Source organism: Pectinophora gossypiella, chromosome 8 (assembly GCF_024362695.1).
Source record: "Pectinophora gossypiella chromosome 8, ilPecGoss1.1, whole genome shotgun sequence".
NCBI lineage: Eukaryota > Metazoa > Arthropoda > Insecta > Lepidoptera > Gelechiidae > Pectinophora > Pectinophora gossypiella.
Window position 1 is genome coordinate 9,529,583 of NC_065411.1, and position 72,089 is coordinate 9,601,671.

The following is a 72,089-nucleotide window of genomic DNA, read 5'->3' on the forward strand; positions in this document are numbered from 1 at the left end:
CAAGGATTATCGAATTTTCGAATTCATGTTTGGATCGTAAATAATTGTCACGTGCTCAGCGATGAAAGAAAACATCGTGAGGAACACATTCCTGAGAAATGTATTTTCGGAGTTATGTGACCTAACCTGTATTGGGCTGGTTTAACCTTCGCGAGTTGGAAGGTCCGACAAACAGTCACTTCTGTAAAAAACCGGACCTGTCAAATCTTCAAGTTAGGTAAACGGACCTTGTCAAAAACGGTAGACGATAAGTCACACAAATAGTTGTGGCGTCAGTTTTGATGAATGGTGTACAGTGTAGTTATATTTGTTGATTTTCAGAAGGCTATGACTAGTGATTCTTTTAAATAATTTCAATTGGTACTTCTAAAAAGTATATAGGTAGATACTTACTTTGGCAAAGATACAAGTTGTCAAACCAAATCAGAATTTACTTATATTTCGACAATATGGTGGACTTTAGGGGAAATTATTAGACAACCTTGATCTGAAAAGAAAGGAATCAACTCCATATTAACAAGATAATGGCATTTATAAATTAGTAGAGTGGCCGAAAGTTAGTCGGACCCGATCTTTCTCTCCTCTCCACTCAATTTTATTCTGTTAAATCAAAGACATTTCACAATACCGTTGGAAACATAAAAATAAAACATAAAATGAAGTTGCGAAGGGGTGATGATGCATCGCTAGCAATATTGTACAGTTTTCAAGTAGCGAAATAACTTGTTATGAAAGTGAGGACGGATATCAATAACGGCTGTCTGGCCGAGTGTAGTAAGAGTGCAATACAAACATTTATTGGATGTCATGGTTTAGAAGAACGCTGTTAATAATAACTATACTTACCTATGCTTCTAATGCTTAACTATGCTTCTATGCTGTTCTGGGAACAAATAAAAAAACATAGAAAACGTTCAGCTGCTTGTCTTCCCGGGCATGTCGTAAAAACCGACAGAGGGATTGTGTCCTCTAACATGATGGACTAATGTTATGGGCGATAGGTTGATCCCTTATCACCACAAGGTTCATCATATCCAGCTTACGACAACGTAGCAACAGTGGCTGCAAGTTGTCTTTGATTACTTGTGGCTCTGCCCACCCCATTAGGGATTACGGGCGTGAGTTTATTTATGTATGTATGTTACTTACGGTACTAATGTACTAGTTTTTATTGCCAATTTCATCATCATCAATTTAAGAGCCACGCTCTTGTCGGTGCAGCATTTGCCATGCTACTTTTTTAGGGAAAAATAGGGCAGTGGTTTCCCTCTTGCCTTTCGCCACGCAGTACTCTGTCTGACGCAAGTGGTAAGCAAGTGCAAGTGGGATTGCAAGTGGGTTCATCTTCCTATTCCTAATGAAATCTACTGAGTAATATGTTTATTTTCTGAAATTTCATCTCCTTTGTTTATTTCTTTTTTGTGTAAAATAAAGATTAGGCTACTTGACAACCTAGTCAAATGAGATACTTTTTTACGAAACGTCAAAAAGAAAGATTTCTTTGGAGTTTGTATGGAAATATTATCCTGTGACGTCATCAATAAAAGCGGTCAAACGTCGTACTCATTGTTACTTAATTCGTAAATTAAATTCGAACATAAGTCGAAAAGTAAAATGAGATTGTTATTTGATCATCTTAGCCTGGCTTCTAGTTCTAGATTAGCATTTTATAATTTATCTTTGACCCAGTCAAATACTCTATTAAATATAGAAACGACTGTTCTCTTATTCGCACATACCAAAGTACTTGCTTTAATTATTTTTTTTCCAACTTTAAATCATGAATATCAGGACTATTGTCGTTTTCCAAAAACCATTGCTTTTTTTCTTGGGCTTACTTTGATACCAACGAGTTTTTAAACAAAATGACAATTCGGAATTTTTAAAGCCTATTTCGCTAGGATAAATTTATTTGATCGGTAAACACAAAATCGATGCGAATTTTAATTAAATGTTCACGTTTGAGTTGAAAAAATAATATTTATGTATTTAGTGGTCATCACACTTTATACATCTAGGAACCATATTTAATGATGACACAATTAAAAATGGTTGAGAAATACAGATACTTACACAGACAGAATCTCTGAAATTTGAAGTTGCAGGAAATCTTAATAGAGATAATTATAGATTATTATATTCATATTCATATTCATATTCATTTATTCCTTGTAACAACTTAACATTGTGTTGGAAATTATCTCATCATCTCACTAGATTTATCGCGTTTTTCACAGGGTCCGCTTACCTAACCTGAAGATTTGACAGGTGCGGTTTTTACCGAAGCGACAGAAATGTTATTATCTATATACGCAAATAAAATAACTCAAGTAATTGTTCGAATAAGTCCTAATGTTTGTACGACAGGTATCTATCTGTATGTAGGTCGATACCTAACAAAAACTGTTCCATTATAGTCAACCTGCAAAGCTGTAAGTTTGATAATAAAAGCAAAGCAAACACTGTTCAAAATACTGTCCACTGACGAAATTCATTTTATTTCTAACAGTTTCAAAGTAACAAAACGCTAGAAATTATTGCAGAGCAACGTAGTTACGTGAGTCCATCAAAACGTTGAACGAACGAAACTGAATAACTGCATGGCAGATCAAATAACTCTGCCTCTGTAACTGTGCTTTTTAAAAGCCAAAAATTCAATGAATTGAATTTCGTTACTTTGTTGGAATTTTTAAATTGGAAGTTTTGAATGGTACGGGCTTAGTCAAACTTTTGTTGCATTTCAGGTATTTACTTTTGGTAGGTATCTGGCGATATGTAGCTTTTCATTATGTGATTGGGAATATTGCTGCCTGTAGAACGGAGGTTCCGTTTCATGCAAGAGCATTTTGCACGAAAACAGGACATGCATGATTTCGTAAAAGTCGAAGGAGGGATCTGATCAGGTACTAGTATCACAGTATAAGTACTACCACACAGCCACTCAGTCTACTAACGAGTTCGACAGTCGTATAAATAAAAAAACTCACTAGTTTGACGATCGAACTAATGAATAGAACGGTGTACCGCCTTTTCGCCGCGCAATTATGTACGCAAACTTTCATTACCCAAACAAATTTTCTAAAATGTTGTAATTGCCAACACAACAACATTGACTGACAAATAATCATTGCACATATTTTGATTATGCTGGTTTGACATTTGGCGTTTGTATGACCACGCAAAAGATTAGGAACAAGAAAATATATTTATCATTATGAATTTTAAGACTTTTTAGGTACCAAATGTGGTTGCATGCTATCTTTTAATATGTGTCAAGTGAAGGATTCGCAAGAATGACCAGTGATAATATTTACTGGGTGTGCACCCGTATGCGGATGAAGTTGCGGGCGGAAAGATATAATATAATATAGTACGTAAACGTTATAACGACTTCAGTTGGACCAGAACTGTTCTACCTAAAAAGGTAGAATGCCATGCCATACCATGATTTCCACTATCATCAACAAACCGATAATTTGCGTAATGGATATTATGCCTGTTCCAAAAATTGCAAGTGCAAGTTTGGCTAACTAAATTACGAGTACATATAATTTTAGGAAATAAAATTAAATTAGTTGGGAAATTAATATATATATATATGTCAAAAATAATTTGGGAAGTGAAAATTTGGCCAATTCTTCTGCGAATAGCTACAGTATCGTCGGTACCATACCAGTGATCAATGTCCATCGTAGGATTCAAATACATTGAGTGGTTGCAAGTTACCTTCTAATGACCGAAAAGGGGTTAGGTAATTATGTAAGTATGTTGGTTTCTGTGTAACTGGGTTAGGATTTATGACAGCACGAAAATCTAACAAGCTTTTGATACTAAGCCAACTGACGTTATTTGAATTTCGTCATCTGCACATTTCTGCTTTATGCACTGTTCCTTTACCAACTGACGCCATACACTATTTATTCCTCTATGCTGTTCCTTTACCGAAGCCGAAATGTATCGGTGGACGACTTCGATTTATTTTTAAATCGAAGTCGTCCACTTATGTTTAAGCTTTACTTCGATACCATGGTTTTGATTTTCCGTCAAAACATGGCCGACAGTGACAGTTTAAATATGTATGGAATTAATGTCAACCTCATAATTATATTTTTATCACTGTCACTATTTAACACTCCGGCCAAGTTAATGCCATTTGCAAGTCCACAAAGTTACGTCAAACAAAAGTCATCATCAAATCTAACAGAAAGCTCAGCGTGTGGGTACTTGCGATGGAAGTACCTCTGACTACCCCAATTGGGATATTGTCGTGAGCTTATGTTGTTTTATGACACTATCGTTTTTCGTAATCGTTTGCAACTTGGCTAACGCCTATACACACAACTGTACAAAGAAACTCGCTTATATTTTTACCTGACATTTGGGTACACAAAGTTGCTTTTAGTGAAATGGAGCACAATTTACTGTGAGTTCCAAGATTGATTTGGATCAAAGCGGTCAACCAGTGAACCGTTGCAAAAAGAAGCGAGATGCCTCACGGGAAAGGATAAAGAAGTTACAGATTTTTCTGTGCAGAAGCGAATCGAGGTAGCTTGACGGGAGGTCTCCAATGAAATATGTAAACAAATCAACCTCACTCTATAGTACAATTATTATTGAAAAAGGTTCTCGAAAAAGGATACTTTGATATAAAGGCAAATGAAATTTGTTGTGGAAATAGTTTCTTTTGTATAAATTATCTATATCTATAAGAGCATTGGTTGGATGAACACTTGACTCTTATTGTGAAAATCGCAACCAAAGAATAAGGAATAATACTACGTATAGAACGGCAACGGCTCTGCCCACCCCATTAGGGATTACGGGCGTGAGTTTATGTATGTATGTATGTATAGAACGGCAACTCTCTGCTCCCCACCAGCTTTTTTTACCTGATTCGAATATTTGATCTTATAGTAATTGCCCGCGCTGAGTACAACTGCGTGACGCCTATAAATATTTATTTTTCATAGTGATTGTTCATTGAAACATGCTAATAATTTTCAAGCTCGAATCGCAGCACGGACCAAAACCAATGATTTTCAAATTCATGTTTGAATCATAACTAAATTACTATCACGTGCTTAGCGGTGACGGAAAACAACTTGAGGAAAAAATATTTCTGAGAAATGCGTTTCAGAGATACCTATGTGATCTAACTTTTTACTAACATTTGTACTTGTTTTCTTTGTGTTGAAATATCGGAAGTCTCATATTCCTGATAATAACGTAGTAAGAACCCGGTATTATGTGTTTTAATTTGAAGAAGAAGAAGAATAAAATGAATTTATTGCCATTTATGTGTTACTTGTTGTTGTTGTGTTGTTGTTGTAACTTGTTGAGCTGGATTATTAAGTATGTTCGTGATAATAAATTATACACACAGCAAGATCCTTGGCACACAGGGATAATCACCGGTTGGTGTAAGTACTTTCACTTTCACCGTCGTGTTCACCGTCACAATACACGTTGGCTTCAACCTTACGCACACCTTCCAAAAGTCCGGGACTCGATAGCTCTGAGATGCGGACAGAACATTACAAATAATACTTAATAATTTATTTATTTATTAGATAACAAATTTCAAGAATACACTGTAATTGCACTCAATTCACACCTTTAAGCACTTACGTCATTACTTTATCGACTAGTTATTAATTTCCATCCTAATTCTTTCCACAACCAACGTCTTCTAGAAAAGTCGGGGAGCAAGTCCAATCCCGTTCTTCATTTGTTTCGTTCACCGCGCAATTCTCACTTCCATTCCCGCCTTTTCTGTTTAGTTACTTTTTAAATTAATGAATTAGTTATATAACATTTTCAATTATCAATAATTTATATTAATTCAATTTAATTGTATTTTAAATCGTTAAAATACTTTTAAATTATAGGCCCATTTGCTTGGACAATAAAAGTGCAGTAAATTATCATAGTCCATATTATTATAAATTCCATCGTTTCGCAACTTTTAACTTTAACCTAGTTAATATTCATGTGAGATATTGAGATATTTACTTGCAGATAACGAAACTCCTTTAAATTATGTGTGATCATGACACAAGATACATTACTTAGTTGTTAATATTTGCATTAAGACAAGGTGCCACAAGATTCAGAAAAGGTTCAGTACGATCTACTCTGAACGGCGGCGTGCGTGTATGAAACGATTGATGAATGTGGAGGAAGCAAGAGAAGTTTGTCAAGATCGAAGCAATTTCCATAGTCTGTGCCTACTCCGGTGGAAAATACGCATGAGTTTATGTATGCCACAAAGGCTTGTAACCTGCACTAAACAAGCAGATATATAATATGCCACTGACTTTAAAGAAGTATATACATATTATGTCTGCTATAGACTAATTACTTTAGAATTCATATAACTTTTAATTGAACATTTGGGACACATGCTAACATTTAAATTAGAAGAGGGAATAAGTTAATTTAATGAAACTAATTTAAAAATGTAGGCATCATACTTACCTTAGTACCTAGAATAATGGCTCACCTCGACGACGAAACATGAAGTCCTAGATTCGATTCCCGTTATTAGACTATTTAGGAATATAACTTATCTTGTTTATCGGTTTTTCTTCACAAATCCAAGTAGGGTAGCGTAGTGTAATTTGTGCGTCGTACTTTCTAAACAGAACAATTTTATTCCAGCAGTGAGATGTCTAGGTACTTACTTCTTCTTCTTCTTATCGTGTGGGTTGTGAGGTGGAATACCAGCCTCATCAACCCTAGTGTCAGGGCTATGATTGAGCCGCCAAAGACCCCTGACATGGCTCATGTAACGGTTACTCACTTACATCAGTAAATAGTAACCGGGACCAATGGCTTAACGTGCCTGCCGGAGCACGGATCATTTTACTTTCGGACAATCAGGTGATCAGCCTGTAATGTCTTAACCAAACTAGGGATCACAAAGTGATTTTTGTGATGTGTCCCAACCGGGATTCGAACCCGGAGCCTCCGAATCGTGAGTCCAACGCTCAACTACTGGACCACAGAGGCCGTTGGAGGTACTTACTTATGTTTATGATTATTATTTTTATGTGATAACCAGGGCGGTGGTACGCTCCATACCCGCACCGGTGGATTGAGGGGAGGCCTCTAGCTGGCTCATAAACTGCCTATATACGTTCCACTGCTGGGCACAGGCCTCTCCTCAATCAACCGGAGGGGGTATGGAGCATACTCCACCACGCTACTCCACACTGCTCTGGCTGGCTATTTATGTTTTATAAAGAATAAGTTGGACAGAAAGGGTTACAAATGAGGAAGTGCTAGTAAGAGTAAGGGAAAAGAGACAAATACTGAGAATTATTGAGGACAGAAGAGGCAAGATGATTGGACACCTAATAAGACACGATGAATTTATTAAACACATTATAGAAGGAAAGCTAGAAGGAAAGAGAGGAAGGGGAAGACCAAGAAGAGCTTACATTAAACTTACAGGAACAGATTAAAGAAAAGGTTAAAGTCGTGTCTTATAGGGATAGACTGGAATGGAAAATGCTACACCGACAAGAGCGTGACTCTTAAATTGATGACGAAGTATGTAGTTATGTAAAGCCAACAACCTGTTAAACAACCTCTTAAGAAAATTATAACACTTTACCAACCAATTACTCACGATACTAAATAGTAATGTTGACGGTCACAGCCCTTTAACTACACACTCCCCTATTCAGGGAACCCTTACTTTATGGGTCCATAGACAACGCAAGACAAACAAAACTACGTAGTGGGAACAAATAAGGAACTTGCTATCCTTTGAGAAGCTTCTGTGGCGATAAATAGAGACTTCTTGTCTTCTCAACTTCGGGGTTTATCTTTGCACATTCTTATAAGGTTTCAAAGAAACGTCATTTGTTGTGTTAAAGGTTGCAGTGTGTTAATTTTCAATAGAAATAGAGTAGTTTTCAACCTAGTCAAATCTGTTACTTTTTACTAAATGTCAAAACAAGGAATCGAACACGGGACCCCCAAATCGAGAAACTAACGCTCTAACCACTAGACCACGGAAGGCGTTAAACTTTACAAAGGTACCAAACAACAAGTACATGACCCCCATTCTAGGTCGAAAACCAAGCCTGGATTTAGGCAGAACACACAGTGAGCTTTGAAACGGGCCAGGCGAACTCTTTTAATTATTCCTACCTCCCGTACTGATAGCAAACTTCGTCGGATCCCATTAAATGAACCGGGATGGAGAAGTTGAGAAAAATCTCTTGAATAATCATTGAACATCATCTCTATAGACAAAGTATTTAGATAATATATTCTGCGTGAGGACTGCCGGCTGAAAATAGTTTGATAATGATGTTTCTATTTCATACCTGGGTGGTATGAATACCTTAAATATATGTTTAAATAAGTTTGTATTTTATTGTATATTTCGTAGACTAATATTACATTTATTTCAGTGTCGTTTACGTTCAGAAACTTCATCGTTCAGAAACATTTTGAAACTGTCGCTGTCAAAAACGAGTCCGGTTAATGTAGTTTAAGTAGTAATAGTAGTAGTAATAAGTTTGTTGTTAGTGATACTTACCTATACCAGACTAAGTCTTTGTATGTATAGGACATTGTAGGCTGAATCACCTGATTGGCCGAAAAAGTAAGATGATTTTTGTTTCAGAAGGCACGTCAAGTCGTTGGTCCCTACTTATTAGCTCAAAACACCTCCACCAACCCGCACTGTAGCAGAGTGGATAATAGTCCATACTTCTTCCATGGTGAGGCCTGAACCGAGCAGTGGGAGACGTATAGACTATTTATATACAGGGTGTTAGTGACATCGTAACGAACACTGAGGGGAAAGATTCAGCTCATGATTCTGAGTTAATATCAAATGGAATTTAGCGTCACAAATACACAATTTTTTGTGGTTTTTAAATTATTTTCTATTCTTTACTCTCACTACATTAAGCTACAGGCAATTTGACTAGATATTAACTCAGAATCATGGTCTGAGTCATCCCTGTATGGCTATCTGTACGTACTTGTACAGGGTGTAAGTGATATGGTAACGAACACTGAGCGGGATGATTAAGCCCATTATTCTGTGTTAATATCAAGTGGAATTTTCCATCGCAAAAAAAAATAAGGAAAATTTTTGTGTTCTTTTTTTAAATTCCGTTGATATCAACTCAGAATCATGGTCTACGTCATAACTCAAAGTTGTCGTCGATGTCACTAACACTCTGTATGTCTAATTTGTATAATTTTTTTACGCTGTTTTTAAGTTTTGATACCCGTTTGTTTTTAATTTATGTAAGGGTTCAGCTGAAGTTCAGTACCTAATCTGTTGATACTGAGACCATTACAGTTTGTGCGCGTACAAATTTTATCACAAGTTATTATATTCTTGTAAGAAATAACCGGTCTTGCACCAATGAGTTATTAATTTGACCCAAGTGCAGTTTTCATTGTTACGACTCACCACCTATCACGTTGGTCTAACAGAAAGCTCGGTGAGATATGGGTACTAAGTTCATCTTGTGATGGATGTACCTCTAGTACCCCAATTAGGCGTGAGCTTACGTTATAAAATAACTCTAATTATATTTAATTATTATTTCAGAAGCTTATGAACATAAAGAAATAAAATAACGTATTTTATAAAAAGGGTTTTTTTTTGCTGTGTGTGTTTTTAAAGAGTTTAGTTATCTATCGTGTTACAACAGTACCTTTGAGACATATCAATTTAGAATCCATATATGCTTCAGTTAACGCTGTTAGAGGACATCTGGGAATGTCATATTAAAAAGTTTGGTCAAAAGTCCCAATGACTTTCGTAAGCACTACCGTAGAAAAAGTTCAGAAAGTTTTATCAAAGCACATTTTATTAAGTTCACGAGTGGTTAGAGTTCGCAACTGGGTATAAAGTAATATCTCAGACAATATTGCAACTTTCCATTGAAGTAGAAAGAGCTAACTTTTGTTATACTATTAAACATAGTTAAAAGTAATACTCGTAGCATCGCTACGGAGCTACAGCGCTACGCCGTAGACGATAGCACTACGGATCGTATTTAACGCTATTTGCATTAATTGCGCTTCGTGGATTATATTTCTCGTTTGTATCGTAAAGTTCATTGAACTCTCAAAGCATACAAAGCAAGGAAATGTTCCTTGTATTTAAACAATTTACAAGCAATTCGTAGAAGTCTTCATTAGCGTATACTATATTCAAATTCACAACCAAAAATATCTTTATTTAATAGGTAACATAGTTACACTTCGTTTTTTTACATAACGAAGTTTTAGCCGCCTATAACTACCGCAGCTTCTCACAACCAATATAGCCGGGGAAAGGAGCTGCAAGAAAAACCTCGGCACAGGGCCCCAAGCGTTATTTATTTATTTCTTTTATTCAGGTTTTATTTTAAAAAAAAATATTATAACCTATAAAAGTATTGTTATATAGAATTTAATAATTTGGTTGCCAGACGGTTCATCTCATGCATTCATATGTTATAAATAATCACTAACCTTTTGTACAAAGTATTTTCTTATAAATGTGTGTCGATGCGCAACTTTTTCTTTGTTCTAAAGATTTTCATTCCAAGGTATAGATATAGATTGGTTGTCATTGTTTCCATTGTATCATGGTAAAGTTCAGCAGAATTTGTCTCTACATAAAAATATACACTTTTATTATGTATTGTTGTTTCACTTGTTTCTATTGACCTCATTACGTCTCACTTAATTCGCAGACCGTATGAGTTCAGTCACTAATAGATTCCAACTAACTTTTAATCCTCGTTAATCAGTACTAACTTGCTGTGCGTGTACGTTTTTATTTTTCTTTTTTTTTCGACCGCTAGAAACAAAGTTAGCTATAAGTACTTATTGTTTTTCTTTTTTCTGCTCCCGGAAACAAAGTTAGTTGAACACATAAACAAAACCAGGGCCCGTCATAGGATTCAACTCGCGTGTTCTCGGTTAGTCTTATTAATGTTAGTTTGGAACATTTTTATAGCTGCTACAGGCAATAAATATATCCGAAATGTTCGTCTGTCTGTCCGCGGGTGTTCGTGCCGCTCAACTACTGATGTATTGCAAACTATTCCGAGGAAATAAGTTTATAACAGCTATATAAAGTATAGACCAGCGCTCGCGGCACGGGTTTTGCCGCAAACGACGTGAATTATAATGAAGACCTTCGACCAATAGCAGTACGACGTTTATCTACGTAGACTGCATCCTTTGCGTCTATTGGTCAGCTCTCGATATAATTCGCGTGGAACTCATGCCGCTTGTCCTAGTATAAATTGATATGGTATAAAATAAATTTTACAAGTACATAGAATAAAAAAGCTCACGTCTATATTCTCAATTGGACTAGTCGAGGATTATCGCAAGATGAACCATATAATATCACGCCTATCACGTCGTTAGTCCGTCAGAATGCTCGTTGAAGCGTGGGTTAGCACAATAAAATAAGAATAACCATTTTTTTTTTCAAGTACCAGCACTACTTTGGAATAATTACGAATAAGGCTGGAATAAGTATAAAAATAAAATACGTAGAAAAAGTTCAGAAAGTTTTATCAAAGCACATTTTATTAAGTTCACGAGTGGTTAGAGTTCGCAACTGGGTATAAAGTAATATCTCAGACAATATTGCAACTTTCCATTGAAGTAGAAAGAGCTAACTTTTGTTATACTATTAAACATAGTTAAAAGTAATACTCGTAGTACCGCACTATTTTGTGACAAAAGGCTGTTCTATGAAAATTGTCTGTAGATTAGACAAAAAAGTTTTCGATCAACTTTTTGTATTTAGGTACTCAGTCAGTAACTGAGAGAACTAAGCAAAAAAATAAAATAAAACCCCTGAAGTTCATTGCGGGACAGAGAAGATGGAACATCAATTAAGCAACCCCACAGTTAGTTATTGATGCACAGATAATACTTTCAAATAGAAAATTTAAAAGGGATTTAGGATTTAGGGATTCGAACCCCGGGCCTCCGGATCGTAGGCTCAACGCTCAACCACTGGACTACAGAGACCGTTATTCGTTCTAGAGTGGAGTGATGGAGTGGCATACAGATCTAATTAAATAATATATTGCATTGCACAATCATTCACTCAACCATATAGTGTACGAATATTAAATAATTAAATAACTATTAAAATCTAACTTAAAATCAACAATATAAATCCTATAAATACTCAATAACCAACAAGTATAAACATTTAATGTAAGAGTTGTGAGCTCAACTTTAAATATTCATCCACAGAGTAAAAGGAATGGTGAATTAGAAATTGTTTTAAGTACTTTTGAATATTGGTAGCGGTAATTCCTTTATACTTTGCGGTAGGACATTCCGGCCAAGTAGTTAATGCCATCTGCGGCAAATCTACAACAAGTCACGTCAAAAAAAAAAGGTAGGACATTAAAAATACAAAAAACTAAACAACAACAACAAAGGACTTGCCAATATTTAATTTTAGTTTTCAAAACTGCGCAATTTATCAACAATCACGTTTGGAAAAACTCCGAAATCAACAACGAACACGCAAACAATGCACCATAACGGTATTTGTCATTTATATTCTTCACAATCCACACTACCATCATAAATAAACAAAAGTGTTTGTCAGAGTCGTAAAAACAACATGGAAAGTACGTTTTGTTTCGAATAAAATGTTTCTTTTTTTATTTTCGTTGACGTTGTTAGCCCAACCGAAATTATCACTTTTATTTGCTAAAGGGTAAGAAAAGTTTAAAAGTGATGTTTTTTTCTCTATAGTGATTTGACGTAGCTTATCGTAGGTTTAAAGGTAGGTAGGGGAGGAAGGCAAGAGGGAAACCACTGCCCTATTTTTCCCTAAACAAGTAACATGGGAAATGCTGCACCGACAAGAGCGTGGCTCTTAAATTGATGATGATGATCGTAGGTTTGACGACGATATTAGGTACTACTTGGCCGGATAAAATAAATGACGAGCTGAAGGCTCTCACTCGGTTATAAATACTACCTGATGGGGTCGAAGCCAGTGCAGTCCTCAGTTCAGAGCATCATCTCAGGAGCACGTCAGTAAAAACAGAAACTTAGTAAAAAGGTTATTATAAAGTTAATGACTAGTGAAAAGTTTCCTATCCATCCATAGGGAAGGCCCGTGCTCCAGCAGTGGGGACTTTAATGGGCTAGTGATGATGATGAGAAGTTATGAGTGCATCGAAATATCCATGTGAGAACCAATATTAGGCAGCCTAAATTACTGAAATTTTATTCAGTATATATTATTTTTTTTAAGAATGTCTAGGGTCTTGTAACCTATCATAGAATAGCCCATTACCGAGGCTTTTCTTGCAGCTACTTTTCTTCAGGTATACAGGTTATTAGAAGATGCAGTAGTAGAATCGATTCAAACCGTAACTATGTTACCCAATAAATAAAGATATTTTTGAGTTTGAATTGGATAGCGATGAGCACAGAAGAAACAAAACAAAAATGTAAACAGCAAGCTATTAATTTATTAAACAACTCGAACATTCTTCCTATAAGATATGTATCTATATCCACATAACTCTTCTTCTCTTCTTCTATCGTGTGGGTTGTGAGGTGGATTACGATTCCGTCAAAGGACGTCAGACGAAAGCCCAACAATGACCATATAAATCACGCCCTTTGCCAGATCCACCACTGGTTTACAATAAATAACCTAGTTTTGAATGGAAAGAAAACAAAATGTATTAAATTCAGTTTACCTAACGTAAATTCTGCTGATTGTGATATACTTCTAAATAACCAGAAACTAGACTTTGTTAAAAATACAGTTTTTCTGGGATTAAATATTGATGATAGACTCAAATGGGACACACATATTAAATCATTATCAGGTAGACTTAGCTCAGCTGCATTTGCAGTCAAAAGGATTAGAGAACTGACTGACGTGACGACTGCAAGATTGGTATATTTTAGCTACTTCCATAGTATTATGTCGTATGGTATTTTGCTTTGGGGTAGAGCAGCTGATATTGAAACCGTTTTCATTCTACAAAAAAGGGCAATCAGATCTATCTACAAACTGAGATGCCGCGATTCTCTCAGAGAATTTTTTAAAGAGATTTCCATTATGACTGTACCTTGTCAATACATATATATGAACATTATGTATGTTAGGAAAAATTTACACTTATATTTAAGAAACTGTGATAAGCACAAATACAACCTAAGGAATAAGAACAAATTAGCAGTTCCTAGTTCCAGACTATCCAAAATTAGCACATCATTTGTAGCGCTGTGTGTGCGATACTATAATAAGATACCAGAAGATGTACTAGGCCTTTCGGGAAACATGTTTAAGAATGTTATAAAAACTACTTTAATCAGTAAAGCTTATTATAAAGTAGGAGACTATCTTAAAGATAATAATATTAAATGGATTACTTCAGCTCAACACAAGAAAGACAAGAATGTTTGCAATAAAAACTTGGCCCTAAAATACTGAATTTGAAATAACTTTGTAAGTGGATTAAAAAGGATTGTGAAACACTTGATGATATTTGAACAGTAGAGTACTTTTTTTTTATATCCAGGCGGAGGATTTTGAGCTTCTTTATATAAGTGGTGCATGCTCGCCTCGAAATGTGCGAAGGGAGCGATGGCTGGCTTTCGCGTCAACTCGTGATCGGGTGCTGCGTATGTGGACAGGCCTGCTTCTGTCAGGGAGCTCATAAAACACTGTTTCTGTGATAAAGTCACATAAACTCTTTATGTTTCACTTTCCTTCCACCGACTGTAATTGGAATACCATTGTATTTAAGTCTATAAATTATGTAATACAAACTGGATTTAAAAAAAAAGAAAAGAAAGGAAAACATGAAACAGTAGGACTAGGGCCCTGTGCTGGGAGGTTTTCTGGCCACGTCTTTCCCTCAGCGTTACAGATTCCGATGTGGTAGTAGTTTTACAGCTAGTTACATAATATGTAATTTAATTATGTTTGACGTTCAAAAAGCGCTAACTTTGTAAGCCAATTTTGAAAAATAAATATTTTTGAATTTTGAATTTTGAAAAGGCCACTAACTTATTTCAGTAAGTAGTAACCGGGTCCAACAGCTTAACGTGCCGTCATCTTACTTTCGGACCATCAGGTGACCAGCTTGTAATATCCTAACCAAACTGGGATCAGAAAGTGATTTTTATGATATGTCCCCACCGGGATTCGAACCCGGGACTTCCGAATCGAGAGCCCAACGCTCAACCACTGGCCCACGGAGGCCGTCCACATAACTTATCTGGGGTAATATTTTATTAAACACGCAAACTTTTCCTTTACCAGCAAATCACCCGAAACTTGAAGAAAGTTGGAAAGAACCCTTGCACATCACTTTCCTTTTCTTACCACCTCACAATAGACGCAAATTTTGCCAAGTAAATTGAAAGAGAAATGAAAATTATGTTACGAGAGATATTTTGCAACAATAGGATTTACTTAGACGGTAATAAAGCCGAATTCAGTGTTTATTACGCCTGTTACGGTTCCCAAATGGATAGAAGCTACATTATAATTATTACCCAAGGTGTATTAACTCTTAAGTAGTTTAGAGAAGGAGTTTAGGCAGCGGTACCTATTGCTCAAGAGGTTGGAAGTTCAAACGAGGGCCTGAACTAATTAGATAGTCTTCATTAGTTCTTGTAGATATCTATTAAGAAGTTTAGTTAGGTATATCTACTTACAGGTATACATTATATCTACATTATGCCATGGAACTAAATAAAGGCACTCTTGCAGAATAATGTACAGGGTGTTAGTGACATCGTAACGTCCGGCCAAGTAGTTAACGCCATCTGCGGCAAACCTACAATATCGTAACGAAAACATTGAGGGATGATTCAGACTATGATTCCGAGTTGATAGCTAGTGGAATTTTCTATGGAACTGAAAATGATTAAAAAAAAAACACTTAATATTTCATGAATTTTCCGACAGGAAATTCCACTTGATATTAACTTTGAATCATGGTCTGAATCATCGCCCAAAGTTCTCGTTAATATGTAAGTACTTGATCAATGGTGTAAGTGACATAACGAATACTGATACACATCACAAGCTGCCACAAATAAAAATAAAAAACACATGTAACAAACCTTTATGTACCCTCTCAACTTGCATGTAAATTGTCTTCTAAACAAATATTAGCAAATGATCAAACATAATTAATTCTCAATGAATCATCAGTATAAGTAATCCTGACACCACGCTGCGTGGCGTGGTCGGTCGTTGACCTCAACTCACACGAAAAAAAATAACTTTCCTACTGACTGATTGTTTCAAACGTTGCGCAACTTTTTCGGTTGTTTAATGCTGTCAGTCCACAAACGCAACCAGTGATGTGCAGTTTAAGGGAATGTTCCTAAAGTGGGAATGAAAGTGAACCTTTTATTCAAACTATTCTTTTTTGTATTTTTATTTATTTTCATAGAAACTTACGGCATTATTTACAGAATAAACATGGCAATAACAAATATACGCCAATTACAAGCTACCACAAATAAATAAAATATGCACGCTGATCCTATCTGCCTAAAATTTAGGTAGGCTCTTTTTGCATAACTTTTGCGCCTATTTCATGCCGGGAATGTTTGGCGCAATACTGAACATTCCTTATACTATGACTGAACACAACCGCTCCAGCCTCATAATGAAACTAGATAGGTACCAACCTACATAGACCTTGATTCCGTCGGAGAGGAAATTAAACGGGAAGCGGATGCAATGTGGCTAGGTAGAAAAAGATATTAATGAAAATAACTAGAAACTTGACTGAAAGTATCTTTATGTCGTTATTACTTCTAGAGAGAGCGATGTTATTTTTTTGACTTGCCTTATTGTAAAATTTCTGCAAATGGCTTTAAACTACTTGCCTGGACAAATGGGGAGCGCTGAGGGCTCTCACCCGGTAGAGAGAGATGAAGCTCCGAGAGAAAAGAATATTCTCTGTTTTGAACATAGAAATGAAACTTGTCAAAGACAACACAAACTACTTTATAAATAAAAATAGTTTTAAAACTAATAGTATTAAACCTAATAGTACTAACAAATAGTATAAAAATAGTTTAAAGACACATATAAGCAAAAAGGCAATTTAATATTATTTAATAATATTAATTATTATTTATTATTATATATTAAATATTATTATTATATTAAATATTATTTAATAATATTAATAATAAATATATCGTTTATTTCAGGTACTAGTTCCCATAGCATTACAAATTAAACATTACATTTAAATACAATAAATTAAAATAGTAAATAAACAAATAAATAATGTCATAACAGTTATTGTTACAATATAAGTCACATTATACATATAATAATATTATCTTGTTTAAATTCGTGTGTAGTTAATGGTAGGTACCTCAAGGTAATAACGATACATAATATTATGAAGATACAATTCCATTGGTTCTGATTCCAGTACTCCGGGTGAGAGCCTTCAGCGCTCCCCATTTGTCCGGCCAAGTAGTTAATGCCATCTGCGGCAAATCTACAATAAGTCACGTCATAAAAAAAAAGATTCCAGTACACACCATCTAATTTTGTTTGAAATTATAATTTTTAATTATAAATAAATTATGAAATTCTGATTACTAAATAAAGACAGATGTAAAGGAGACCTAAAAAGTTTTTTTTTCTATTTAAATTATTTATGGATATTTATAAATAAATATGTACTTAATGAGATTTTGTCACATTTCTCTATAACGTAACAGGTTGCTTTTTCATACAAATTCCAAGTAAGTTCGTGTTTGACGTTTAGAAAAAGGAACTGATTTGACTAGTTGGAAAGTAATTACTCTAATATTGCCCTATTAATAGTTGTCAATCATCCGTCCCTTTCCTTTTTGGCGGATAAGAAAATGACGGGTATAACTTAAAATTAAATTAGGTGGTGTCTGCAGGAATCGGGACCATTATTATACAAAGACAACTCATTAATTTAACAGCCTTTATGTGTCTGATAATAATGCAATTGAGATTCCTAAAGGCCTGTTTATCCGTACCATTATCTGTGTACGTTTGCACTAAGAGACAACAATGAGGTCTACTATATTTCTTACTAATAGCACTAAGTGGCTTTACTGCGTGTTTTTGGTAAGAAACTAGTTTCGTAAGTACATAAGTATAATAACTCATATTAAAAGTTTATAACGACAATTTTTTAAATACTGGCGACCTGAGCGATCACTACTTACTTATAACATATTATAAAAAAGGACACACAAAAGGAATATAAATCGAAAATGTCTGACGCGGATGAAACTTGAACCTCCGGGAAAAATTTCACTTGATATTAACTCACAATCATGAGCTGAATCATTCCCTAGTATCCGGCACGATATCACTAGCGGTATATAGCTACTTGGTAGAACCACTGAATTCGACTTTTGAGTTTGAATTCATGTTTGGATCAAACATATAAATACAATTGACATCTAGTCATTTCCAGTATTTTTGCCCGGTTAATGGCAATAGGCCTTTACCGGTGAGAGCCTTCAGTGCTCCCCATTTGTCCGGCCAAGTAGTTAATGCCATCTGCGGCAAATCTACATTAAGTAAAAAAAGGCAATAGGCCCGCCCCCTATTATATGGGAGATAAACATAGCTGGCGAGGAGTGAGTGTATAATAATATGCCTACCATATTGCAGGTACCTTAGTACACACGCTCATCATTATCAGCTTTCCACAATGACAACTCAACATCCTCCCTAACGTCAAACATTATGTTTTAAGGCTCTCTTACTCTGAAAAAGCAACCCAGAATTACTTCGCATTTGTACTTAAATGGAAGTTCTTGCTGTATATATACTATTGAGACTAAAGTTGACTACTTAATAATGCCTTTGGGTATCCTTAGAGATTATGTTTGCTAGTACCTTCAACTGACAGCGTACGTAATAAGCGTAAGACATAAAGGATTCTCTTAAACAAGTGATGAGGTTTTGACCTTAAAAAAAAATACAATATAGCACCAAGGTCAGCTTAGCCTACTACTAAGTACTTGGCCTAGGTTAAATTTTATTGCAAATTATTAGCATGTTTTGTTTGATGAACAATCACCAAGAATAAATACTATTTACGGATGAGATCAAACAACGAACGTCGCCGTCCAATTTCAAAATTCGAACATATAGGTAAACTAAACTGATAAAAAATAAAAACAACTTCTTCATGGTTCAAGACCACCATAGAATAAGACTAAACTATGTCCGAGACGGGGTGAGGTAAACCTAGCTCAGCCGCTGGTGGGCAGAGAGTGGCCATTCTATACGTAGGAATAATAATTTCTAATTTTACGCTATTGCGCCACCATATATTCCTGACATGACTCCTTTTTTAACGCTTTTTAACGAGCCCACTAACAATCGGGTGATTATCCTGGAGTAACTTAACGAACTAGGCATCAAAAACAGATTTTATGTGGTATGTCCCCATAGGGATTTTCGAACCAGGGACCTCCAGATCGCAACCCCAACGGTCAACCACTTGACCACAGAGCAGGGAAATGATAGCAACACTTTATTTACGCTGCTGAAATGTACATGCTCTATTTTGTAAGAGATAGTGAATCTATATAATATAATAAATTATTTATTTATTTATTTTTAAATATAATGCTTAAATTAAATTAATTAATTTATGTAATAAATAAATGGGTGCTTAGCTCTAGATAACTGATAAACATAATTAAGTTATTACTTTTTGTTTCTGACATATACAAAGTAATCCCAATAATAACATTCTCGGCTATTCCAGAAAGGATTCCGCATCAACCAAGATGCCAGCAAACCTAACTATTTGTAAAAAAATAGTAGGTACTTGTGCCGACATCATAAGCCGCACTTCACCCTTGCCCTTGGCTGATTAAAATATCTTTGACCTTCCTATTGTGGACCTCTGTAAAGCACTAATACTAATAACAGAGGCTTGTTCGAAAGTCGTACACTTTAATTAGGATCACTTCACAACCACGCAATGTTATGTTTTGCATACACTATCAGTCAATGACGGGAAACCATGAAAGAACGGTACGGCAATTAGAAGACGAAGAACCACCTTGACCCTAATTAATATTTGAATAGGATCAACAATCTTTTATCTTATCTCTTTGATTAAACGCTTAATTCAAAAGAGGGAAATCACAATACAAGTAAATAGCTTTTACGTAGAGTCACATAAACAACAGGTTTTGTACAATAGGACGAAGATTAGGAATATAGTTATATTCATACATAAATACATACATACATAAACTCACGCCCGTAATCCCTAACGGGGTGGGCAGAGCCACAAGTAATCAAAGACAACTTGCAGCCACTGTTGATACGATGTCGTAAGCTGGATATGATGAACCTTCAGTGCTCCATCATCATACATCATCATAGTTATATTCATTAGGTAAATACACCAAATTCCGTTGAGGTAAACAGAAACCACGGAATTCCACTTACTAACAATCTTGACACACCACTTTCACTTCTTCTATTTACATCAAAGGCAAATACTTCCCGTAAAGGGATAAATGAGGAGGTAAGCTGCTTTTTATTTGACCTTATTGATGGTGTAGTGTAAAAATATAAGTATACGTAAGTATGCTAATAATAGCAGAATTTTCAAAGTAAGAAAGACGTACAGTCATGATGAGCAATATAATGTACCCACTTTAGGACTCTGTCGCACAAACATATTTGACATTTATAGTGAGACTTACAGTTGAACTTGTCAAAAAAGTGAATGTGACTTGGTACCAAAGTGTATACATATTAATGCTCGTGACCGTACTCCTTTAAAATCTATCCTTAAAGAACAAGTCTACTAGGATAGATTTCCTACTGTTGCTTGTAACGTTGACGCACGCTTCCTTTAGTACCTAAGTTATTCAGTTAATTCAGTACCTACTCACCTACCCAAATATTAGTGCTACACTAATACTATAGTAGGTAGATACGTACATGATTAATCTCCGTATGTAGTTAGTACGGTACGGTAAGACTCGTGGGTCAGCCTGAACTGCAAACTAATTTCACTAATCGGATTACAACTATTATCGACGTACCAGCCAAATTGTTCACTACCCGCTGCTAAATCGCCGTGAACTGTTGGATCTTACAAATTCAAAATGTACATAGTTCAGTAATTTGTTTGCTAAACAACGTTTGAGCTGTCGATCGATGTGTCGACTATGATTTCGTAGTGCTTCTAGTGCTTTGCTAGCGAAATAAATTGAATTTGTATTTCGGTTTGAATTGAGTTCCTAACATTAAATGGCTTTATACATACAGGCCAGCGGTTGCTTACCTACTTACGTTGGTTATTTATGCACACGCTATGAACGTACTTTTTAAAAGTTGATGAATGATTACTTTCTACTTTTTTCGACTTACGTATTGTTACCTACCTTATAGTGAAAACTAGGGCACGTGAGCACCTTATTGAAAATCATATTCGGATATATTAACAAAACGTTGCATAACACACGTTACTTTCAATACAGTTCAAAATATCAGGGTCCACATAATATCAGCGTCGTGGTTCACGCCGCGACTTGTGCTGAGTGAGGCCCTTTTATCTCAGGACGTCCACCACCACCTTACGGTCATTTCGACAAACATCTGTCTTGCTTTTTTGTAATTATTTTAGTTGAAATTTTATATGACGTTGTTGTCTTTTTTTTGTGTGTGGCGTCCTTTTATAATAAACTTTTTCTATTCTATTCTATAAAATTTGTGGCCTCAATTTTTACTCGGAATGAAATTTTTTTAATAAAATCGGGGTTTTAAACACGCGGTTAGCAGCTAAGCTACACTCCTTAGCACATCGGCGAAAAGTCGCCATTATGTCGGTATTCTACAAACTGCACTTCGGGGAGTGTGCCCGCGATCTACACGAGCTCATTCCACCATCCCCCTTTTATCTTCGGACTTTCAGACGTACGGCCGGGTTCCATCCCTATTTGGTGGATATCCCAACTATTCGCCCGAAGCGGTTCGCATCATCCTAAATTATGCGCACTGCTAGGGATTGATTGAGAGGAGGCCTGTGCCCAGCAGTGGGACGTATATAGGCTATTTATGTATGTATGTATGTATGCTAGGGAATGGAATTCTTTGCCGTCTTCTGTATTTCAGAATGCATATAACCCGGGTGCTTTCAAGGCCAGAGTAAACAGGCACCTTCTAGGCGAGCTCGCTCCATGTTAGGCCTCGTCAATGCTTTCAGGCAAGTCTGGGGCCAAGAGCAAACCCATGAAAGGTAAAAAAAGAGAACCACACCGGAATATGATTTTTCAATAAGGTGGTTATCATGAATTTCACAATGGCAATGGGCGATGTTATCGATCTGCGTCGATCGTTATCTTACCACTGCTCATACTCTTGACCATAATAATATAAACTGAAGTAATCGTCTTTCAAAATATTATCTCGGAACAACAATATTCGTTATTAAAATTCGTTTTTAAAGTAAGCAGTGATACGAGTATTCTCACAATGTGTTATGTTTTGTGCGGTAAAATAACTCAGTAGGTTGGGAAGTACTTAATAATAGCGCTCAGTTGAATTGTACGTACTTCCAATTCGAACAAGCCTACATTAGCATTATAATGTAGGAATATTGCAAGGAAGGAAGGAGGCATCAAAAATTAGAATACCATTTCAAAGCAGCGTTAGCCGCCTGGGTGGATCAAAAAGAAGTTTCAGAATTCAGACATTCATTCCTTTGGTTCGCTAAAGGGAGACGTAATTTGCATCCCCTTTCAGTATTCCCTTTCACACTTTCCTGATTTTCCTCAGTGATCCTCACGTCTAATTTAAAACATGTTTGCCAGTTATCTTTTGAGAGTTATGATACTTATGATTCGTTCGTTGTGTATTCAAAGAGTTAGGGTGTTTTGTTTTGAATCTACCCTGTTTCTTTCGTTTTAGCGCTGACGGGATTATACTGAGGACTGTATTGAGGAGCTCGGTGGCGCAGCGGTAAACGCGCTCGGTCTGCGATTGTTGAAGTTAAGCAACTTTCGCAAAGGCCGGTCTTAGGATGGGTGACCATAAAAAAAAAAGATTTCATCTCGAGCTCCTCCGTGCTTCGGAAGGCACGTTAAGCCGTTGGTCCCGGCTGCATTAGCAGTCGTTAATAACCACCAATCCGCACTGGGCCCGCGTGGTGGTTTAAGGCCCGATTTCCCTATCCATACATAGGGAAGGCCCGTGCCCCTGCAGTGGGGACGTTTATGGGCTGGTGATGATGATGATGATGGGATTATACTTAGGTTGTACTGAGGTGCATTTACTTTTGCGAAGACAAATGGGTCATGTTTACTAACTAGCTACACCGTAAATTAAGTAACTACTAATGATAACCGGCATAATGAGTTGCATAACGCGGATTTGGCGAAGAGGTGACAACTATAAGCCTACCTACTGCTATTACATTTCAACATATAGCTAATTATATTCAATTCAATGCGTGGTGGAGTATGCTCCATACCCCCCTCCGGTTGATTGAGGGGAGGCCTGTGCCCAGCAGTGGGACGTATATAGGCTACTTATGCTATGTATGATATTCAATTGAATAATATTTGTTTCGGACTATTGACCATAAATAAGAAAATGTATGAATCATAAACACATGCAAAGCCGTTAAGGACGAGGAATACCTAGTATGCGTGCAGTCGCAGCGATCGCGCCACTAGAGTCGGCATCAATGGAGATAGGTACAAGTTGTATGCACCTACATAAGGGCATAAGAACCTAAATATCTAAAAGCCTTATAATTTCTAGTATTTTATTAACTAGGTAGGTACCTATATCTATATGTAATTCACAAGCTATACGTACCCTTGTTACGCTTCCTTTGCACAACAATTCCAGGTTTAAATAGGCATTCGGACAGTTTAGACCGGTCAACTTCGCGGAATAGTTCCGTGATTCCGTAATTTGAATTTGCACCCAGACTGCGTTAAGAGCGGTTCAGAGAGGCTTTATAATATTCTCTAAGTTCTGTAGAGTCTGAGTGCCGCTCTGTACTTAAAGAACATTACTGCAGTTTGTTCACATCTTATTCGTGGCCCAAATAATTTTACCTACTTAATCACATGGTAGTTTTGCTACCAGTGACTTTTGAAGGAAAGAAAAAAACATTTATTACTTCCAGACACCACAGACACAGACAGATACATTATATTCAACATAAGTATGACAGAAACCACGCGGAAATCAATACACAGAAAAAAAGAAAAAAAAACAAAACAAAAAGAAAACCAAGATTAAAAATCATTAACAAAAAAAAAAAACAAAAACAAAACAAAATCAAACTTTTGAGGGGATGTGGGCACAAGCCTCCTCTTAATCAACCGGGAAGGGGGTTGGAGCACACTCCACCACGCTCTTTTGCGGGTTGGTGGGGGTGTTTAACTAGCCTGACTGCCTCCAATTAATATGAAAAAACAAAGAATTTATTTATTTAATATTTGGGAGATGGATAATAAAAAATAAGTAAGTCATATTAATATAAGTAAGTAGGTTCGTGATCGTATACCAACTGATCCTTCTCGAGTTACGTTCATCATCGTTTGCGACTACCACAGAACATCGCAGGCGGCTACTATCCCATTGTTTCGATTGACCGCAATTGAATTTCCATAATAATAGGTATATTAGGTAGGTACCTACTTCTGCCCTATTCATTCATAAATTTACTCGGATAAATATTTATGAAGATCAATGAGTAGGTTTACGTCTAAACCACCAGCACGAGCTTAAATAACACACATTGTGGTACCATGTCACATTAACTTTTTTGACAAATTGAACTGTAAGTCTCACTAAATGTCAAATATGTTAGTGTGACAGAGTCCTAAAGTGGGTACATCATATTGCTCATGACTGTACATAATAATAAATGGCTCGTGCAAGTTTCGCTATTTACAACCACCATAAGAATTATTTATCTACTTATAATTACAATCCTGTAAAACATCTGCGGAATTTCTTCCCAACTCTAATTAGAACATTTTAATGTTTTGACAAAGACCGGGTTTTTATTCGGTAATATAGACGAAAGTGGTTTAAGTGGTCAGTAGGTAGTTTTTTTTTGTTTAGTTTTCCCCGAAGGGTAAGGCAAAGGAAACTATGCCCATACAGCCATGTCTTACGTATTTTTTTTCTTGATGATTGATGAAAGGTGATGATGATGAAACCTAAGCCCCCACCCTCGGAGTAGACTCCTACTCCGAATCCCAAACGAATAAACGCAAAAGTCCGCATAAACTTTCGAGTTATGAAGCGGCTTCTTGGCACGAAGCGAAAATAGGCAGATACACTTTGTTCATTGAATACTCCGATATAATAACACTCGCGAATGTCTTCCAACTAACTTAATGCGATCATTAACCACAAAACACCACTTCGTAATAATTATTTAGATTATTCAATGAATAAAGCAACTGTGCCGTTCCCGTTTCCCGCCAAAAAGCCTTAAAGTAGGTAGGTACCTACATCCTAAAAGCATTTTATTGAGGATGTAACGTATATAACCCTTGATTCGTGGTATCAATTAAAATAAAGAAGAAAAAATATTTGCACAAACCAACCTACACCTTTTCATCGTAATATTATTATTATTACAAAAGTAGAAAGTTTCTTCAAAGTTCTAAAGAACGTGTTATTTTTTTTTTGGATTTTTTGGCCTGGTTACATAGACCTTTAGGCCAAAAGAACGTGTTATTTTAGGAACGATGGATGATTCTGCTAACGACTAGCGTTCAAGCATTATTTTTTACTGTTTTGGGTCCTCGTATTTTTAGGTTACTGTTATTCACAGACAACTCTATAAATAAATAAAATTAAATTACAGTACCTAATCAAAGTAATTATAAGTGGTGTTTTTATGATATAAGTACAATTAAGTATTGCTTTTTCTGCTAAATAAGGGAAAGAATGAACGTAATATAGTGATTCAATTTTACACTACTGAGTGAGTGTACAGCAGAGCTCTAGTACCGTCCCGTCAAAGTGACATTGACAAGATGAGACGACGAGACATTTTATTTCTGTCCGAGTCAAAATAAAGCGAAGCCACGGGTTGTTTCGTCCTAATTTCAGCGAAATAATATAAATCTGATATTTTTCTGTATCAGAGCATTCTGAAATGTTAAAAATATTGTGATAATATTAAAATATACAAAAATGTGTGATAGCGATGATCCTGGCGACGGCGGGCGGTCAGGCATGGATCTGACCGGGTTTTTATTCGGTAATATAGACGAAAGTGGTCAGCTGGTGGATGATGGGCTCTTAGATGGTGAATCGAAGCGAATGCTGTCGTCACTTCACCGTCTGGGCCTCGGGTCTATGTTGCAAGAGGTGTTGGATGAGGAGGAAGTTAGTAAAGAAGACCAGGAGAAAGGTTTGTTTGTGTTGTTTATGCTAATACATATTACACACATGTCATCATATGTAACCTAAGTCAGGTCTTCTTCACGTATTTTGCTCTATACTTAACATAAAACATCTTTTTATTGGAAAATTACAATTTCAGTAGGTATGATTTAGAATAGTCCATGTTCAGTAAAATTTTATAAATAGATAATATGCATAAAAGCCTTGTTAATTTGTAATATTAGAGTTAACTACAGATTATGACCAGGATAATGTAATTTGATTCCAGATTACTCTGAAAAGAGTCCATCGGCAGTTGACTTCTTCGATATTGATGATGCTGTGGAGGATGTAAAAGTAAGATTGTAGTTGTCAGTAAATGTATTTATTTTTCTAATATACAATAAAATTTTAAAGTATCTTTACTTTGTGGAAAATTGAATACCTACTTTAATTAAATAAATATAATTTTACATATTAAAATAGTGCATGTTAATTTTTATTGATTTATGTTCATTTTACATTACAAACACACAGTACACTTTGGTTTTTTTATGTTTGTGTTATGTTATGTGTAATATTGTGATAATGTGTTGGGAATTAATCATTATGATGTATGTTATTAATGTAGTTACTAAGAAGCACACAGATTTTATGTTAAAGATTTGGTTTCACACTAGTTTTGTTGCACTGGTTCAATGTAGTAGTTTTGTGTGTCAATTTGTTGACTTACTAAGTAATATTTGTGTTAACACTAGGAAGTAGAGAGTAGCACTACTACTAACGGGGAGATACAGGCACAGGCACAACCACAGAGCACTGACACGGAAAAGACATCAGACACAGAAAAGAAAATAGACACAGAGGTGACGGAACCAAAATCTGAACCTACACTGGAACCGGAACAGACTGAAGTAGACACTGTTAGCGATTGTCCACAGAATGAAGTAGAGGTTAAAGATGAAGCAGCAGAATGGAATCAAAGTAAAAAGTATTCTGAGCAAGAAGACACTGAAGGTCGTACTGATGATGGTTATGAAGGTGACATGGAGGGTGATGGAGATCTTATGCCACCACCGTCTACTGTTCCGTAAGTTGTTTATTTATTTATATTTTGCTATTTATTTCATTTTGAGATAATAGATTTGCTTGTGCTTGTGAGACAATACAAAAATATTCTAAATTATGTTTAAGAAGCCCATAGGGTGACCACAAGGACTACCTTGGATTGAATACCCTGTGACAAGAATCCTCGGCAAATGCTTTCACCATGATTATAAGGCAAATTCCAAAATGCCACTGACTTACTACTGCACAACAATTGTTATAGACGGATTTGGTATACTTAATCTTTAAGAAAACAAATATTATCTCAGGGCTACGTTTTAAATCTGTATTATTTTTACTTTTATCTGGTAAATAAAAAAATTAACTTTATTTTATATGTATATTCTAAAGTTTATTTCATTTATATTGTCAACTTTGCTTCTAGCAGTAGAGATTCTAAGTCAGAGAAACCGAAAAAGTTGGAGACACCATTGGCTGCTATGCTACCTTCTAAATATGCCAATGTGGATGTTAGAGAATTGTTTCCGGACTTTAGACCAGATAAGGTAATACGAATATGATTTTTTTATCCCCTTTCTTACATTGTCATTTATTAGTGAGTGTGAAGTCAACCCTTTTATACAGTTTATAGAGAAAACCATTACTAATATCATATATAACTGTTAAATAAAACAGGTTTTGGCGATTTATATATTTTATTCATAAAATTGTTTTCTTTTTATATCTGGTACATCTATTTATATAAAACATAAACATACACAGCCTATATACGTCCCACTGTTGGGCACAGGCCTCTTCTCAATCAACTGCAGGGGGTATAGAGCATACTCCACCGCACTGCTCCACTGCGGGTTGATGGAGGTGTTTTTACGGCTAATAGCCGAGACCAACGGCTTAACGTGCCCTCCGAAACACGGAATCATCTTACTTTTTCGGACAATAAGGTGATTCAAGCCTGGAAAGTCTTTACCAAACAAAGGACAGTCTCACAAAGTGATTTCGACAATGTCCCCATCGGGAATCGAACCCGGACCTCCAGATTGTGAGCCTACCGCTCTAATCACTAGACCACGGAGGCTGATTTATGTAATAAAAAATAAAATCTATTTCTTATTGTGTTTCACAGGTGCTACTATTTTCCCGTCTATTCGGCCCTGGCAAGCTATCAAGCCTTCCTCAGATATGGCGCGGGGTGAAGAAGCGACGGCGGCGCAAGCGCAGCGGTAGTACTAGTAGTGACACACCTCCGACCATACCAGAGAACCAAGAGGTCCAGTACGCTAGCGATGATGAGGATAAATTCCTTAGGTGAGGTTCCATACTTAAGCTTAACGAAACATAAACTGGTTGGTGTGTATAGTCTATTATTTATTATTATAGTTTTCTTTAGATTATGGTTAGGTATATTTTTAGTATATATGGATTATATTAAATTGAGTATTTATTAATATATGTACGTATAGTATAGAGTATTTATTATATTAACTTTAGTTTTACTTTTAGGTATTTATTTATTTATTTTTTGTTGCACCATCCCGCATCCAAGTTGTAAATGTTTGTTTCCTTTTGTTGGTTGCCTGGAAGAAATTGCTCTAGAGCAATAAGGCCGCCCAAATTGTACTGTATTCATGTGTTATGTCTGATTGTTGAAATTCTAGTTCTGTGCAATAAAGTATATTTGATTTGATTTGATTTGGAACGGCCTAGAGGAAGTTTTTTTTAAATTGGTGGCAAACAGATAGTAGATTACAGAACAATAGAAAAATTCAAATATGTGACAATTAAATGAAACTTCTGAATAACACAAAACATAACATTAATAGCCTTTTTACTTCCCACTGCTGGGAACAGGCCCCTCTCGATCAACTGGGGGACCCCACTCCACTCAATTATGTGGCGTCGCCTCCGAAGTCTGCACCTGAAACATAAAACAAACATTAAACATAAAATTTAAACATACATCATATAAATATACATAAAAATGCATAAATATATATTTCAACATAATACCCTGTGACAAGAATCCTCGGCAAATGCTTTTACCATGATTATAAGGCAAATTCCAAATTGCCACTGACTTAGTACTGCACAATAATTGTTATAGACGGATTTGGGGACGATTAGACACGTAAGGTCTTGAATTGTTAATTTATAATTGTATAATACAGATTGTTTTGTGATTTTTGTTTGACATTGTTTTGTAAAGTAACTAATAAAATTAATAAAATTTAAAATAATTTGAATAATAAAAAACATAATATAATATATTTACCTATAGTATTGTATACAAATTATCATTTACTTGAGTGTAACTGCAACATTGTCATTTGTACGTGAACCGTAACATATTGTATGCGCCATCGCGGCCAGCGATTCGCCGCATCAGTCTTACGCCTACCGCCGTTCGATAATAATTGCGAGTTATTGGATATTATTTACTTGTGCCAGTTGTTGGTCTTTGTACGATTGATTGCAATAAACAGTTAAAGTAATAATAATAATAATATGTTTATTACTCTCACATCAACACGATAATTGGTAATTAACAATAAAACAAGATTATGATACAGTGGTTGGTGAGAGAGACTGGGGTCTGTGAGAAGCGTTAGCTTGTAGTACAGAACCCGAGGCTCCCCCCTCGGATGATTAGTGTCTATAGCTACTTATTTTATGTTTATATAACACAAATTAGCAGAGATGAGATTTGAGGATACATAAGACAAAAATTTTAAAATTGTGAGCGTGTGCGTGTGTGTGTGTGTGTGAATTGTGATTACTTCGCCTCAATACAGAACAAGTAAGCAGCATCCTATATATACATGCACTCTGCTCACTCCCTCATACATGCATACTCCACCACGCTGCTCCACATCTGAATAAAGGTTTATAATAATAATTGAAAAAGAAATACTACACCCCTATAGAAAGAACTATGTAGGTATTTGCTTTTTTTTCTCTTCACAGACCCATGGAAGAGAATCAACACTTGAACTCTGATTACAACAATGCCAATTCAGGGTCGGGTGATAAATCCCAGAGACCCACTCCGGCGCATTGGCGGTTTGGTCCCGCGCAGGTTTGGTACGACATGCTCAACGTGCCTGAGACTGGAGACGGGTTCGACTATGGCTTTAAACTTAAGGTATGTTTGAGACAAGTACCTTTTTATTTCGAGAAGGATACTAATATCGCGTAATATTATAGTGCCTATATCTAAAATTAACTTTAATAGGAACAACAAGGATAGATCTCCTAAGTTACAAGCAATTAGTTCTTAGTTAATTTGTTGATATATAATGCAATATGCTTTAAGTTACATAAACGCAACATAAAGAGATATATACATTTATGATATACCCGTAACATAACAAAGCCTATATACACGCTGCTCGACTTATCTCATATCAGTATTTATATAATTCATGAGTTTGTTTGGCGGTTCTCTAAGAAAACATTTTACACAAGCAAGCATTTTAAGAAAACATTTTGGACAAGTGCGCTCAAAGGGGTTAATTTTAGTTAAACTTTAGTTTGTCTTTACTAAAAAATATTATGTTATCTTAGTTTCTTTAAATATTTAGTTTCAAGAGTGTTAAAAATCGTATAATACTTTGTGTAAAACCAAATTGTTAAGTTGCAACCAGGAGTTTATGAATGTTGTCGTTATCTTTAATTGTGGTATCAATTACGAATTTATATATGCTAATGTGTCAAAACATGTATTGTTGATTATCATGTTGATAACCTATAATAAATAAATAAATAAATAAACACATTTCAAAATTCAAAAGTCAGTAAATAATATGGTTAAACTTTGTATGTAAATTTTTACATGACCGACGTCTCATCCGCCTACGCCTATTCTGTATTTTATGTCCATTTTTCACTATAGCAACACTACTATTATTGTATTGCTCAACAATATTCTAGAAATTTGCATTTATTTAAATTACATTTATGTATCTTTTCAGGCGCCATCACCCGAAAGACAACCTGAAAGGGAAGAAAAACCGAAAGAACCCGAAGAAGCTACTTCTGAGGAGCCGAAACCAGATAGTCCTGATAGCGGATTCCCTGAGGACTCCTTCCTCATGGTGTCACAGTTGCAATGGGAAGATGATGTTATATGGGACGGCAGCGAAATCAAACATAAGGTACCAATCGATTCCTTGTCATATTTGATATTCTGTAAAAGTGTAAACACAGCACCACACAGATTACGTTCCCCATTACAAATATAGATGGCGTTGTACAGATTTGCCTTCGTTTGACCTTGTAATTTCATGAATAACAGACATATGCATATTTTATCTTTGTTTTTGGGTATAATTGATGACCCTTGTTATTACACCCAGGCAAAATAAAGTGAAGCAATATAGATAGCAACATAATTCTATACATATCCAAATATCAAGCAACAATTATATTTATATAATATATATTTGTTTATGTGTATAAGTTACGAGAAAGAAAAGCCATCAGTTTCAAAAAGGCAGATTTGATTGAAAATAAATTTTTCTAAGCTTTTTTCTTTCCGATTTTTAGGATATAAATATAACAATATGACTGTGCAGTTAAACGTTGTGCAAAGAGTTATAGTTTAAAAATATAACCAAAAAAAATATGTTTGTTTACTGAAATAGTATGGGGAACTGTCAAAATTTAAGAACACTCGACCAGATGTCGCTACTGTCGAGTGTTCTTTTTATCCTTATTCGTCATCGTGGCCAGTTAATTACAATAGGCTCGCTTCCTATTACTTGGGACTTAAACATAAGTGGAGCTCTCGCTTCTGCTTCTGCAAGTGCATTATACTGTACACCTCTTTTTACCTCTTCGGGAATACAGGTGTGATGTTATGTCATGTGTGTTCTTTTTTTAATAGGCATAATGTTGCATCTCTCCTCGCTCTATCATGTCAAAGAAAACACCTATAACTGAACAGAAGTATCAAAATTGTCAGGTGCTAGCTCGTCTGAACAGTAAGAGCAACGCTGCTGGATGGGTGCCTACTTCTGTCAGTCGAACAGCGCAGCAGTTCTCTCATCCACGACCGCAACCCACCACGCCTTTACAGCCGAAACCTTCCGCGTAAGTATTGTAACCTGGTTGTATTTGAATCTATTTATTTAGCCTACGTGAGTCGGCGTATACTTACACTTTACATCCCCTAGGTTCTACTCAAGCTGCTCATGCAGCCGGATGAGTCCATCTCCATATGGTACGGCCCTGCAAGCTCTTTCCAAATTCTCTTGGTAACTGTCAAGATCTGCTTCTTACATACCGTCAGTGTACCCGAGGTATAACAAAACAAGGTTAGCCGAACTGACGTCATCCCACCCTTCGTTGCCATTTTGTAAAAAATACCTACGACTAATAATGTGACAAGTGACAGTAATTAAGTACGTTAGTAATTACGCATGATTTTCAATAATAAAATTAAGTACCTAGAATGTCGGAGACACCACTTATCAAACGGCGGATTTTCATAGGATTGAGCATTTAGATGCCTGGTTTTATTATACCATGAGTGTACCAATATAAGTATTTTACCTATTAGGAGAATGTTGGGCCGGTTTCACTTTGATGCGTTTTAATACGCACATTTCGAAGAACTCGCAACCAGTAAGCGCATTCTTATAGTACTTTGAAATTGGGATGTTCATACGTCGCGTGATCGGCCTTAGGACAAGTGGCTCCTTACGTCAGAGCAGGTCGTAACTAATAAGTTCCGTACAATTTGTTCACAGAGCAGCAACAGCAACTGCGACCCCGGGATCCTCAACAAATGACGGCGAAGACAACACGTGGTACAGCATATTTCCAGTGGAAAACGAAGAGTTGGTCTACGGTACTTGGGAGGATGAAGTTATATGGGACGCAGAGAACATGAAGCAGATACCCAAACCGAAGATATTGACGCTAGATCCCAATGATGAGAACATTATACTGGGTATTCCTGATGATGTTGATCCGTCGAAGATTACAAGAGGTATTTGGATATTCTTAATTTTATTGTTGTTCTTGTGATCTTGATTACGCGTCGTACGGACTTCAAGCTTTAAAGGCGCTTGATTCAAACACGCGGAACCATAGATGTAACCAGCTTTTAGTCACAGAAAGAATCAGGAATTTCCTTAGGTAAGCAATTAACCACCTAATGTAGGGAAGACGGGAAGGGTGGATACTGATAGGAATGGTTCTTTCAGAACGTAGATACAAAGTAGCGTCCTCTATTTTTTTAGAACTCAATAACTATTTTTTGGAAAAATATATTGAACCTAAGTCAAATGCCTTGTCCTTTGCACGATTAAAGTTGCCAGAAAAACAGACAATGGCAGATTCGCCGTGTATATCATTTATGTTTTAAAAAAGCTTCGATTTTCCCTTAACAGAAAGAGGTCCAGCACCCAAAGTGAAGATACCTCATCCTCACGTGAAGAAGTCAAAGATATTGCTCGGGAAAGCTGGTGTCATCAACGTGTTGCAAGAAGACGCGCCGCCTCCGCCGCCCAAATCACCAGACAGAGATCCCTTCAACATTTCTAATGATGTGTAAGTGGCTATAAGTAATCAAGAAGACAGCTTGTAACCTCTTTTATAGGAAATAAATACTGCTATTTAACATTATGTCGAATTGCAATATTTATTTCTAGATAAATCGCTTCAATGTGGCCTTTTTAAGCCTTCTCGAATGGTACGAATGTATAACGATATGTGTTCAGCCCTTCGCCTACATAATCGCAATAATCCTTCAGTCGGTTTTTACGACATGCCCAGGAAGACAAGCAGCTGGATTTTTTTACATTATGTCTAGTAAGACTCAGTTTTAAACATATAATGATGACAGTTACAATAAATGTCTATACGTAATAGTATTATAAAATGCTACAGTCCCTGTTAACTTGCAACACAAACTTAATCAACAATTCAACAAATGTATTTCCCAGGTACTACCAACCGAAGTCCCAGAATCCTCGTCTAAAAGTCGGTGGTGGTCAGCTCATACAACACAGTACTCCGGTGGTAGAGCTCAGGGCTCCGTTCATACAAACTCACATGGGTCCCGCGAGGTTAAGGGCTTTCCACCGTCCGGCGATGAGGAAGCTGTCTTATGGCCCGCTAGCGGCCCCCGGTCCTCATCCCGTGCAGCCCCTTTTGAAGCATATTAGGAAGAAGGCAAAGGTAAAGAGTTTTGAGGCATTTGGAGATATTAGATAGCCCTGATTCCTGCAGACACCTAATTTTATTTAAAGTTATACCTGTCATTTTCTTATCCACCGAACAGGAAAGCGACGGATGATTGACAGCTGTTTATTTTAAAAAGAATGAAAATCCCGGGCGAATCATATAGGCATCTCGCTATTATTCAACCCGTTTGACTTGTGCTGTCAACTTAATTCTGACGAGTTATAGGCTAATGTAAAGTTTTGAGAGGGTTGTTCAGAAGAGAAAGTTTAAGTTTGGACTATTTACTTAATACCAACAAGCTTTATATCAATGAATAGGATATTAATATAATATATTTTTTGTATGATGAATGAGAAATAATTTATCTTGAACGATGAATACCTTCTGTGTATGTGTAGTTGTACTTAAATATACCCAATGTCTTGGTCAATAGCAACGCGAAGCAGAGCGTCTAGCGTCAGGTGGTGGAGATGTCTTCTTCATGCGTACTCCAGAAGACCTGAGTGGAAGAGATGGAGAAGTGATCCTAGTGGAGTTCTGTGAGGAACATCCGCCTCTCATCAGCCAAGTTGGAATGTGTACCAAGATTAAGAATTATTACAAACGGACTGCTACTAATGTGAGTTATCATTTGTGATTTTATATTACGGATTTTATACTGTTAGGACGTTTATGAATTGCAATGAATAGAGTGTTTTTTTTTCTGTAGCCTAATTAATGTACCCATTGCTGGGCAAAGGCCTCCCCTTTTCTTTCCAACTTTCCTTGTTTTGGGCATCGTTCTGCCAGGTGTGCCGGAAGGCGTTCAGCTCATCCCTCCCCCGTCATCGTGGTCTAAAAATATTTACCACCTTAAACCGCATTTTCAGGATGACATTGTTGTCAAAAGCAAACATATTTTACAATAATAATCTTTATTTTGTGCAAAAAGAAAATATTAATTTTTCGAAGAAATGTTTTAAAAATGTCTGCTTTGTTATTACCACACTACTACATTTATTTAAAAATTAATTATATTACAACAACTGTAAACGTTTTTTATTCAATGTTTTGTTTTTAAAAATACAATAAATAATAATATACAATTACTTTCCCAGGATACCGGTCCAAAGCCGCTGAAGTATGGCGAGATAGCGTACGCGCATACGTCACCTTTCCTCGGGATCCTACCGCCTGGAGCCACGCAACCAGTAGTAGAGAACAACATGTACCGAGCACCGATATATGAACACACACTGCCGCAGACCGACTTCCTTATTATCAGGACTAGGTAAGACACACCAAACTATGGGTGTCTACTCGGGCGGACACAAACTTAACCTAATTTTAGTTTGACAGCTCTTAGGTTAGTCCCGTCCTTCACTTACAATAAGTACAAGAAAGAGATAGACCTAGTTTTCGTCCTGTCAAATTAACTTAAAACTAAGTCGATGGTTTCGTGTATATTTCCAACTTCAGAAACAGTATATTCCTAGCTGAACTATTGGGGCTGACTGAATACTTTATTTACAAAATTTTATCTTTTTCTTTTTTCAGGCAAGCGTACTATGTTCGCGAGGTAGACGCGTTATTCGTTGCTGGGCAAGAATGTCCCCTCTATGAAGTACCAGGTCCCAATTCTAAGAGAGCCAATAACTTTGTGAGGGACTTCCTACAGGTAAGTGTGTTGTGATTAACGTAGATTTAAATTGGTATTGGCGCCTGATGAGTAATCCAGGAGGTTTTCATAAAATAAATAAGACTTGCACATTTTGATGACTGATTTATTGTGAGGGTTGAACCACGTCCAAGCACATAGAAAGAAAAAAGCGCCTGCGGGCAAAGTAATATCAATTAAACAATGATTTGCTCCGCACAAGACGACAGGCGCTCCAACAAAATGTATATCCATTTATTTAACAGTTTATGATGGGAAAGAAATTGGGTTAACAGATAACAGTAGAACATTGATTTATCATTTTATTAGGTCTGTAAGTGGTGCTGTGTCCTGCAGACACCTCCTAATTTTATATTTCATTAGATATACCTTTTAACCCAATGTCTGCTGGAGCACCAATATCTATTTAGTTCATTTTACTAGGCTTAGCAGAACTTTTTCTAAATTTTGATTCGAAATCACAACTACACGTTGTGGAATATAAACGAAATTTAATGTATTTTATTCAGAGAGATTAAAAATGTACATGTTTTGGCAGGTTTACATCTATAGATTGTTCTGGAAATCCCGCGACAATCCGCGACGTATCAAGATGGACGACATAAAGCGAGCGTTCCCTTCACATTCGGAGAGTTCCATTAGAAAGCGGTTGAAATTGTGTGCTGATTTCAAACGTACTGGCTTGGACTCCAACTGGTAAGAACAATGCACTTTTGTTTTATTTCAGCATCACCTTTAATTGATTTCGATAATTTGATTCATTTGGTTCGCTTCATTATTTGATTTTTTCCTGGCTTAATATTGTGTCTGTAAAGAGATGCAAATGCTGTATTTAACTATAAACTATCTACAAGCTTTAACCGGAGGAGGAATGAGGCACACTCGACACCGTTGCTCCAAGGCGGGTTGGTAGATTTCACATACGCATTCATTTTGGGTTACTTCGCTGATATCAACATTCTTCATCAATAAATTATTTTTATTATATTTATACTTTTGAAGAAGTTATTGGTACACGCGTTATCAATCGATTCTAGAGCTCTAGAACTGGAGCCGCACCGCATCGCAATATCCTATGTTTCTATCCTTTTCTGTTTCTCCAAACCGTCATTTGCTAGAGGGAGATAAAGAGCGGGAGTGTGACCGCATTCCGATCGCCTTGTCGATTCTCGCTCTAGCAAATGACGGTTCTGAGTGATAGAAAAGGATAAAAGCATAGGAAAAGTCGTCTAGGTAATAAAAATACAAGAAGCATGCATAACCATTGCATGCACTAAATATAGTTTGACCGCGAGCGCTGTACCGCGCCTTGAATGACGACAGAAGTACGGGTGGAGGGAAAGGGAAAGCACGAGTTTAAATAATGCCCTCGACAGACAGAGATAGAACGATTTGTAGTTATTGCGAACGATAGAGACAGATAGAGTGAAATGAGCTGCGTCGCCCCTGCGGGAGCGACAAGCGCCGTATAGCACTCGCAGTCAGACTATAGTACAGATCAATTTTCAATATAAAATTATTTTTCACCAAAGGTGGGTGATAAAGCCGGAATTCCGTCTACCATCCGAAGAAGAGATCCGTGCAATGGTATCTCCGGAGCAGTGTTGTGCCTACTTCAGTATGGCGGCTGCAGAACAAAGGTTGAAAGACGCGGGTTATGGTGAGAAGTTCATCTTCACACCGCAGGAGGATGATGATGAAGAAATGCAATTGAAAATGGACGACGAGGTATGTATAGGCTGCGGTGAAGGTGATGTTTACAATGAATTCTCGAAAGAAATAAGGCACTTTTTATATTCAGTAGGTATGTGTGGTATTTAACAAATTAATGCTCATGACCGTAACTACGTCCTACAAGGAATCCCATGCAAAATTTGAGAGCATTTGTAGTTTTTTAGATTTCGTCACTAATCAGTGTAATATATATATTGTTACAACACGTATACCACTGAATGGCCTACCTTTCATCCCATTTTCTATATGACCCTTATTATTTTTTAGCTTCTCATACATTTATTTAATCCTAGGTTAAAGTAGCCCCTTGGAACACAACGCGAGCCTACATCCAGGCTATGCGCGGGAAGTGTCTACTTCAACTGACGGGGCCAGCTGACCCCACAGGTTGCGGTGAAGGCTTCTCCTACGTACGGGTTCCTAATAAACCTACCCAGCAACCCAATGAGGAGCAGCAACCTAAAAGAACTGTCACGGGAACCGACGCTGACTTGAGAAGACTGAGTTTGAATAACGCTAAGGCCCTGCTGAGGAAGTTTGGTGTGCCAGAGGAGGAGGTGAGACTTATTTTCTGTTATACAGGGTGGCCCAGAAGTTCACGTTCAAAATGAAAAACTAGATAGAGGGGCTCATTAGCTACCAGAAATACCCCCATGCATACAGCGATTATCTACGGTTCAGGGGATATGGTCCATTTTGTACCTTACATCCGAAATAATTAATTTATCACTATTTCTTTCTTTCTAATTTTTTAATTTTTCGTTTTTTTGCCCATATTAAGAGTACTTTTTATAGGATGTTTCTAAAAGCCTATTAAATGGAGCAGTATTAAAACATACAAAAAAAAATTCAGTTTGTAAGTAAGGAGCCTCCAGTAATCAGAAGACAACTTGCGACCACTCTTGGTGCGATTTCTTAATACGGTGAAAGGTGACCAGTCCATCTCTCGTACGAGTATAATGTTACTACATTATGTTATTGAAGTCACTATGTGGTCCTGTGTGTCACCCGTTTGCTCCTTAAGCCTTTCGAATATTCTACAAAACAAATTTGTCCATTTTAAAAACATAAAATATTTGTCCTCACAGATCAAGAAGCTATCACGTTGGGAAGTTATTGACGTCGTCAGAACATTGTCTACGGAGAAGGCCAAAGCTGGAGAAGAGGGCATGACGAAGTTTTCACGAGGAAACAGATTCTCCATTGCTGAACATCAGGAAAGGTAAAGATAAAAAATAGATTTGACAGGTCCGGTTTTTACAGAAGCGATTGCCTGTCTGACCCTCCAACCCGCGAAGGGAAAACCAGCTCAATACAGGTTAGGTCCGAACTGCGACCTCAAAGTGAGAGCAAGCGTTCTACCAACTGGGCTACAACGGGTCTCACGGATTCGGGCAACCACCACCTTAATTTTAACAATTTAACAGGACTAAAGCTAAGTCTATCTCTTTCATGCACGTATTGTTAGTAAAGGACGGCACTAATTTAAGAGCTGTCAAACTAGAATTAGTTTAAGTTTGTGTCCACCCGAATGGGCACTATTATCTTATTTTATTCATATTCCATAATTTAGGTACAAAGAAGAATGCCAACGTATATTCGAGTTGCAAAACCGTGTACTGCAAAGCACAGAAGTGCTAAGTACAGACGAGGCTGAGAGTTCGGCTAGTGAAGAGTCTGATATTGACGAGATGGCCAAAAACATCGAGAATATGCTCGCTAATAAGAAAACTACCGAGCAGGTTAGTAAAATGATCTATCTACTCGGCCTGTAACCACCCACTCCTGGGTATAGGCCTCTCTTTCACGTCATCCGCTTCCCTTTCCCTTTCCGCTCCTGTGCAAGTCTCATCCATTGCTCTCCAGCGTACCTCACACAATGTCATCCGACCACCGCGGGTTGGTGGTATACCTCGATATCGCATACTATCCCTTGGCCACCATTCAGTAACAGCCTTAGTCCATCTGTTGTTTTCCCGTCTTGCCAAGTGTTCTGCCCTTGTCCACTTAAGCCTAGCGATTCGTATACCTACATCTTCGACTTTAGTGGGGTAAAATGATCTTTAATGTACTTTATTTTATTGTTGTAACAATATGATCGTAAAAAGTAAACCAGTAGTAATACATGCTCACATCATGATATATTAAATCCGCAGGAATATTTGGCTTTAGTATCGATTCTGGAGTTAAGATTCTCTTGATATCAAAGCGAAAAGTACTCTGAAATGTCCATTCTCAATATCGAATTCACACTATTTCTTCTCTGACCTTGGACATTGATTACAGTTGTCAATGGAGAGAGAAGAGGCAGAAAGAGCGGAACTCAGGAAAATGATTCTCGGACAAAATGAGAAGAAACCGCAAATCAACCAGGCTGATCAACAGACTTCTAATCAAGGTTAGTTCAATGTCATTATAAGTACTGGTCATCAAAATAGGTCTGTAAGGACTTATGTCATCTGCAGATATCCTGTTGGAATGTTTCTCTTTTCCTTACCTGGCTATGCTAGACATTTGATGTGTGGCTTGTGGCCGACCACACCAACCCTGGCATCAGGGTTATTATGAGGCATCCAAAGCCCCCTTGACAAGGCTCATGTAAAGATATTTGTGCCGATTCCTGTACACACCATCTAATATAATTTTAAGTTATACCTGTCATTTTCTTATCCGCTGAAAAAGAAAGGGACGGGTAATCGACAGGCATAAATGTTATGGAACATACGTCAATTTTAGGCAGAAATTTAAAAGGCCCTTTCAAAATTTAATATTGGACATTAACCCAACAGAATTAAGTATGCCTATATTATTATGATTTTATTCGCCCGAGTTGTTCATTCATTTTAAAATTAAAAGTCGTATTATCCGTCCTTTTCCTTTTCGGCGGATAAGTAAATGACAGGTACAACTTAAATTGAAATTAGGATGTGTCTGCACTGCAGGAACCGGATCATTAGAAAGATGTTTTTAGGCAAAACACTACTTTCCCTAAAAATACAAAATTTCCTAGGGCGAGTACTCCGCATAGTGCGTACATTCCGCAACGCATCTGGTCAACGGTACACTCGCGTCGAATTAGTACGTAAACCAGCCGTAATAGAAGCATATACTAAGATACGACAGACGAAGGATGAAGCCTTCATTCGACAGTTCGCTACCATGGATGAAACACAGAAGGAAGAGATGAAGAGAGAAAAAAGGCGAATCCAGGTCAGTCCCCTTTACTACTTTAGTTGTTAATTGAAAATCATTAATTAATTTCATGTTATTATGAAACTTAAAGGTAATTGTGTCCATGTCAAGGACGTACTAAATTAGGCTTCTACTTGACCGAAATTCCTACGGAGCGACAGCTTTTACGGACAACAATGAATAGGGTATAACTACCCTACATAAGTATAAAAAATATACGATTGTCATTAAAGTTCATTAAAAATATGAAATCGAAATTCGTTAATAATTCAAATAGAGCCATTCGAAATCAGGGAGCAAGAATGAATTGACACTATGTCACACAAGGTACCATCAAGTTTCTTCTTCATCTTTTGCTAAAACGAGACGGATCATTCCTCCACCGCTAACTTTCACTATTAATATCTCCGGCGTTAGATGAGATATTGAAAAACGGATTGCAGAGATATCTGCAGCATATTCACGTGACAAGATTGACGAAAAGAAAAAGAAGTCAAGTAACTTATTGTTAGAAACGTCTGACATGGACTTCTATAGAAATCAATTCAGAGCAAGAAGTTCAGACGCTCTGTTCGCTCTGAATCCGCTCAAGTGAACGCGCAGCTTTAGCCATGATAATAAAGTCTAAAGTTGAATATATTTCTAGGAACTATATTCAACTTTAGACTTTATTTACTATTTTAGACTATATTTACAACTTTAGACTTATAACTTATAGGAACAATTGAGACGTATCAGAAGAAACCAGGAAAGGGAAAGACTGGCTGGAAATGTCACTGTGCCCGCGTCGTTCCCAGGCGAATGTGAGTATTTTACAAATATTCTTTATTCAAGAATTACTTAACTTTGTGGCGAACCCAACTAGTTGGCCAGCTAGTTCCGCCCACATACAACAGATGGCGCCACATTCAATAATGCAGTCTTCAAGCAGTCTTGAAACGCGATATCGAAGTTTACACAGCAAGACGCATACATACAACTTCCAACATAACACCGTTGGATCGTCGATCCCTAGTCACACTACCAACTTTTGGCTAGCGGGGTACTATGCTCAGTTCGGTACCCCGAACACATCTTTTGGATGTGCTGCCACATCCTTGTCGCCAAAACCTGAATAAACGATTAGGCCGGTCGCATCCTACATGGGTTTTTGTATTGCTTTGGTTTACATTACACGTATTCTTTGACGGTATCGCACGTGTACGATGTGCGTACTCTTTTAGTACTTACAAGGTTAGATTTGTTCGTGCTTGTTCCTTAGTATAGGTACGCACGAATCGAATTCTTATGAAAACGCATTAAAAGTTTATTTTCTTTACATATACATATCACACGACTTTATAGTAAGACGAATATATTTCTTAAAATAATATTGTTTTACAGCTCTAAGCTCGACGATAGACTTAATCTCTCCGTCGCCTGGGCTAATACCTCTTGGACAGATCAAACAAGAACCGGGCGAACATACACCGTCCCGTCGACGCGCCAAACTAAAACCAGACCTCAAGCTCAAGGTAACACCCCAATCAACAAACAAAATATCCCGATGTACATTTTAATATCTTAATCTACCCCATTTACAATAATCCCCACAATTTTAATTTTACTTACCAATTAATTTCTAGGTTCTGGTGAATCCCGATAATATCCGTGTAGGCTTAACATAGGGTTGAAGTAACTTTGTTTTTTTGTTGATTTAACATTATTTCTTTTAACAGTACGGACAATACAGAAATGCTATCGGCCAAAACTCTAGTTTAATTCAGGGCGGTAGCAAAGTACCACGATCATACGCCGTATGTATAATGTCTTGATGTAAATTTATAGATTTTGTATCGTCTTTTTTTGTCACTTGGTGCCTAGCTGGCGTCACGACTGGCGACGGGCTTTTCAGAGCACTGGGCCGTCGGCGGTGAAGGTTCACACTCAATTTCCCCTACCATTCAATTTCTTTGAACACTTCTTTATGGTTATCTCACTTATCAACTTCACACAGAGTCCACTCAAAATAAACCATTGAACTCTGAGCGTTATATCGTATAAATGGTACAATACAGTCGCGTGATCGACACGTCCAGACATATGTCTGGATTATAAGTAATTTGAAATTCATAATGTAGTAGACACGATATAAAGCTACAATTTCAATGATTTATCTAAAATGACGAGCCCTTACATGAGCAAGCGAATGGCTAACCACGATTTTCATCGACTCGATACGAAGAATTATTTACCTTGAGTCGAGTCGGGTGTGGAGTTGTTATAGAGTGCGTTTACCATTATTCTCCTTCAAACGGAAATTCCCACCACTCCTGTTGTTTTTACAAAGGGATAAGTAGTTAGATTTGGTTTCTAAAAGAACTTTTGGCGATAAAATTGGATTGGATTTATCTTACAAAATTGAGTATTCAAAATTGTTTTTGTGGTTGAATCGACACCTCTAACATTTAGAGGTGTTATGTTGATCTATTGCTTTAGTTCCTTGAAATACGTATTATTCTGTTCCAATAGAATTGTCTTGAGTATTTGACTTGTTATAATCACCCCTTGGTAACTGGTTAAATGATGTCTCCCAACATGGACCGCCTTTTGTGAATAATAAAACAATAAAATTGTGCCATGTTATTGTTGATTGTAAAGTTCTGAATGAGTAGTTTAATTTACCGTAGGAAGAAGTATAATTTTGAGTTAGATAGTAATAGTAATTATAGTAATTGCGAAACGACTCACAAAGACAATAAAAAACATTGTTTGATAGGTACACATCTGTTAAACTACTTGAAAGTTCTTTCATAGAATACATGTGTACCTACCTACCTCCTTGTAGTTTGCCGTTGCTAATGGACGTCGTCCCGCTCACAGTGCATTGTAAAACGGACTTTAAGTACAACATATTAAGAAATTCTATTGGAATTGAGTATGTTATCTGCAGTGGGATTAAGGACTGAGGAAGTGAAATTTAAGAAGCGCAGTGCTTTAACACATTTAAATCGCGCATTCAAATTGCGATTATTTTCTAGAGCATATAATGTGAGTACAGCGATAGGATATAATATGGCGTAAAATAGCGATAAATCGTATTATTACGTAAGAAAATCCTTTCTCACAACTTATAAGCCCACTGAAGCGTAGCGTCTGTATTATCTACTTGTGTGTGTGCCTGTCCGCCGGTCGTGGCGTCGGTACTACGTCATATTAATTCTCGCATGCGGTCACAGTGCGGCGCGTGCGGGCAAGTGGGGCACATGCGGACCAACAAGGCGTGTCCTCTGTACACTGGGTCTATGGGAGGTGGCCCTATATCGCCGCCGGAACCTGATATTGAGCCTCCCCCGGAACCGGCCGATGAAGACGACTTGGGATACGTTGATGGGACCAAACTTACTCTGCCTTCGAAGCTTATCAAGGTTAGTCTCCGTTATTTTAGTAACTTTTTAAATATACTCAATGCCTTTTAATATCCAAACCCCATTGTTTAACTGTTGTGTCTGGAAATCCGGGCTTTACGAGGTTAAGAGATTCTGAAATATGTTCTGTAAACATTTTTGCCAAGTAATTATTTACTTATACATCAGTCTTATATTACGGAAAGAGTGAATATAATAATTATAGCTTTAAAATTTTAAATTATTAAGGTAACTAACTTATTTTATCACATTCATATTTCATAGTAAAAGACGTAAATGGATGTAAGACTTAAAAAATTAAAAATAAATATAATCTTAAGAAACTCCTTAATCAAACAACAATACAAACTTCTTCCTCGCAGCAATCGGCAGAAGACATGAAACGTCGCGGCAGCGGCGGTCGACGTGGCGAGTACAGGGCCGCCGGGCGTAACAAGCGTCGAGGCACGGCGAGCGAATCCTGTGACTACTTAGTGAAACGACCAGCAGAGAGACGACGCACTGACCCCCTGGTCACCCTATCATCTCTTCTAGAAGATGTTCTAAACCATATACGTCATCTCCCTGACGTACAGCCGTTCTTGTTCCCTGTTAACCCCAAGGTGAGTAAATCCTGCGACTGTTTTGTCAAACGACTGACAGAAAGACTGTCATACAATCGCCTCTTCTAGAAGATCGTTCTGAACCAAATCCAGCTGTACATCCAGCTGTTCTTTTCCCTATTCATCCAAATGTGAGTGAATGCAAAGAAGCAATGCATACTACATTAACTTGTTAGTTAGTACAGAATGTGGCCTAGTAATGTCGATAAAATATGATGGTGATGATTGATAAATTACTCAAATAATCCCAATTTATAAAAGTTAAATTGTCGTTGTAATAATCTTGAAAATAGTCTGTAAATTATTAAATTGTTAATAAATAAAGTCTAGAGACCCTGGAAGATTTTATGTAAAATAAAATATCAGTAAAACATTATCATCTTCCCACTCTAGATGTGCTCGGCACAACATATTTTTTCTTTCACTCACTTCACACTTTTGACTTATTCTACCTCACGCGGCCCAGCTTTCTCGGGTCTTTGGAACCTTTAGACTAGCGACGTTTCAGGTCTTTGGACCTTTGGATCCATCCATGTAAAACATTTATAAAAACTTTAAAACTGGTGTTTATTATTGAACAGATGGTGGCAGACTACTACCGTATAGTGTCGCGGCCGATGGACCTGCAGACAATTCGCGACAACTTGCGTCAAAAGCGCTACCAGAGCCGTGAGGACTTCCTCGCTGATGTCAACCAAATCGTCGAGAATTCTACTCTTTACAACGGTAAAATAAAGTTTTTAATATCATTTTTCTTTTACTAGGAAGCTGCATTAGTCCTGAGTACTTACTATAAGCTATAACCGAAGGAGAACTATATACATAAATAGACGTACGTCCATCAGTATATTGGTACCTCTATGCGATACAATAGCCGCAATAAGTGTGATTTGTATACTATTCAGATCCTCCTGTCCTGTGTTAAGCATCATGGGACGTCCAAAATTCTTAGAGGTTCCTTATTTAAACGAAAATTCAAACGTTCTGGGAGCTTATTGTAGATTTAACAAACAAATCGGAACCACGTACCACCTACAAGTAGCAACTTGATGAAAATTTCGCATAGACAGGTTGAGGATCTGTTTGTATAATGGCTGCGGATTGAAGTTCCGTCCAAGTCAGATAATTCAATTAATGTTCACTTTGTGTCACATACAAGTATGTAATATGTATTACTTGTTTCAGGTCTGAACAGCAGCTTGACGGTAGCAGCACAAAGGATGCTGCAGCGATGCGTCGACAAACTCGCGGAGAAGGAAGAACAGCTCATGAAGTTAGAGAAACAGATCAACCCATTGCTAGATGACAATGATCAGGTAAGAAAGAACTTGCAAACAACTCTACGTTATGGCAACCAGAATAAATAAAGCAACGTGAGTAAATAAACGCGGCATTGGGACTAGTACAGCTGTGAAAGAAAGTCAAATGAGTAAGATCGCGAATGAAAGTATAATGCACTCTCGCTCACTTCTGCAGTGTGTGAACACTTGCTGTTACTGCACTACCTTAATACTGAAGACTGAAATTTACTTGGTAGCAGGGTACACATTTATCTCCCGTTTTCGCTAGGTTCATTGTAAATAATATTAAATAGAACGACCAGTTAAGTGATTATATTTCAATAAGATAATATTTTACAATTGTATCAAATGCGCGGTAAGATTTATTTTTTTTTGTTTTCCCCGAAGGGTATGGCAAAGGGAACTATGCCCATACAGCCATGTCTTACGTATTTTTTTTTCTTGATGATTAATGAAATTATGAAAGGTGATGATGATGAAACCTAAGCTCCCACCCTCGGAGTAGACTCCTACTCCGAACCCCAAACGGATTAACTCAAAAGTCCGCATAAACTTTCGAGTTATGAAGCGGCTTCCTGGCACGAAGCGAAAATAGGCAGATACACTTTGTTTATTGAATACTCCGATATAATAACACTCGCAAATGTCTTCCGACTAACTTAATGCGATAGTTAACCACAAAACACCACTTCGTATTAATTATTTAGATTATTTAATGAAGAAAGCAACTGTCCCGTTCCCGTTTCCCGCCAAAAAGCTATGCGCGGTAAGAATTAGATATGTCAAAGTACGTAACGTGTTGTGACGTTTATGAGCACAGTGATGTATCAGTCGATCGATTCTTTTCTATCTAACTCTATCTAGTGTATAGATTGTGTTTTTAATACTTTGGCTGTTCTTAAGACCAATTCATTTATTTATATAGATTTTGTTTTTTAGTTAAAAATAGCTGGCGAGGAGTGGGTACAATACACTTCTGCCTACCCCTTCGGGTGTCCTGTACATCCGTGATGCTATGTTATGTTTTGGATTTTGATCTAAGGTGAGTTGTTTTAAACCCGGTTTATTTGTTAATCCCAGGTGGCGCTGTCATTCATCTTAGAAAATCTATTGACGACAAAGTTGAAAATCATGCCCGAAGCGTGGCCGTTCTTGAAACCGGTGAACAAGAAACAAGTGAAGGACTATTACAACGTGATAAAGAGACCAATTGACATGGAAGCTATGGGCAAGAAAATTCAAGGTAAGAATTTTGGTGTTTTTAGATTAGTTATGGTAAAAACTAGTCGGTTGTGGAAAGTATTCTACTACATTATTTTTTATGCAATTTTGTCCACATAATCAAAAATTGTTGTTGAAGAGTTGATGAGATTTTAAAAAGAAGGGATGCGTGCACAATCTCACGCCCGTAATCCCCAATGGGGTAGGCAGAGCCACAAGTAATCAGAAAACAACTTGCAGCCACCGTTGATACAAAGTCCTAAGAAAAACATGGGGTGTGTTCCTAAATTTGAATTTCCTTTTATTTATTTAGATATAGTTAATATCAAATACAAAATTGCGAATTACCTCGCTGGTATACAAGTACCTTGACGCGTGGTGACTATTTAACTCACACGGGATATAAATATATGAATATTTGTTTGCAGCCCACAAATACCACAGCCGCGAAGATTTCCTTCGTGACGTGAACTTGTTAGTGGAAAACTGCCGCGCCTACAACGGGCCTAACTCGCAGTTTACAAGACAGGCGGAAGCCATTTTGAAAGTCACGCAAGATGCCCTTGAACAGGTGAGATTTTAAATTACATGCGAACAAAATTCTTTTGTTAATTTACCAAATGTAAGACTCTTGAGTCTCTTGTTGAGTGAAGTTTGACGCTCTGTTCATACCATTTACAGGATCCTCTTCAGATAATATCATTAAAAAGAATGACTTTCTAAGCTGTTTTGTTGCGTGATGTAAACGTTATTCAAGTCATGATTCATGGTTGATGGGGTTAGTAATCCACCTCACAACCCATACGATAGAAGAAGAGAATCATGATCTTTGTTTTTATAGCACTTACTCGCGTGCTTTGGGAAACTCACAAAGAGAATCATTTTAAATCGAAACAAATCTGACTCGGACGGTTATTCAATTCACCTACTTTGCCTATCTCCTGCTGATATCAACGTTGCTAGAAGTTCGACCATATAGTTATTTCTATAGAGTAAATAGGTACTATCCGATTCCGAAATTCATCACGAATAACCACACCACCAACACCACTCTTTCACTTTCACCGGAATGCTCGCCTAACAATTGTTTTTATATTTATTCTTGTAACATACACAACATTGTTCCACACAGTTCGGCGAACACGTAAGCCAGTTAGAAGCGAACATTGCCAAAGTACAGCAGAAGATGTTAGAAGAAGCAGAACAGTCGGACGAAGGTGAAGAACCGTTACCGCCGCCACCGCCGCTACCGCCATCTGATGAGAAGCGCGGCCGCGGACGACCGAGGAAGCACAAGCCTTCCACTTCCAGGGCTTCTGCTGACGGTAAGTACATGATCTTCTTCGTTCGGTCAATAACCGACCTCTGACTCTGGTGTTAGCGAGCTATAGCATTGAGCCGCTAGCAGAAGGTGTTGGAATAGGCAGAATAATTATACGAGGGTGAAGAAGCGTTACCGCCGCCACCGCCGTCTGATGAACCGCGGCCGCGGACATCCGAGGAAGCAAAAGCTTTCCACTTCCAGGGCCTCTGCTTATAGTAAGTACATGATCTTCTTCACTCGTTAGAGTTGCGAGGACAATAATCACACCGACCCTGGTGCCAAGGATAGTATTGAGTCACCAGCAGATGTTGGAGGAGACAGAAAAATCGGACGAGGGTGATGAGAGGAAATACACCTGTAATCTGCTGATTGTAAATTGATTTATTGTTAATAGTCCGTAATGCCCTAACTTCCTTGCTGAACTAATATAACATATACAACCGGCATACATCCCAATTTTGGGCACAGGCCTCCTCTCAATACCCCTTATGGAGCATATTCTAACCACGCTAATCTGCGGGTTGGTTGGGGACCGATGATTTTATATGCTCCTACTAACACATTATTTCTTGTTTCGTAGGGGGCCCACCAAGGAAACGCGGCAGACCCTCAAGAAAGGACCAGAACAGCTTGGAAGACGGTAATATTGTACTCTTTCTTTAAATTATAAATCGTGAAAGTCTGAAGGAATACAGTAGGTATTTAATTCGCACGCATTCCAATGATGCCCTTATCAATCATGATTAGAGTTACAGCAGGACAGATATCTAGTACATCGCGTAGCGCGAAAGAGACGAGATGTCTTTATTGTTCTAACGGTATATACAGCTTAGTACGAGAGACAAGAGATATGTCACTCTAATAATTATATGCGGTACACATTAAAGTAAGCAAAGGCCTCTCGAGATGAGCACATATTTCGCAATTTTCCTTCTTCATTACTAGAGCTTGGCGATCAGCCTGTCTTTGGCCATACTGAACAACCCTTTTAAGGGTTGCCACCATCGTCCACTCCTTGATGTTGTCTAACCATGTCATCCTCAGCCTTCTCACTCGTCTGCGACCCAAGATTTTGCCAGACAATATAACTTGAAGCAGGCGATTTCTATCATTTCCGAGCATTTGTCGTGGATACTATTATTTCAAATATCATGCCCCTACCATTATACCGTTTTCAAAGGGTCCGTTTACCTAACCTGACGATTTGACAGGTCCGGCTTTTTACAGAAGCGACTGCCTGTCTGACCTTCCAACCCGAGAAGGAAAAACCAGCCCAATACAGGTTCGGTCACATACCTCCGAAAATGCATTTCTCGGGAATGTGGGTTCCCTCACGTTTTCCTTCACCGCTGAGCACGTGATAATCATTTATGATCCAAACATGAATTCGGAAATAAATTCGACAATTTATTAGTTTAGGCCTGTGCTGGATTCGAACTAGTGACCTCAATGTGAGAGGCAAGCTTTCTACCAACTGGGCTACCATGGTTCTTTATTTCGTACATAAGAATAATTTATTTATTTGTTTGCAGATCTTCAATATTCGGACAGTGGAAGTTCCGATCTGGAGGAGGTTGAGACCAAAGATGCTGCTGCTACTATGGTTCAACTTTCTGTAAAGCCTGGTAAGTCAAAAGTAGGGTAGTCGATGTGAATGAATAACATATTTGAAAATATATTTAAGGGGGACTTTCGCATATAAGTAACCCACAAGAAATTTCTCGAAAATCCGAGAACACTTACCAGTTCAAGTAAAAAGCGGAAAAAAGTAGAAACTTATTTATTTTTATCCTTTATTTTAAATAAAATACGCTCGCGTTTGACCACAATCTCACCTGATGCTTAGTGACAATATGGTTTAGGATGGATCACGCTTACCTAGCATTTTATAACTTTACAATATGTGTACTGTTGGTATACCTATCTAAATAAATAAAATAAAATAAAATGCCTATTCACTCTAGCCTTGAAGACTCCCAGATTATAACGAGTTGGAAAAACAGACGACGGCAGACAGACATCCTTATGATTGTTCCTATTCATCATCACCTTAAAACTTTTACCATTATATAACGTAAAAAAAATATAACTCGAGGGAATTAACCAAACATTTCGCTGTACGCTCCCTTGACGCAAAGATAGATAGATTATGAAATCCTGATTACTAAATTAAGACAGATCTAAATCTAACGAAAAACTGTTTCTTTTTTCTTTTTACCTTATAACAAAAAACACGTAATAAATAAGACCGACATTTTATCACATAGTAATTTCGGATTTTGACGTTTAGTAAAAAGTAATATTGTGGGATGGGGTATGAAGGAAACGATTTTATTTCTTTAATCCTTGTTTATTTAAAACGTTTTATAATTTTGTACATTTTCCCTTTTAAACCTTTTGCGATAGATTCAGAGTGGATAATTACGTAAAAATAGGTACCAGTCCTATGGGTCATTATTCTTATCACAAACATACAAGAGGGTAGTCAGGATCCTTATTTTCCTATCATTCCACAATCCTCTCTTCTCTCTCGCTCACTCCTTAGCAAGTAGCCTATTCGGCCGGGTGAATATTCATTCTGGTTGCGTTTGTCTTTTGTAACAGACGGCATGCGAGGAAGCGATCAACCGTTCGACACGTCCGAGTTCCTGATCAAACGTGAGGTGCCAGATGAACCGCCGCAGCCCTCGGACGACTTGGTGGACCTCGACCACAGTACGGATTACACTTACCCGCCTATAGTCAAGGTAAAGCATTTGAACACTTCAATGAGTAACTTATCAGGCTACGTTCCTCAATAACAATATAGATGGCGCTGTGCATATTTTGCTTCGTTTAACCTTCTAATTTCATGGATAACAGACATATGCATATGCATCTTTTATGTTATAAATGATGACCCTTTTTATTACACCCAAGCTCACTACATTTTCCACCCATTATAATTCTGATCAAAATAAAGAGAAGCATTATAGGTAGCTACATAATTCTATACATAACGTGATCCAAATATCAAGCAATAATCATTTTATATATGCTTCTGCCATTACATTGTACATTACATTTTAGAATAATTATGTACCCAAGTAATTAAAAAATAGGCCCCGAATAATACCTTTGCAAATAGCTGGGGCCTACAGCATAACGTGCTTTCTGAAGTACGATTCTCAAACTAGAAGACCAAAAAAGTAGCGACGATAGACAAGAAAAATATCAAAGAAATCTAATAAAATATTGCTTTGTAGGAGGAGCCTATAGAACCAGACATGAGTATGGAACCATCAATGATGGAGGGAAGATCATTGGAGCCACCACCGCAGTTCAAGGAGGAACCACCAGAAAACTGGCAGGTAAGTCAGTTGCTTATCATTGCTACTTGTGTTAGGGATTATACGTACAGAAACTTTCAGGTTTTTATAAAACAAAGAAGGTCTGGCGGCCGCTGACATTTAAGCTTTTCAGTCGTAAACTGTATCGAAAAGGATTTTATTTTCAGCTGTCATAGCACGTATGCGTGTTTTGTAGCAATATTTTATTCTAGTGTAGTGTTAAGAAATTCTTTAAAGAAACTTATTTTGTATAATATGGATGTGTAAATGTTTATGATGACTAAACTGCTGTCATACTTTAAAAACTTGGCAAAAGCTTTTTGTCAACAACATTTTCGCGTGTTCCAATGCAATAATTTTGAGTTTGTCCTGTCATGGATTCATAATTTTTCAATGAAGATGTCGAAAATATTGAACAATGATGCCTCACAGTCGATTTCGTCTACAGCGATAATTACTGGTCGACTCATTGAGGGTTATAGTTCAAGAGCTTGGGATGTATGTTCTCTGTTGTGCTCTATGATGGCTCGAATAGCCAATTTTGTACGACTACGTACACCCACATTGTTGGCACGTCAGCAGCGCCGCCTACGTAATTATAGGATTGCCCCAGGTGGTCGGGCTTTCAGATCATTCCGTTTTCTGTCGATATCTCAGTCAAAATAGAATTTCGTTAACGTTATGCTGAAGCAATAAGTTTAAATGTTTATTGTTTCCCTAGTTCGGTCAATATCTGTTTTAATCCTTTTTCAACTGCCAGCATTCGCACTAACATATTTGACATTTAGTGAGACTAAACAGTTCAATTTGTAAAAAAAGTTAATGTGACATGGTACCAAAGTGTATACAATACATATTAATGCTCGTGACCGTACAGTGCTACAGGAAATGGAACAGATTATATAGTTCACGCCACGCTACATCCCAGAACTTTCTATGGGCTAGATATTGGGTTAAAAACCACAGGATTTTACACCAGCGTATTTTATAAAATTACGTATCTGGAGAGCTTCTAACATGACTCGATTGTGGTTACTTATTATTGTTTTAGTTTCAGTTTACTTCGAAAAACGAAGTAAATGTCTACAATATTAATTAGAATAATGTTTTGATTTCGGCTAATTTCGGTAATAACGGCTAGATACTAAAGTTGGAATTATATCTAATTTCATAATGCTAAGTAAATGAACAACGTCGATCAATTGCATTCGCGGATAGCGGTCGGAGAATTCTAATTAAATCATAAATTCGGATTTGTAAATTTAATATTAAATTAGTCCATATTTGTATTCCGTTTGCACGAAGATAAATGTACATAAAGTTATTTTAACAAAATATTCCAGAAATATATCCTTTGGCTTACAATTAATTGCTGAAACCGTTCTTTTAGAAGTGTTTATTGCGTGTAGTAAGAAGCCTTTATGGAATCTAAAGATTAATGGTAACTTTTCTACACAGAGTTGCCCGTTACACCTACTTTTCTATACCTATTAGTAATAAAGAATAAGTTGCAAAGAGCTGCGGGTTCGATGCCCGCCCGAGTCAGACTTTATCGATTTAATTTTCTCTTGAGTTTCCGTAAGCACGGGTGAGCGCTATAAAATAACATTTAAATAGAAATGAGCGTTGGGTTCACGATCCGGAGGTCCCGGGTTCGATTCCCGGTGGGGACATATCACAAAAATTACTTTGTGGTCCCTAGTTTGGTTGGCTGATCACCAGATTGTCTGAAAGTAAGATGATCCGTGCTTCGGAAGGCACGTTAAGCCGTTGGTCCCGGTTACTACTTACTGATGTAAGTAAGTAGTTGTTACACGAGCCTTGTCGCGGGCCATTGGCGGCTCAATAGTAACCCTGACACCAGGGTTGATGAGGTTGGTACTTCACCTCACAACCCACATGATAGAAGAACAAGAATAGAAATAATAAATAGCTTTTAATGGAAACATTATTTCGCAGCCGGACCCAGCTATACAAGACGATTTGCAAGTCACGGACAGCGAAGAAGAGGCTGAGGATGGATTATGGTTCTAGAAAAATCTAAATTGCGAATACATTTGGTGTTGGCACTATGTACATAAAAATATAAATCTTAAGAAATTATAAATTAAGTATTTTCAAAAGAAGTAAGATAAAGGGAAATAATGGCCCTGATTCCTGCAGACACCAATTATATTTTAAGTTATACCCGTCATTTTCTTATCCACCTAAAAGGAAAGGGACGAACGGTTAACAAATGTTAATTTTAAAATGAATGAATAACCCGGGCGAATAAAATAGGCATCTCGCTGGAATGTAACCCGTTTGACGTGTGCTGTCAACATAATTCTGTCAGGTTATTGGCCAATATATAAATTTGGGAAGGTTTTTAATATTCCTGCCTAAAATTGACGTCTGTTTCATAAATTGTATGCCTGTCGATTACCCGTCCCTTTCCTTTTCGGCGGATAAGAAAATGACAGGTACAACTTAAAATACAATTAAATGGTGTCTGTAGGAATCAGCACAATTATTTTAATTGTTACAGTTTTATGTTTAAGTTCCGAGTAATAAATATTGGTAATTATAGCGGTTGTAGTTTTCATTAAAACCTGTGGTGGATGTTCAATTCGTACTCGGATGCGGTGCTTACTAATTTCGAGAATTGGTTGTTAGCATGAAAATGCTGCCCCGAGTGCAATTTCGGTTTAATAGCATGTTATGTTCGTATATTATATTCTTTATTTGATCCTCTGCTATAAACACGTTTAGTATACTAAAGCCGAGAAATTAAGTACCTACTGAAGTACTGAGTGATAGTAAGCAATAATCGGGACTATAAACATAGATACTGTGAAAGGGGATGCTGAATTAAATACGAAATAGTTTTTATGTGTAAAATTGCGCCATTCTTCTAACAAATTTTAAAATTGCCGCCATGAAAAACGAACAACAGAGAACATACTCTTTTCTTTTTAAAAGCACAGACTAAAAATGTACCGAACGTAACAAGTTTAAATTATGCCTGTATCAATTTAATGCAACGCGGACTGTCTGTCTCCCTTGCACTAACGCAGTAACGCGGTGAGAATGGGATTCTTGGAGTGTTCGGGGTGTGCCATAATTTGAATAAGTTCGTTAAAGTATACGGTAGTAATATTACCATCTATGGTAGGGATTCTTCTTTGAAGGTCGATCGAAGCTTCATAGCGGAATCTATCAAGTTCAGTTGCATATCGACCGAAGACGTCTGGCAATATAATTATTTTGAGCTATAGGGCTAACATGCGCAACGTGATAAAATGTTGTCACGGTAATTTTATCCATTCTGACGATACAATTATGTCGTTTTGTCGATTGGTGCTAAAATGTGAACTCAAATAAGTCTTGTCGTTCTGTTAAAATACGAACAAAATCACGTAGCACGCATGTTACGAAAAAAACTTATCTATTAAGACAAAATCTATTGAGTCGATCGAAAATTTTATCACGATGCGCATGTTAGCCCTGAAGGTAAAGCAATATTTGATCGAGTTTTTACTCCATTTCGTACTTCCAAGTGCGAGTAAAAGGAAGCGAAGGAATCAAGTGAAAGAACCGAAGAAATTAAAAATTATTGAAAAGTAAGTATTTTAATTTGCCTATCATCTAATGGCTTGAGCCCGCTTTACTTTGCATGTTAATACATATAGAAATTCGAAATTTGAATACTACGTATAGGGTAGCTTCCAACTAGTCAAATCAATTACTTTTTACTAAACGTCAAAACACGAAATTACTATGGAATTGGTATGAAAAGCGACCTGTGACGTCATAGAAAAACGTAAGAAAATACCGCACTTATTATTACATTTTTCTTTAATAAAATTCATAAAAACAAAACGTTTCTTGCCAGATCTGTCTTTAGTATTAACTAGAATTTCATAATTTGTTATTGACCTAGGAAACTACCCAATTCCCTTCACCAATTCCATCTGACTTGACTGACTGACTAGCTCAAAATATTCCATAGCATTAGAAATGCGTAATTGACGTTCACTACTATCTATTGCATCCAATCGAAGCACTGTGGATTGCATGGAATGTAAATGAAGCCAGTATCGCATATGTATCAGATTTCCATATTTTTATTGGACTTATTAGTTGAATATTGAGCTGTACATTTATCCAGGGTTGTATAGCTGCGGTTCATCATCAGCCCATTAACGTCCCCACTGCTGGGGCACGGGCCTTCCCTATGGATGGATAGGGAAATCGGGCCTTAAACCATCACGCGGGCCCAGTGCGGATTGATGGTTATTAACGACTGCTAATGCAACCGGGACCAACGGCTTAACGTGCCATCCGAAGCACGGAGGAGCTCGAGATGAAAACTTTTTTTTTGTGGTCACCCATCCTATGACCGGCCTTTGCGATAGTTGCTTAACTTCAACAATCGCAGACCGAGCGCGTTTACCGCTGCGCCACCGAGCTCCTCAACTGCGGTTACACGAACAAAAATGCTTATTTGCACAACCCTCGCATGTCTAACCTATCCTATCTCAGTTTTGGTTGTTTTGTAGAATACCTAAGCGTTTTTTCATTGTGTTTCTAATATCTGTGGTTGTGGCATAGAATACAGAATAATACTACATGTAGAATGGACACTTATCGCCCCGCACCAATACCGACACCGTATCGGTGGCGAGCTAGATTTCTTTCTTTTTCAGTCTCACTTTTCTACCGTCTGTCTCGCTCCCACTTCCACGGTAAGACCGGTATTCTCGTATGGAGTGTCTGGGCTGTGGCTAAACTTATAAATAGATATCGACACACAGTTTTGACGCATCATCATCTCCCTAGCATTATCCGGTTTTTCACAGGGTCCGCTTACCTAATCTGAAGATTTGACAAGTCCGGCTTGTTACAGAAGCGACTGCTTGTCTGACCTTCCAACCCGCGAAAATGCATTTCTCGGGAATGTGGGTTTCCTCACGATGTTTTCCTGCACCGCTGAGTAAGTGATAATTATATATGATCCAAACATGAATTCGAAAACACAACTTTGACTACCAAAGTCAAATTCCCTATTCCATATTTCACATTAAAATCAGTAGTGGGGTATCTATTTCAAATAGAATACCTCAGTATTCGTTACAACTGCATCCAATCAGGGCTGCATTGAATAGAATGTAAATGAAGCTGTTCCACAGTGACAAGGGTTTCAGATTTGTCTTATTAATTGAATATTCAGTTGTTCGTTTATCATGGCTGGTAGGTACATCTTAACAGAGGAATTGTTAAAAGGATTAGTGGAATAAGCGACATGTACATATTATTATAAACAGTACAGCCTACATAAGCAGAAGGTTGTGTAAAAATATAACCGAAACAATAATGTTTGTTTGTTTGTTTACTCAAATAGTACGGGGAATTGTGAAAATTTTAGGATACTCAACAGTAGCGACACCTGATGGGAGAAATAGGTAGATTTTACCCTCATTCTACTAGGTCTATGGGCACACCTACTCACTCCCGTTACGGACACAACTTCTTACCCCGGAAATAGAATAAGGAATAATACTACGTATAGAAGAGCAACTCTCCGCTTCCCACCAGCATCTGAGCTAGGTTTATCTCACCCCCTCGAACATAGTTTAGACTTGAATCGTGTGGTGTCATATGTCACACACATTTGCGTGTGTACGATAATGTCAATGTGTAGTGTCTGTGTAAAACGAGGTTGGTTGTATGAAGTGTCCCCGTGCCCCGGTTCGCTGTCAGTACCGTCTCTGCATTGAGCCTACATCTTGCTACGAATTCATGTTCGTATTTTTCACAATGCTGTCAGATTTGCATATTTCTATATTCGCGTTATTAGTTGAATATTCAACGGTTCATTTATCCTATATCGGCATATCGCATGTCGGTGCAAATTGGTATGCTACATTGTTTCGTCGGCAGGGAATTTTGTTGAGAGAGGAAATACGTTTTTCTTTATTACATTAATTGAGTGTCATCAGGAGAAAGCCCACAATGAACGTAGAGCCAAAGCAATAAGTCCAATGAAAAATGTCAAGGAAAATATTAAAAGCTTTCCCTTATACATACCTGATGATTATTAATTACGAATATAAAAGCAATGAAGAAGATAGATTGTGTTGCAGCTTTCATTAATATTAGGTGCTTACCCACCCTGATCGACTGTTCTATTAGATAAAGTGACTACTGTACGTGTGATAGACGTAAGTGTATTGTGGTATATTCCTAGGTGCGAAATGGTTTCTCGCGGCAAACGTATAATAAAAGTGAAAGAAAAAGTAAATTATAATGCGAAACCAAAAGTGCCCAAATTCCCAGCAGAATTTTTCCTCGCAATTCTTTTCTTATTAGGCCTCAATTTTGGGTTTATAAAAGCATTAAAAAAGAATTCCGTTCTGTTGCAAAATGTATGCATTCTTTCATTGTTTTTATCATGGTGGCTATATTAGGGATCACTACAATCATCCAAAAAACTTCTAGGAATTCTGTATATCTTGCACAATATTTAATACATTTCTTTACGCTTCAGTTCTCGAAGTACAATTTATTTGATCTTATAATTGACACAGTAGCAATAGATGATGATATTGGTAAGATATTTAAAAATAACAAATTTGGCCTTTTGGCTTTTGCCTATCAACTGATAGCATTCGTTTTAAAAATGGGTTCCTGTTTTATAAACTGCATTAGTGACAACTCATGTCACAGTGATTTAATTCCTCAATACATATACTGCTTTGCAAGTTATGGCCTCGATGTGATGACTATAGCTCAAATAATTATGGCGTCTTACATTTACCGTGCAGTGGTATTCATGAAAGATTTGCTAAAAGATAAAGAAGTAAAATCTATATTGTCGATATATACTAAAATCGCCGATTATCGTAGCAAGATTCAACCGTTGATGACAAAAATCGTAAGTACGTACTTGTAAGTATATATACTTACACTATAAATTATAATTAACATTGTAACGAATTACTAAAAATTACAGCCTCTCTGGTCTAGTGGTTAGAGCGTCAGTAATGTCCTAACCAAACTATTTTTGTGATATGTCCCCTTCGGCAATCGAACCCGGAACCTCCAGATCCTGTTATAATTTATAGTATAAGTAGTACTGCTAGTAGTTGCTTCTATGCTGTTCTGGGAGCAAATAAAAAACATAGAAAACGTTCAGCTGCTTGTCTTCCCGGGCATGTCGTAAAAACCGACAGAGGGATTGCGTCATCTAACATGATGGACTAATGTTATGGGCGATAGGCTGATCCCTTATCACCATAAGGTTCATCACATCCAGCTTACGACATAGTATCAACAGTGGCTGCAAGTTGTCTTTGATTACTTGTGGCTCTGCCCACCCCATTAGGGATTACGGGCGTGAGTTTATGTATGTATGTATGTATAAGTAGTACTATTAATCATCAACGTAATGATTGAATTCCGGCTGTGGTGTGTAATTTATTGAATATAATGTAAATATTAAATCAGATTCTATGAATTGTAATACCATTACTTATTGTTTCCTAGTTAGTTGTGGAGTTGCTAATAGCCACACCGAAAATAATGTTGACGTTGTGGAAGTTGCTGAAGATTATGAAAGAGAAGGTAAGTACGTGTTAAATAACCACATATCTACTCGTACTTTAATTTAGAAAGAAAGAAAATATTTATTTCCATATTGGACGCCACATTTACAAACTTACATTACAGAAATAAAAAAAAATAGAAAAAAAAACAAAGACAAAAAGACAAATAATACAGACATTAAATACACAATGGAGGCGCCCAAAATAAAAAAAGGATCTCCCTCAGCATAATGCCGTGACACGTGCTTAGCACGGGCCGCGGCGCTGGTATTATGGGAGACCTATCGAACGTGAGCCACGGACACACCAAACTCAATTACGTACCTACTTATATATAATAAAGAAAACATACTATGATACTTACATAGATTATAATGCATTACTTATACTTGATATTATAGATATACAGGGTGTTAGTGACATCGTAACGAAAAAAAAAATGGAACGCCTATTTTATTGTACTAAAAACGATGGTGGGTGTTTTTCTTGTCGCAAATGTTTAATTAAGATTTTCAATTTTTACTGTGCCGCAATGTAAGTCGAACAACGCGCCACACAGACGCTAAACTTACGCGCGGCTACGTTACGCGTGTGAGATACGATGTTGATATCTAGGTAGGAGTTTTCATTCTCTTGTATTTAGATGCTTAGTAGTGGTTCAACGTTTAAAAATGTTGTTTGTTGAAGTAGAACACCTACTGCCACGATTTTTCACGCACGGTACCTACCTACCAGTTATTAAAACGTTCCTAACTTATTAACAATAAAAACCCTACTCTTGCCTTACCTTAATTGTTATTCCTTCGGATGAAGTACCTAGGTAGGTACCCTAGAACATGTCACGTCACGTAGGTATGCAACATCGCGTTTCCTCCGCGGTAGGTAGGTATCACACGCACTCACAAACACAACACCTTGCTCTTTAATAAACATCAACAATCTTCCATACTTTTGCGCAGTAAATGAACACGAAAAAAATATCCTCGAAAAACATCACGCGATTCGGGTCAAGCTTAGTATTCGACTGAGCGGAAGCGCGCGGCGGCGTTAGCGCAAAGCATCAAAGGCGCCGACTAAGGGCGCCGACGACGCACCGGCCGCGGCCGCGTCGAGCCGACGACTAGAGAGAGAGAGAGAAGTATGTTTATGGTGCAAGTGACAGAGAAAGAAATAGTATCTGTTCGTATGCCTACTTTATTGGCGAGCGTTGCCCTTGACCCGTGCGCCGGCTATTCACCTGCGCATAGCTGAAGTTGTAGATACGTTATTATTATTATCAATGATCGGAATAGGTAGTGCAATTTAGGGTCAACGACCTCAAACATTATATTAGTGTGGATACGCCCGGCGGGTTTGCGGGATTGCGGGATTTCGGATATTTTCTATCTATACTGGTATTATAAAAGAAAACAATTATTTCATAAGTAATATATTTTAAATGTTTATCATTGAAAAGTATGGAAGAAATAAAAAACATTGGTCCTTTAAATATTTTTTTATTATTGTAAAACGTGTAAGCATTCAGTTACGAATAAAAGTGTTCATACAATGTAGACAACAAGTTAAAATAATCATTTGTTAATTAACAACATAATCAGAGAAATACCATTAGAAAACATAGCATCACGCCTGTAACCCCGAAGGGGTAGGCAGAAGTATAAAATACCCACTCCTCGCCAGCTATGTTTGAGTCGCATATAGGGGCCGAGCCGATTGCCATTTATCGGGCACCAATTATGAGCACATGATAATCATAATGAAATTTAACATTGTTGATTAATATTTAATTTAACCTTTGCATTAAATAAAAACAGTAATTATCGTAATTTATTTCAATTCGACAGAAAACGAACGAACGAACGATTGAATTAAAAAGTTTGTTTCCTTCAATCGTCATCTTCATTCTCACTATCAATTTCTTCAACATTTGAAATGGCATTTTCGTTTTCTGTGGAATTGAAATAAATTACGATAATCTTTTCCATATTTGCCAACTTTAATCGATTTCTTTTAACATTTAATATCCATTTATATGTCGAAAACGTCCGTTCAACTTCTACTGATGTCAGCGGGGCAAATTTCCAAATTAAAATATCGTCAGTTGCTGAACCGCTTGCGATTTGTTCTGAAAACGTCCTGATAATATCAATATCCGGATTGCGAGCTATGACTGCTTCTAATTTATTTTGTATAGGTGAACTCATACTCCAATTTACTACTAACCTTACTTCATCAAATATTTGAAATGATTCGACTATGGATCTATCGCGTTTTTGTAAATTTGTCAACGCTATTTGTATTATTTTAAAATTTTCGTCGATGAAATTTAAATCATTTCGAATATTGTCTTTATTAATAATATTTTTCGCATTTTTTATTGAGACTGCTTCTGAACTTCTCAAACATGTCAAAATATGTTTAATTTCGTCAAAATATTTCACATAATAAGAGGCTGCTGCAAGCCAAGTGCCCCACCGTGTTATTATTGGTTGAGGTGGCAACGGTAAATTGGGATACATGTCTTTTAACAATTTTACTCTACTGGGAGACTTCAAAAAAATTTTCTTTCCGTTGGCAATCAGTGTGTCTACATCCGGATATTCAGAACGTATTTTTTCTGCTACCCGATGGAGAGCATGAGCTAAACAAGTGACATGCTTCATGTTCGGAAAATGTTGTTTTAAAACTCGCCCCGCTGTCAACATGTACGCAACACTGTCTGTACATAACAAAAGAACACTTTCCACTTTATCTTCATAGGAGTCACCCCACAGATTTTTCAAACAATCAATGACAAACTGAGAAATTGTTTTTCCATTAACATTTTCTAATACTTTACAAGCTATTAGGTAAACTTTTTTTGATGCTGTAGAGTTCAAAGGTTTGACCAAAAAGTGCACTACATATCTTCCTAAGAAATCAGTAGTTTCATCCAATGAAATCCATATTTGTTCGTCCACAATCTCGCTGTGTATTGTAGCAAGCTTCTTTGCATAAATTTCGTCCAAATATTTTTTTCTGAGTATTGATTCACTGGGCAGCTTTTTTCGATTAGAACAAGCGCAGCACATGTATTTTTGAAAAAAGTTTTTAAAAGATGGGTTTTCAACTTGTGCCCACGGAATATTACAGAGAATAAGGAACTCTATAAAATCAAATAAAAAATCATTTGGAGACATCGACGGTGTTCCCTTATGCACAACTCCCTCAACATGTCTCTTGATGGTGCTCTTTCGACATCCGATGTTAGTCTCACATTTCGTACAGTAAATTGTATGATTTGTGGACTCGTACATCAGTTCAGGATAGGATTCAATCCAGCGTTGAACAGTCTCTTCCTTTGCTCGCCAACTCATGTTGTCTGAGCTGAGTAATCTGAAAAGAAAAAAATCGTTTAGACTATTATGTAAACATGAAGTACATGTTTATAAAAAGTTAGTCCTGTTGTATAAATAGCCATATTGTATTTATAGTCAATACTAGATAACATTACCGTTCCCGCGATATTCCGAGACTTCCGAGGCACCATAAAGTTTGCATCGAACTGTTTGTACTTTTAAACGTAAATTACGATGGCCTCTTAATTTTTCGTAGACTATAATATATATTTATCATTCAAAATATCTTTAAAAAAGCAACCTAACTATGAGCCAAATATTATTCAAATCCTATTAGCTTTTTTCTTTGTGGAGAGACCTTTAAGCATTTTAATATCCTAATCTTATTTAAAACTTTACAAGTCTTCATAGCTAAGTATTTTAAAAAAAGGGCTCGGGATCAAACCTTGTTGCCTTTTATATTTTTAATACTCTTAAGTACTATTTTGAAACAATAGAGACAAATCAAGAGAACTTAAATATGATTCAAGTATAAATCCAATATCAACGAAGTAACATTGATAGACTAAAACTATTTCTAATTGTAATTTTCTAGGTTACAATCAAACAAAACCTTACACATTTAAATATGAATGTTAGTACTTACCGATTTTCACCCAAAAATGGTCCTTTTCATAAACAAATCCAATTCAGTCACGCAAAAATCAGAAGTCCGGTATACAAGAGCCAAATTATCACAAATGTAGAGGTTCGTCAGTCCATAAAACAAGCCAAGATGTCGTCAAGATAACCAAATAAGTAACTCGAACTCACAACGTATGCACTCAATGAACCGAAGAACAGGAGTGAACAAACACCGCCGTATCACCTCATCATCCCTTTTGCAAAAAAGAGACAGAAATATGGGATTTATTGTCTCTTTCTCCCATTTACACTTTATGTTAGTACTCTTATCAGTCGTTGCCTTTGTTAAGCAAAAACAATAATAAGTACAGAAGTTTCACTCTTTTATTGTTTAGCGCATGCCGCCGCCACTTGAAAGGCAAATGCCGCCAACAAAAAAAAAAGTAGAACACTGCATTCATTTCAAATTGGCATCTTATCGCTAATCGTACAAGAGTGCAATTTGCGTGCCTTTGTATTCGTACAATACATTTTCTAAGAATTTTAGTTGAGTTTGAAATAAGGAAAAATATGGCGGTCAATTAAGTTAAGTCGCGTTAAATTGCATAATAATTTAATGTAATATAACGTTTTTAAACCCTAATAATCTTTATTGTGACCAGCTCGTATCGAAATAGTAATCCCGCGCGGTTGGCATGTCCATGTTAAGATTTCGTCACGCAATCCCGCCAAATTGCACTACCTATTCCGATCACTGATTATTATTGATGACATTGATAAAATTTAATAATTAGTAATTTTTATTTGTTTATTTTAAATGTGCGTTCTATGCAGCTTAAAACACAATATGGGACTGAAAAAAATCTATTATTTTTATGAATTTGGCGACAGGAAACTTCACTTGATACCTATCAACTCAAAGAAATACCTAGTATCTGTTCGTAATGCCTACTTTATTGGCGCGCGTTGCCCTTGATCCGTGAGGCTATTCACGTCCGAGTATCCATCAAGACAGATCAAACAAGCCCTAACTTGGAGGTCTTGCGTCCCAGGATCCTTTAATTATGTCTTAGAACCTTCTTGGCCTATGTGGTCCAGTGGTTGAGCGATGGGATGCGGAGGGTCCGGGTTCGTATTCCGGTGGGGACATATCACAAAAATCTGTTTATAAGGCCTTTGGTTGGGACGTTACAGGCTGATCACCTGATTGTCCGAAAGTAAAATGATCCGTGCTTCGGAAGGTACGTTAAGTCGTTGCTCCCGTCTACTAGGTACTTATGTAAGCACGTAGCCGTTACATGAATATTGTACACAGAACAGGATAGGTTTAATTAGTTCTTTACTGATGATTTAACAATGAGATTTAAAACTACGAATAACTTAGTACTTAGTACCTCGGTACGGTACCAACATGTAACAAGAAAAATAAGATCACTCCACTCGGACAATTTTTTTCTTTGAACATGCCGACATTGCCTACGCGGCGGAGTTGCCGAACTATCGATAGGTAGATTATCAATTGTTGAACTTGAAAATTGTCTAAACTATCGAAAGTAGTGATAGCACATTTAGATCGATACTAGCGATAGTACCGATAGGTCTTGCTTTGTAACAATAATGGGTATTGATCTAAAAGATTTATTTATTTTCGATTTTTGTGTAGCGAGGTTTTGCGTAGGTACTTACATACTAAGTTGGTGGATGGTTGACATAGTAGGTAACTAATTACCTAATCTGTGGTGGTTGTGTTAGTTGGTTGTTAGTTATTCTAATGACAACAAAGAATACAATTATTTACTGTTTCAACTGTTTTAGGTAGATAATGGCCCTGATTCCTATGAGTAAATGAATGAATAACCCGGTCGAATCAAAAAGGTATCTCGCTGGTAACTTAATTCTGTCGGTTGTTTTAGATTTCTGCTTAAAATTGACGTGTATTCCATAAATTTTATGCCTGTTGATTATCCGTCCATTTAAGAATAAGAATAAAATAAATTTATAATTTACGATAGACAGAGAAAGAAATAGGATCGGTTCGTAGTGCCTACTTTGTAGGCCGCGCCGCCGCCGCGCCGCCGGCGTGCGGCGCGGGGCGCGCGGAGCGGGGCGTGCGGAGCGGGGCGCGCGGCGCGGTGCGTGTGGCCGTTGACCCGTTCGAGCAGCTGTTGTCTCCATTACATCGAAAATTTTCGATAATTTGTCATTATTGTTTTTTTTATTGAAATTTGGGTTCTATGCAGCTAAAAGCACAATATGGAATTGAAAATAATTAAAAACAAAACTCAAAATTTCATGAATTTTGCGACGGAAAATTCCACTAGATATTAACTCAGAATCATGGTCTGAATCATCCCTTTCAGTATTCGTTACGATGTCACTAACACCCGGTATATTCCTATCAAAAATATATATGCAAAATGAATAAATAAAATTTACTTATAATAACAAAACTAGTAATGAAAATAATACATTATAATAGGTAAATTATGGAGACGTGTAACTGTGTAGTGTGAGTGTATGTACAACGTTGCTATGTGTGCAAATCTCAGCCTCTCAGCGTTCAACATGCGCGAAAGAAAAGTGCGACTATCTCGTTCTGCCATGAGCCGCTCGGCGCGGCGCTCACTTCATACTGGCTACGGCAGTCACCGGTGACGCGTCCGCATTTACATAAGTTAATAATAACTACTCCTACTTAACACCTTGCAGACAATTCACTTTATTGCCTCTCTTTTCTTTAACTATTCTCCTTTTACGGGCACACATATACCGTCATCCTCTTAGCGTCATCCCGTTTTGAAAGGTTCCGCTTACCTGACCTAAAAATTTGACAGGTCCAGTTTTTTGACAGAAGCGACTGCCTGTCTGGCTATCCGACCCGCGAAAGGAAAAGCAGCCCAATAATGGTTAGGTCACACACCTCTGCATTTCTCGGGAATGTGGGTTTCATCACGATGTTTTCCTTCGCCGCCGAGCACGTGATAATCCTCATGCAAACATGAATAAATTCTTAAACAAATTCGAAAATCATTGGTGTAGACCTGTGTTGGGATTCAAATCTGCGACTTTAAAGTGGGACTAAAGCGCTCTTCCAACTGGGTAACTGGGCTTCTTTTCTATGTTTTACAGATCCTATGGTATGATTTTATCATGTGCACTGTACATTTTGCCCATGCATTGACACAACTATGCTTTCCGCCAATTATAGCTGAAATGACTAAAAGCAATATTGAAGTAATGAAACGTGATTTAAGATACAAATTAGTGACGAGCGAAGGTAAGTTCATAATACCCATAGACATTAAATACTGTAAGAGGACCAGACTTAATCATAAATATCTACGGAGTTGTCATAGCAAAAGACAATCATCAGCATGGGGCGAACTCAGGGTCGATATTTTTCGAGGAGAGCTGAAACTGCAGTATACTATACTACTTATATACTATTTATGTTTAGTCTGCTCCTCCAATTTCTACGTATTCGTATGAGGATGCGGTGAGCTGAACCATCATCCCCCTAGCATTATCCCCGTTTCTCACAGGGTCCGCTTATCTAACCTGAAGATTTGACAGGTCCGGCTTTTTACAGAAGCGACTGCCTGTTTAACCTTTCAACCCGCGAAGGGAAAACCAGACCAATACAGGTTAGGTCACATACCTCCGAAAATGCATTTCTGGGGAATGTGGGTTTCCTCACGATGTTTTCCTTGACCGCTGAGCACGTGATAATCATTTATGATCCAAACATGAATTCGAAAACACTCCCCTGTGTTGTTATTTAATTATCTAATCATGTAATGTAAATTTCAGATAAGGAAACCAAGGCAGATATCATGGAACTTCTACGTTACATGGAGGCTCGAGGGCTGTATGTGAAGGTGTGGGGTGTCCTAGCAGTGGACCTGCAGCTGCCGATATCCCTTTTACAATTAATTGCTACATATTTTATCGTTATCATACAATTTTCACATATGTACGACTAGACTGCGCATCGTCTAATAATCGTAATTTTACAAAACCCTAATTAAAAGAAAGCTGTAGAAGTTTCATACAAACTTTGCCTCCCCTTTTTACACCCTTAAGTGTTGAATTTTGCAAGATCCCAAAATCTTATTGAGCACTTGCGTCCTAAACGGAATCCCCATGTAAAATTTGGAACTCCTGGCTCTTGTAGTTTCTGAGATTTCATGATGAGTGAATCAGTGACGTTTCACTTTTATGTTAAGTATACAGACTGTTAGTGACATCGTAAAGCAAACTGAGGGATGATTCAGACCATGATTCTGTGTTGATATCAAGTGGAATTTTCCGTCTCAAAAGTATGGAACTAAAAATAAGTTAAAAAAAAAAACACATAAATTTTCGACAATGCACACATAAATTTTCCGACAGGAAATTTCACTCAAAATCATGGTCTGATTCATCCCTCTTAGTATGCGTTGCGACCTTTAAAAACCAGTTATGAACAGAGAAAAAAAAAAAACGATTTTCGTAGCTGGTTATGAAACATGGTTACAAAAACGACACGTAAATTCCATTATCGTAACTGGTTATCAAGCAAGAAAAAAAATCCATGTTCGTATCTGGTTACCAAAGATCAGCTACGAACGTGGATTAAAGGGCGTTGCGATGTTACTACCACCCTGTATATATTATACATAGAAGAGTTGTATTTGCACGATGTACGCGTAAACCCAGAATAGTTTACAGTTTTATTTTTGCAAAAAATTTCGGCGGACGGCATTCATAATTTAGTTGAAAATGCAATCGTCGTCACACTCAACAAAATAGTGTACTGTTTTTGTATCTAATCGGAGTACGGTGTGCTTTGCATAGACTATAATGAAGCCGGTTTCACAATGCTGTCAGATTTGCATATTTCTATTTGCGTTATTAGTTGAATATTCAGCGGTTCATTTATTGTGTTGGTGTATCGGAATATCGCACGTCTGTGCAAATTGGCATATTGTTTCGTCGGTAGGTTAATGTTTGTGTTGAGTGAAGTAGCATTTCTGGTAATTAAAAATTTTATTAGTAGATGAAACTAGAGCTTTTCTTTACAGCACTATCAAAAATGGATTTGTTTGTTTTTCTTAGAAGTGTTTTGACTTTCATTATGATGATATTTGTCGACAAAGGCCAATTTGTTGATATTAAAACAATAATTAACATTTGTTGAAGAGGACGATATTTGAAAGAATCAATTAATACTAGCGGGCCGATAGCGGTGAGCGCTGCAAGGAAAACGTCGACCACACCGGCGGGGTCCGTATCGGTGAAGATCGACCTTCGGAAAGCATTCATCGTATGATTGCAACTGAATGTGTAGCTTTGTTTCGTTGCTTTTGAATTGTTAAATAGAGAAGTAACTTCTTCACCTATGACATCATGTAGGAGTTTAGAATAAAAATAGACGGGAGTTTAAAGGGCCACATAGAAACGATTCATTTAAGAAAGGAAAGAATGGTATTTGACATTTGTTGACATGCGCACTTATTTTGACATGCGTAAATGTCAAATAGCATTTTTGCTTATTTAGATGAATTGCTTCCATAAGGCCGTTTTAACTCCACTAACATAAGCGCACGACTACTTATATTCCACATGGGGTAGTAAATCCATCGCAAGAAGAACCTTGCACAAAATACACAATGTACCTACATGTGATACCTACAAAGCAACAAGTTTGGTGTAGTTCTTTGATGATTCTTTACATATCTAAAATGAACGTTTTTGATTTAATTAGACTCTATTCAACAGCAAATTCACTAAGTATCTAAATAGAACTTTTAAATTAAATCGATATCCCGGTTTCACAGGGTCCGCATACCCAAGCTGAAGATTTGACAGGTCCGGTTTTTTACAGAAGCGACTGCCTGTATGACTTTCCAACCCGCGAAGGGTAAACCAGCCCAATACAGGTAAGGTTACAAATTTTCGTAACGAATTTCTTGGGAATGTGGGTTTCCTCACGACGTTTTCCTTCACCGCTGGGCACGCGATAATAATTTATGATCGAAACATGAATTCGAAAACAAATTCTAAAATCATTGGTTTAGATCCGTGCTAGGGTTTGCATCTGTGACCTAACAGTGAGAGTCGAGTGTTCTTCCATCTGAGCTACCGCGGTTTCTAAGTCACCAATAAGTATAAAACTTCTCACTTCCATTACTCGTCACCTATTCACGTCACCTATACAAATGACACAAAACCGAAATAGGCCCCTTCGTGGATCCCACTATTCCCACTATTATCTTGTTTCCTTTTGTCTCTTTGTGCCATTTATATTATGAAAGGAGCCATGTTTGTAAACCTATTACGTTGGTCCCATCTCGTAACCACAAAAGGTTATCTTCCGTTCGGGAAAACTGTTTGTAGATACATAAACTGCCTATATACGTCCCACTGCTGGGCACAAGCCTTCCCTCAACCAACCGGAGGTACCGGGGGTATCACAGGGGGTTTGTAGGTATCACATGTGTATTTTGTGCAAGGTGCATAGTTATCAAATATCAGAACAATAGTATAATACTTGACACAACATTCATTATTAGCCCATTTAACGTCCCCACTGCTGGGGCACGGGCCTTCCCCATGGATGGATAGGGAGATCGGGCCTTAAACCATCACGCGGGCCCAGTGCGGATTGATGGTTATTAACATCTGCTAATGCAGCCGGGACCAACGGCTTAACGTGCCTTCCGAAGCACGGAGGAGTTCGAGAAGAAAACTTTTTTTTTGTGGTCACTCATCCTATGACCGGCTTTTGCGAAAGTTGCTTAACTTCAACAATCGCAGACCGAGCGCGTTTACTGCTGCGCCACCGAGCTCTACAAACATTACAAGTATATTAATTTAATGGCACAAAAGGCAATAGGTACTTATTAGCTAAGATAACAAATAAATCCAGAAATAATTTTTTTGATACATTTGTACATAAACTCAAGGCCTTAATCACTTATAGGGTGAGCTGAGTCATAAGTAATCAGAAGTCAACTTACAGCCACTTTTAATAAATAAAAAAATAAGGTTTTCTAATAATTTAACGTCATTAGGGCGTAGTTAGGCGTGTGTTAGTAATATTTCATAGCCTAATGATTATCTAAACAATAACTCATATGAAAAATGACTAAAAATTTGTCTAGTATCTAATGATGAATAACAATTGTGAACATAAAAATAATTAAGATAATTCGATTGTAACTTCTTTCCTTAATATTACACTGAACAAGAGACTTCACGTGTGAAGTACTGAGAATACCTACTCTTACCAGTGTATTGTAGTATACAGACTCTAAAACACGAAATGGCTCCGATCGACAAATGTATTGTGCAAGAAAAAGAAAAGGTTGACAAAGCAAAAGTGCCTATATACACAGCAAGCTTCTTCCTCGCAATATGTTTCTCATTAGGCCTCAATTTCGGCTTTATAAACGCATTAAAAAAAGAACTCCGATCTACTGCAAAATATTTATAATCGATAAGTTTTCTTATCATGGTGGCTATATTGAGCAGCCCTATAATCACGGAACAATTGATCGAAAGAAAAACTATTCTTTATCTTTCTCAATACGTGACATACTTTGTTCTCCTTCAGTTCTCAAAGTACAACTTATACGACCTTATAATCGATATAATGGCAATTGATAAAGATATTGGTAAGGTATTTCAATATAACAAATTTAGCATTTTGGCTTTTGTCTACCTTCTCATAGCATTCGTTATAAAAATGACATTCTGTTTTATATTATGCGTTAAAGAAAGCACATGTCACAGTGATGTAATTCCTAAATACATATACTGCTTTGCAACTTTTGGACTTGATGTCATGACTATAGCTCAATTAATTATGACCTCTTATATTTACTATGGAGTTTTATTTGTGAAAAAAACTGTAAAAGAAAAGGAAATAAAATGTATACTGTCGCTATATATAGAAGTCGCTGATTATAGTTGCAAGATTCAACCATTGTTGACGAAAATTGTAAGTAATTCCTGAAGTGCCTACTATTTTTCATTATCGTAGTTTACACATTATAGTGAACCATAATGAAGACTATAGAGAACCGGAGAAGAAATATGATTGGCCACCTGATACGACACGA

General features: G+C 37.2%; 1 protein-coding gene across 6 annotated transcripts; it reads left to right on the forward strand.

Annotated features, from left to right (window-relative positions):
* Nucleotides 1–26,070: 26,070 nt before the first annotated feature.
* On the forward strand, nt 26,071–55,004 carry LOC126368683 (transcription initiation factor TFIID subunit 1). 6 transcript variants are annotated; one of them, XM_050012782.1, is made up of 36 exons: nt 26,071–26,438; nt 26,700–26,767; nt 27,169–27,500; nt 27,903–28,023; nt 28,605–28,786; nt 30,443–30,620; nt 31,450–31,632; nt 32,427–32,569; nt 33,229–33,470; nt 33,874–34,033; nt 34,429–34,663; nt 35,103–35,288; nt 35,767–35,939; nt 36,206–36,326; nt 36,865–37,022; nt 37,859–38,054; nt 38,354–38,617; nt 39,149–39,282; nt 39,634–39,802; nt 40,347–40,458; nt 41,071–41,270; nt 41,971–42,055; nt 42,636–42,766; nt 42,971–43,048; nt 44,471–44,659; nt 45,022–45,261; nt 45,843–45,987; nt 46,447–46,577; nt 47,643–47,805; nt 48,212–48,354; nt 48,916–49,108; nt 49,688–49,747; nt 50,640–50,732; nt 51,712–51,854; nt 52,353–52,457; nt 54,396–55,004. In XM_050012782.1, exons 1-36 carry the CDS (start codon nt 26,219–26,221, stop codon nt 54,468–54,470), a joined length of 5,751 nt encoding a protein of 1,916 aa, XP_049868739.1. In that variant the 5' UTR covers nt 26,071–26,218; the 3' UTR covers nt 54,471–55,004. The 6 variants fall into 6 exon arrangements, with proteins under 6 accessions (XP_049868739.1, XP_049868741.1, XP_049868740.1 ...); XM_050012784.1 differs by having other exon boundaries at nt 32,442–32,569; XM_050012783.1 differs by having other exon boundaries at nt 27,906–28,023.
* The last annotated feature ends 17,085 nt before the right edge of the window (nt 55,005–72,089 follow it).

Bases quoted from the DNA above. Each gene is read 5' to 3' on its own strand.
- LOC126368683 (XM_050012782.1), top strand. From the start codon at position 26,219: ATGTGTGATAGCGATGATCCTGGCGACGGCGGGCGGTCAGGCATGGAT. The intron at 32,570-33,228 runs GTAAGTATTGTA...ATTTGTTCACAG, and splicing joins TTACAGCCGAAACCTTCCGC to AGCAGCAACAGCAACTGCGA. The intron at 52,458-54,395 runs GTAAGTCAGTTG...ATTATTTCGCAG, and splicing joins AACCACCAGAAAACTGGCAG to CCGGACCCAGCTATACAAGA.